General features: G+C 32.8%; 3 protein-coding genes across 6 annotated transcripts; 1 reads left to right on the top strand and 2 right to left on the bottom strand.

The window, feature by feature from the left end:
• Positions 1-1,224: 1,224 nt before the first annotated feature.
• LOC147411081 (trifunctional UDP-glucose 4,6-dehydratase/UDP-4-keto-6-deoxy-D-glucose 3,5-epimerase/UDP-4-keto-L-rhamnose-reductase RHM1) lies at positions 1,225-5,921 on the bottom strand. Of its 4 annotated transcripts, none has more exons than XM_086444443.1 (4): positions 5,713-5,921; positions 3,475-3,498; positions 1,810-3,397; positions 1,225-1,703 (listed from the first exon to the last, which is right to left on the bottom strand). In XM_086444443.1, the coding sequence occupies exons 3-4, from the start codon at positions 3,379-3,381 to the stop codon at positions 1,239-1,241; spliced, it is 2,037 nt and encodes a 678-aa protein (XP_086300569.1). In that variant the 5' UTR covers positions 3,382-3,397; positions 3,475-3,498; positions 5,713-5,921; the 3' UTR covers positions 1,225-1,238. The 4 variants fall into 4 exon arrangements, with proteins under 4 accessions (XP_086300569.1, XP_086300577.1, XP_086300573.1 ...); XM_086444451.1 differs by having other exon boundaries at positions 1,810-3,392; positions 5,713-5,829; XM_086444447.1 differs by lacking the exon at positions 3,475-3,498.
• A 5,390-nt stretch (positions 5,922-11,311) lies between these two features.
• LOC147411080 (bidirectional sugar transporter SWEET2a-like) lies at positions 11,312-17,494 on the top strand. Its single transcript, XM_086444432.1, has 6 exons — positions 11,312-11,462; positions 15,644-15,680; positions 15,807-16,023; positions 16,138-16,296; positions 17,002-17,121; positions 17,236-17,494. Exons 1-6 carry the CDS (start codon positions 11,402-11,404, stop codon positions 17,344-17,346), a joined length of 705 nt encoding a protein of 234 aa, XP_086300558.1. The 5' UTR covers positions 11,312-11,401; the 3' UTR covers positions 17,347-17,494.
• An 870-nt stretch (positions 17,495-18,364) lies between these two features.
• Positions 18,365-24,277, bottom strand: LOC147411079 (eukaryotic translation initiation factor 4E-2-like). Its single transcript, XM_086444437.1, has 6 exons — positions 23,933-24,277; positions 21,821-21,986; positions 21,607-21,732; positions 19,050-19,115; positions 18,857-18,950; positions 18,365-18,544 (listed from the first exon to the last, which is right to left on the bottom strand). The coding sequence occupies exons 1-5, from the start codon at positions 24,214-24,216 to the stop codon at positions 18,900-18,902; spliced, it is 693 nt and encodes a 230-aa protein (XP_086300563.1). The 5' UTR covers positions 24,217-24,277; the 3' UTR covers positions 18,365-18,544; positions 18,857-18,899.
• Between the last annotated feature and the right edge of the window lie 28,124 nt (positions 24,278-52,401).

Below are 52,401 nucleotides of genomic sequence, written 5' to 3'. Positions count from 1 at the left end.
CTTGTGGGGGGAAGCTTTGGTTTTTACAAATTATATTCTCAATAAAATCTCCTGCAAGAAATCCAATAAGACACTATATGAATTATGAAAAAGCTGAGTGCCTTCTTATAAATTCTTGAAAGTACGGGGGTGTCTTACCAAAGTAGTTGTTCCAACCCCTAAAAGAACTAAATTAAGCACTAAAACAATTGACTGCATATTTATAGGTAATACCAATGATAGCAATGCATTTTGTTTTCTTGTCCCTAAATTTGACATGATTGATATTAATTAAAAAAAAAACAATCATTGAGTATAGAGATGCTGTATATTTTCAAAATACTTTTTCTTAAAAAGAAACTCACTCAAAGGGAGCTCCTTAAGAGACTCCGGGACAGATCCAATCCCACCTAATGACCTCCAGAGTTAGGATTCCCCTCTCTCAACAAAGATTCATTCTATGAATAAGAAGACCACAAGATGATATTGTTGGTTTCGATTGAGACACCCATGTGGACCCCAAAAAATTCCTACCTGGAGTTTGGGTCCTAGGAGTTGACATTGATCTAGAAATGTGCAATAATCAACTCCTACCATATATAATATAGGGGTGTGTGCGTGTGTGTGTGTGTGTGTGTGTGTGTGTGTTACATGCATGTATGAGTTGAGGAGACACGTGAGACATACACTGATCCAAATTTTGATCCTCTTGCTCATATCTTCTCTCTAACCCGGTTGAGGAATTCTCCTGGGTTCTATCTTATAACTTAAGAATCTAAGGTGTGGAAACATATGTGATTGCTCTAGTAAAATTGAAGTGGATGGTTGTTTTCATATTTCCAATCTCTGGTGACCGACAGCAACTTGACATGACTCAAGTTCAACTTTTGCACCAATAAAGAACTATAATCAAACTACTACTATCAAATATAACTCTTAATTGATACAGAACAAGAAATAGGGTGATTCAGTTTAAGAATTTAAAAGCTTCATATATAAATTAGCAAAGATATACAAATCCTAAATATTGCAAAAGATCACAAAATATATGAAGAATCCATCCCCCCCCCCCCCCCCCCCCCAAACACCCACCCACCCACCCACACGAATAATAAAAATAAAAACCTACTAACAGCCTATTGGGATTACCTTAAAAGCTACAATTATAATAGAAGAAACGATGAAATGTAGACACAGATGAATAACAAACGAATCTCAAAACAATAAGGGACTCGAAACCAGGGAACGTAATCAAACACCTAATTTGCTTCTCCGCCAGCACAAGATTTCTTGTTGGGTTCAAAGACATACTTGATCAGTGAGTCCTTGATGGAAAGCAACTCGGGAAACTCCTTCTTCAACTTGGAAGCATCCATCTCATTGTTGCTTCGTGGGGCTACTATTACCTTGGCTTGTTCTTCCAGTGTGAAATTTACCCACTTAAAGTCGGGGTCAATGTAACTCTTGTACATCTCTAGAATCTCATTATGACTCACGACACCAGGGTTAGTGAAGTTCCATATACCCCTCAAATTCCGTTTTGCCATCTCGACTGAAATGGGTAGAAGTTCATCCAATACCGTCATGCTGTTTGGAATGTTTACCACTTTGTTGTAACGAGAAATCTTTGTAATGAAGTTGCGTGGGTTGCTAAGATCAGATGAAATAGGCATGCGGACTCTGAGAGTGCAAACGTTATCATATTCTTTCAAAAGTTCTTCAACCTGGTTAATGTAAAGGAAATATATGCATAAACATTTAAATTTAAATTTACAAAAAAACAAAAGACCAGGAAACCATAATTCAACAAGGGGTATTAGATGAAGTTACCATGGCCTTGGTCTTTGAATAGAATGAACCAGTGAAATTGGGTTTGTCTTCTTCCTTGAACCCAATGCCTGAACCCTCTGGGTGTGAGGCATTATACTCAAATATACACCCAGTAGCGAAGTTCATCATGAGCAGCCCTTGTTCCCTGCAAACATCTGCTAAGTTCAATGTACCCACAACGTTCGTGCGAATTGTCTCTGGTTTATGAGACTCACACCAGTCGACATTAGGTCTACCAGTCACACCGGCAGCATTAAATACATGAGTAGGCTTGACACGCTGAATATCTGCCAAAAGTTGAGACCGTTCCTCCAGTCGTCCTCTCCCATACTCGAAAGAAATACTTTGCTTGTCACATATCTTCCCAAGAAGACCACCGATCCATCCTGTCTTGCCATAAATTAAGAACTTAAAGGATGATTTTGGGGTAGAACAGTTGCTCTTTGATTCTGGAACCACCATTCGGTTCTGACTAGGACTATTTTTTGCTTGCGGGGGGGCATCAGTGGTATCTTCAGACCCATCGAAATGTCTTTCAGTTCCCGGCATCATTAACATTCTTGGATGGGGCAGCAATGCCCCAGTAACATCACCCCACCAATCAGGATTGCTAATGTACCAGTCCATTGTCTTCTTCAATCCTTCTACCCATGTAGTCCGCTCTGACCATCCTAAGACCTTCAGCTTCTGATCATCCAAGAAGTACCTTTGGTCATTAAATGGCCTATTCTCCACAAACTTAATAACTGATTCTGGATCCAACGAGAAGAGTTTGCATATATCCTTGGCGACATCAATCACTCCCCTTTCCTTCTTTGTCCCAATGTTGTAAACATGACCGACTTCTCCTTTGTGGAGAATGACTTCGAAAGCCTCGGCCACATCCTCACAGTAGAGGTAACTCCGCACGTTAGACCCATCCCCATGAATCGGAAGAGGCTTCCCTGCCATGGCCAATAGGATAAACTTTGGAATTAATTTTTCAGGAAACTGATTAGGACCATAGACATTGTTTCCTCTGGTAGTAATAACAGGCAACCCATATGACCTCCCATATGCCATAACAAGCATTTCAGCCCCAGCTTTTGTTGCAGAGTATGGGTTTGTTGGGAGGAGCTGAGAAGCCTCATGGTTTCCCACAACAGCATCCTCATCTGTCTCCCCATAGACTTCATCTGTGCTCACATGAATGAACCTCCTAATCTGGCCGGTGACCTTGCATGCTTCGAGAAGAACATGAGTGCCATAGATGTTGTTCTTGGTAAACTCAAAGCTGTTTCCAAAGGAGTTGTCAACGTGTGTCTGGGCTGCAAAGTGCATTATTGTGTCAATGGACTCAGTAATGAGGAGATAATTAACGAGGTCAGCACTGCCGATATCTCCCTTGACAAACTTGAAGTTTGGGGACGATCTAGAGGGAATAAGGTTCTTCAAATTTGAACAGTAATCGAGTTTGTCAAGGACGACAATCTTGTAGTCAGGATAGTTTCGAACAAGCCGGTTGGCGACATGGGATGCAATGAAACCAGCAGCACCAGTAATTAGGATGTTCTTAGGTGTATATGTGGCCATATCCAAGCAGCCTTCACTTCAAGAATTAGAAGCAGGATCAGAACCGAAAATTAAACAAAAAAATAATAATAATAATTAAACAAAAAAGTATACCTGGCAAAATTAGGACAAAAAAATCTGCAAATGGAACAACCCAAGGAAGGATGTTATTGACAATTCAGTTTATAAATCCCGATCAGATTTATTGACTAAAACCATATTATTAAAAGAACAACGCTAGAGTGACTGCACAGGACATTGCATTCAATACCAAGCTGACGTGGAGGTGTGCTCAAAACCATAGACTCTTACTCATATCTAAAGGAAAAGCATCTATGGTTCTAAGCACACCTCCACATCAGCGCAGTGTCATAGGAAGTCATTTTAGCATTTTTCTTATTAGAATTCAAACCAGTTGCAACAAGATATACATGACTTTGAATCAAAGGTATCATGAACTTTGGAAGCACCCGAGCACTTTTAAGTATTAGTATAAACAACATATCATATTAAAAAGCATAGTTTTAAAAATCGTCTGTGAGACCGAGATGACTCGCTCAAGTCATCTTAGTATCATTCATGAACACATAGGACATTCAATGTGAATCGTCATTAACATTGACTCATCCAAGATCCAATATGACTTGTCCGATATTTCCAACTAAGATAATAAAACTCGGCCAAGTCAACCAGGCTTTTGCATATTTTGATAAAAATATTAATTTTTAATTGTTTTAAAAATTTATTATTTAAATAAAAAAGGAGCTTGTTACCTAGCATTTTCTTCAAAATAAATGTTTATATGTATATACGGGGAATGCTAACGTCCAATACCTCATGGGGATGTTAGAATTCTCCAACACATTTTTTTTCAATAACACCCCTCCTTATTTTGTTTTTTAATGAAAAAGATAAAGGTATATTAGTCTTTTACGTAATAAATGCATTTATTATGTGGACATTGATTACTAAAACATTTACTACAAAAAAGATATTTAAATCAAAAAACAAAAATGCCCTTGACATTTATTATGTAAAAAAACCAACTAACTCTTGTCTTTTTCACTAAAAGACAAAATGCAGAGGGGTATTATTGGAAAGTGAATTTATTGAACAATGCTAACGTCCTCATAAGGTCTTGGACGTTAGCATTCCCCTATATATATTAAAAAATTGGGTCAGGTTCCATTGACTCAAGAAATAACACAAGATCTTGACCTTGTAAACACAAAATCTAACGATTGAGATTTTATGTGTATCTCAACAATGCATATTCCGATAATACTTATCTAGAGGATAATTTTCAACTGTTAGATTTTATGTTTACAAGGTCAAGATATTGTGTCATCTCTTGAGTCAACGGAACCCGACCCTAAAAAAATTATACTAAACCGAGTTACATAGTCTATTTTGTCCATGATGAGATGACTCGGCCACATCAATTCAGTGTCGGTGGGGGACGAGACAGTGGAAAACCCTAGGAATAAATTCCAAACAATTTCCAGATGAGTCCGACTAGCCTTACTAAGTTAGTAAGGATTCCAATCTCACTAACGGTCTTTGGGCTCAACTTGTGGCATCCAAAAACACGATCAAGTGCTTCAAGGTTGTAGAGGATAAAACTCTATGAAGTTTCAAAAAGAAAAAAAAAATCCCAAAAAAAAAAAATTTATTTTTCACAGTTGAATTTCAATTGTAAGTTTGGGAGTTATGTGGAAGTTCGGTCCATTTTCAAAACCTTGGATAAAGTTTAAAAAAAAAATTTGTTTTTCGATTATTATTATTATTATTTTTTTGTGGATCTGAGTTTTTCAAAGCAACTTAGAGGGCTGCGGTGTTGGATTGTTGAGGTGGTAATCCATTTGAGCAAAACGAGCCTTAGTAAGGCTCAAATCTTTACTAAGCTAGTTAGGAAAATGTTTCTCTTTCCAGAACCAGAAACAGATTCTATATATGAAATAGATGCAAATGATCCGATCGATCAAGCAAACTCAAATCAAGCACATTAAACAAGTAAAACTTTACACGATTTCCATCAAATTCGGGAAAAAAAAAGTGCCAGATCTGATTTCAAATCACAAAAAATGTATCCCGATCATAATTCAAAAGAACAAAAATTATAGCCTTAAGGATCTAGATCGAAAGAAACACGGAGGTGCTTAATGAGATCTGGAACTAATTAAATGAAAAAAAAAAAAAAAAAAAAGATAATTCATTGATTTCAATTTGCAGATCTATTTCTAAAAATAAAGAAATTATGCATTAATAAAAAAACAACTGAAACCTAACATTTTTTCTTAAACAAGATATAAAGATCTAAAAGAAGAAAAGCAGAAACAGAAACGAACTTACAGATCAAAAAATCTAGATCGGTCGATCAATTGTCCGTGAGAGCTGAGATAGAAGGATTTTGTGTGCTTCAAACAAATAAGAGATTTGAGAGAGAAAATACAACTCGAATTCTGTAATTTTCGAGAGATCGAGGGACAGAGAGAGTTTGGTTGAGAGTCTCTGGACGGAACATAAACTACGAGATCTAGGTCTTTTGTTTCGCGACACGTTTTAGAGTGATCTGAGAAGGTTCGCATATGTGACACGTCATTTACTAAGTTTTTAATGTTAAATAACCTAAATGCCCTCTTCTTATATTCTTCACCATTTTGAGAAAAAAAAAAAAAAAATCTCGAAAAATCAGGATTTTCTATCTTAAATCTCATCTTCAAGCTTCTCAACCTCCATATACATATTTTTAATTCATTCAACTTTTTCTTTAGTTAATCATTTTAATTTAATCCTTTCTGAAAAATTTCAGATTTTTCTACTCAAAATTCTATCATGTTATTCTAAAAAAAAAAAATCCAATTTGATTTTTTTTTACTTCCCAAAATAAATCATTTGGGAACTCTTTAATTTCTGTAGTAATTTTTTAATTTATTAAAACTTATCTTCAACCCTCTTTTAATACTTAATTTATAAAATTTTGAAAAATCTAATTTTTTTTCTACCCAAATTGCTAATAATAATAGAAAATCCTTAGAACATACTCCACTTTTGTCAAAATTTTCATTCTAGTACATAGTTCATTAATTCCCAAAGCATGAAGTAGAACACATGTATTTTAAAGTGAAGATCTCGTTCAAAAATATTTTTCAAAACACACGGAGTATGATTTCGAAATTAAAATGAATAGTGTACTGGAATGAGAATTTCCCCATATTCAACACACGACATGGTAATTTACCATAATAATGATAATAAATCTAATGTTAGTTTTGAGGAGAAAAACAAAATTGAAAGATTAGACCTACATGTTGAAGGTGATGGTATCTATGTCGCATGCATGCATGATTTCACACAATTCTTTTGTGCAAAGTCTTCTCATCAAACTTGGTTCTGCCTTGTTCAATATTTCTACAAATCATCATAAATCTAAATTTTACCTTGAGAGTGGTATCATGCTTGTCTTTCACAAATTATTACAACACTAATGCTGGAATGACAATCGCAAGTAAACATCATCTACGGTTATGTGCGCACCTCCACGCCAAAAATGTAAAAACCGCAATAAATCCAATGTCACCCCAGCATGACTCTTATTACGATCGGAGCTCTCCTTAACAAATATTTACGTTAATTTTTATTTTTATTTTTTATAGTGTTTTGTAGTTCTCCTTGTTTGAAAGGATGTCTTTCACAAATTATTACAATTGTACACTAGTATAGCTATTGTATATATACTATTGTACATAGTGATCATTATAGTAGCAATCGTTATTATAGTATGATGATCGCTTAAAAATGGATTAACTTTTGATCTTGACATCTTTTCCACTATTATTGCATATATTCTTTTGTAGCTTGCAAAAATTAATCTAGTAAGTGGGAACTATGTAGTGGCTCAACTCCGCTTACTTTTGCACATCATTTCAATTATTTTTTGGGGACAACTTCAGTAGAAACAGTTCAATTCTACTTCTTTCTCACTTTGATTTGAAAATGATTGCTACTATACGGAAGCATTAGTCATACAATCAAAATGGTCATTTTTTGCGCATTAATGGATCGCAGTACCATAATAGATATATGCTACACTCTAGTACCAACTTATTACATCATTATAACTATACATTACTGTCGATAACAAATTTCATGATCTGCCTCAAGATACATGAAATAAGATCACGAATGATATTTATTGATATTGATCCAATATTGTCATTTGATTAACAATCAAGTACAAAAATAGTAGTGACATGTGTGTAACTTTCTTCTCTTTGGGTTTTGCGTGTGATCGGCTGAGAAGGTTGTTTTGCTGGTGGTTTTGTTTTACTTGATCTTCTATAAAATCTTTATGTGAATTTTTTCTCTCCATGCTTCACGTTTGATTGATTGAGAAAGATTTCTTGATTTTCATACAAGAATTTTAGGTTTAATCTTTTCTTTAATTGGAGTTTGAGTTTTTTGAAAATTTTTATTTTGTTTTTGGAAAAGGACTTAAGAGTTTCTTCTTCTCTGAAAAGAAAACTTCTGTTTTTTGAGAGGAAATGATCTTGGTCCCCTCTAATGAGAGAGACTTTGGTATTTATAAACTTAAAATTATTTAATTTTTCAAAGTATCAACTTAAAGAGCTTTAATTGATTCGTCTAAAGGTTAATTTCGTCCAAATCCAATTAAAGGATTCTATAGATTGTTGATGGGCAAACTCATTTATTTAGGTGTAAGACCTAATACTTAATAGGGGCGGTTCATGGGCCATATATAAAAACATATGTAAAAACAATGATTTTTCAATATATGGGTTAGAGATTTTGGATTGAGCTGATCTTTTACAAGGATGGTCATTATGATGAAAAGATCATCCTCACAAAAAATCAGCTCAATCTGAAATTTCTAAATCCATCAAAAGTGATTTACAAATTATTGACAAAAATTGGTAAAAAAATTAACGGTCCACATTCTAAATCACTTTTAATGGGGTTAAAAGTTTTAGATTGGACTGATTTTTTTTTTTTTTCCGGATGATCTTCCCATCATAGATATCATTCTCACAAAAAATCAGCTCAATCCAAAACTTCTAACCTATATTTTGAAAATTTATTAATGTTACATTGTTTTTACATATGTTTTTTCATATGGCCCTTGATCCTGACCCATACTTAATATGTGGATTACTTTACTTCATTTGGATTATGAGCTTTATCTGTGAAAAATTAAATCCAAGTTGTAGTTGGTCCCTCACCAGTCAATGGGCTCAATTTGGATGTGCGGGTCTATTTTTTTTTACCACGAGTTTTTCAATTGATTTGTAAAATTCATGAGGGCCTCCTCAAAATTTCATTGCCCAAACAATTGCCATAGCTACTTGTTTTGATGATGTAAGTATAAGCTATTGTATTGTACTTACCTGTTACAATACCTTACTCCTATGACATTCCAAGAGAAAGAAATACCTTTAAATGAAAGAAACTTTTTTACTTTAGAAGTTGCAACTTTCTTTCTCTTAGTCATTCACAGACATTAATTTTTTCAGTTATCCTACTTTAAAGCATAATGAGGTATCATTTTTATCCTTTAATTTCTCAATTTCTCAATAGAACATCTTTTTTAACCATTTTCTCTTTAGCTTTTGTTTTTTCTCTAATGATAATCAATATATATTTTTTTCAATATAAATCTTAAAACCACTCATCTTCAAGTTTTTCAATATTATTTGTGAGCTATATAGTTTCCCCCCTACAAGAAAAACTCCACCCTTGAGTCTACCAGCACTTCTTTAGCATGCTTTTCAACAATCAATCTTATTCATGAGTCATGACTACTTCAACTCCTAATAACACTGCAACTTCAGCTCTTTTTCTTCCGTGTATATCTCTTGCAAGTCATAGAAATGAATAATGATTTTCCAACTAAAAAGTCTTCACTCGGCTGACATATTATCGACACAAAACCATAGATCTATTTTCTCGAGATACATAAATAAAAGTTCTCATAAAATATGTGCATTTGTGTATCCTGAGAAAAAAGACTTATGATTCTATGTTCATAACATGTCAGTTGATTATTGATCGAGTGAAAACTTTCTAGTTAGAATATCACCACTCCATAGAAATAAACTCTAAAATTAGTGTAATGATTTTCTAACTCAACCTGATAGAATAAGGTGGTGTTTGTTTGCGCTATTTTTCAGTGCTTATTGCTGAAAAAAATTAAATTCAGCACTTTTGTCAAAATAGCGCGTTTGTTTACTCGTGCTTATTGCTGAAAATAAGTGAAAAAAATTCAGCATTATTTTGATGCTGAAAAAAAGTGCTGAAGCGGTAAGCACTTCGCTTTTTCAACACGGACAAGTATGCCCTTTGTTTTTTTGAGCATGGACAACTATACCCTTATTCTTAAAGGGATATTACCTCTTATATCCCATGGATAAGTATATAGACACCCCACAAATTAATAAACCCACACCATAGCTAAATTATTTTGTCTTATATGGGTTAAAATTTTTGGAATGAGTTGATTTTTGGTGAGGATGATCTCTACAATGAGGAGATCATTTTCACAAAAAATCAGCACATCTTGAAACTTTTAACCCTATCAAAACAAGTTCAAGAATAGTAAATTGTCCATTTTTTTTTTTTGAAAACTATTTTTAACGAGTTAGAAGTTTCAAAATAACTGATTTTTGGTGAGGATGATCTCTAGACCATATAAATTATCCTCACTAAAAATTTGATCATTCCAAAAATTTTAATCCATATAAAACAAAACAAAAAATGGCTATAGTGTGGGTTGCCCTTATTAATTCATAGGGTGCTTTTATAATTACACATCCTTCATTTCCATCGAAAATTATTCATAAAAAATTAAGTTCTTTTTAAAGTTGATTTCAAATTTTGGTGACTTGTATGACATTATTATTTTTAATTTGAAATTTGTGGGCTTTTATAAATAGAAATTATTATTTCTAAATTGAAGATTTGAGTATTATTTATTATTTAAAAATAAATTGTATTTTAATTTTATAAGAAATAATATATTTTATTGTGTTTGATAATAAATAAGCATTTAAAACATGTAAACAATGTATAATATGATTGTAAGGGTAACAAAGACAATTTATCAGTTTCAGCAATGTGTAACAAACATGATTCAGCATCTAAACAAACAACTTTTTTAGCACTTAAATTCAGCGCTTATAAGTTTCAGCGCTTAATGCTATTCAGTACTTATTTTTTTCAGTTTAACAAACAGCACCTAACTCAAAATCTCATCGACGTGGCATGTGCAAAGAATCGTAAATTTTTTTTATCTCGGGATTCACAATTGCACATGTCATGAGATTTTGTACAATTTTATTCTCGAAGCAAAAAAATCTACGATTCTTTTCACATGTCCCGTTGATAAGTTTTTGAGTTATTATGTCAATTTGAATTACAAAATCAACCCTCTTAAAATTATAGCACTAAATGGCAAAATTTCTTCACCAACCCATCATTTGATGTGTTGTGTACGTATCAACTCAGAAAAGTATAAGGAAATAATATGTAGAAAAGTAATTGCATGTTGCCAATTTTTAAAGTTTCCAATTGACTCATTAATCTAGAGTCTACACTCTACACCACTCAAAACTTGGACCACTGGTCCAATGAAAAATTAACTTTGAAACGGACATCTCGCTTCAAAATTTTGAAGGAATCCTTTTAAAATAAAATAGGGTGCCTTTAAATTTTGAAGCGGACTGCCCGCTTCAAAGTTGGACTTGGTCTCGTGCACCAACTTCTTTACATTGTATGTGGTCGTCACACCACCATCAAAATGTCGGTAATTTTGGATTTCAGTATTTAATGTCATTGGCTTCAAAATAAAATTTTGTATTTTGTATACATGGGCCTTTCAGAAAATAATGCTGAATTTCGGGGAGGAAATCTCAAATTGTCCAAAAAAGCGCCAAGTAACGTATATATTGGCTTCAAGTAAACGTGGTCATTGCACTTGCGCACACAGAGAGAGACACACACAGAGAAAGACAGAGGGCATCGATTGATGATTTCTTCGGAATTGGTTTCTGCACACTCAGCTTTAAGCGATGCAGCTGGACTCGCCGGTACTATCCTCTCTCTCTCTCTCTCTCTCTCTCTCTCTGTATCTATCTATCTATGTTTCTCTTTTTTTTTTTCGAATATTTTATTTCCTATCTGCTCAAAATCTGGAAATTTTCTGATTTTGTTGGTGTTGAATGAAGATTGAAGAAACCCCATGTTTTATTTTCCACTAAAATTCAAGAATCCTATGAAATTTGACTTTTTTCCTTTAATGGGTAGGTCGAAGAGCTTGTTAAAATTCAAGAAATTGGATAACCTGCCTGACCCAATTTTGTTCTTGTTGGGGAGAAAATCCAGGTTATCATCATAGACGACAAGTCTTTCACACTTAGTTGAGAATAACTGTTTTTTGTAGGAATTGGGTAGAGTTTCTAGAACACCTAGGAGTATTGGGTAGAGGAACTCTGTCAACTTGTTGAAGTTCTGCAAAGCTAGGGTTTGTTAAGATATGGCATTGATGCTGTTTTAGTTTTCAAATTAAATGGTGGTGATGGATGAGTCATCTTGGTGCCATTGATTCTAGTAACTGCAAGTTATGTTGTGATAGATGTCTTGAATCTAGTTGGTGTTCACTAGTAGGGATTTTTTGTACACCAGGTGCAATTTTGGCAAATTTGGGATAATTCTAACTAATTTAAGGGTTAAGGGGAGAGTGAAATGGAATAGAAAAACTAGGGTTTGGGGTTTCAGGGTTCTAGAGATTTGAGACAGGCATTGGGAGAAATCTAGCAATGTAATTCCCTTTTTCAAAAGATAGTGAATTAGGTATTTTACGAAAATGGGTGCGGTTTGTAAAAAATATTTATCTAGTTTGTTTTAAAAAAAGTTATGAAAATGGGTGTAGGGCTGGCAAAGGATCAATTTGGTACTGAATCAGAACCACTCCAATACCGATTGGAACACATGCCTTATTTCAAATCATCAATTTTCAAAAAATTTAAAAAATATAAAGTTTTAAAAATCTACTTTCCAACTACAAATATAGAGGGAAACGAAAAAGACTAAAATGTTTTATTTATATGTGTTTATATGAAATTAAGAATAATAAAAAATTATTAAAATACGTTTCGGTCGGATTTTTTTCTGGAGCAGATTGGGGTACATCCGAATTTGATCTGAAATTGTTTTGTATCTAAGGTTTCAATATGACAGTCCGATTTTTCATGTTTTTCGGATCGGACCGGTTTGGACATCGGGTATATTTCTGATCATTGCCACCCTAAATGGGTGTATCCCCATTTTAGTAAATAAGTTTTTAACGGAAAGGGTATCGGTGTGGCTAGGACCATGGCTCACAAAGCGGAGGTCTTGAGTTTGAATCTCCCCTTAGGGGCCACCCTCAAGGATTTATCATAATTACCTTGTTGGGGGGAGGGGACTACACGAGCCTGCGGATTAGTCTGGTGCTCTAAGAGCAACTCCAATGGAGCTACTAAAAAACAACCACTAAAAGGTACCACATAGGCACCTTTACTAACCACTAGGAAACAAGTCCCCCCTATTTTATGAGTGTCATTGTACATGTTAAAACCTCCCATTGTGACCGAAGGAATGTGGAGATTGGAGTAGAAATTTGATTTTATAAAAATGTGAGATAAAGCTCAATAGTCATATTTAAAAAAAAAAAATTTGAATCAAACAATTCTTTTTCAATTTTGGATGGATTGGATGCCAACGTGGCTAGCTAAGTTGCTAGTCTCAATTAACAACGTCTTTGAAGTCTAACATACTAAAAAGTGTTTTTGGTGAGTCCATTAGAAGGAAAAAAAAAAAAAAAAAAAACGAAAAAAACGTTAGTGTGTCTAATACAAGCAAACCCACAAATAGCTCCATTGTAAATGCTCTAAGAGGCCCAGACAACTTGGTTACAAAAAATAAAAGATAGTTTAAATCAGTGGTATAAAGGTAATTTTACATCATGTCAATGCAACCATACTCCTTTTGGTTAAAAAACTTATTTACGAAAATGGGTATATACCTGTTTTCATAATCATTTTAAAAAAGTATACAGATTCGTAATCCAAAAGTTACATCTCCTTTCTGGTAATTCCCTCTAGTGAATTTTTCTAATCCCATTTGTTCACTAGGCACACTCCTTGTTAGCAATTTGGAACACGGCAAAAATTTGATGCATGAAAAATTCAAGTTCTATTCCAGTTTGGGTTGCAAAAATCGGGTCTAAAATCCAGTCAAAAATTAGATAAATGGAAAATATGCGGCATTTGCTTCCTACGTGTATTATCTGTCTCATTTCCAAAAATTCAAAAACCAAAATTTGGCAATATTGTCATTATTTTTTCAAAAATAAAAGGGACATTTGTCACCTAAAAATGAGGATTTCTCCAAAATTTTGAAGCATGACCACTTCAAAGTCGACTTGTGTTACACATCACAACTTACAAGTTTGCACTTTGCAACATACAACAACTTACAATAACATTTTTTTTTTCGACCGAGTTTTATAAAAATTCGTAAGAAAACGTGTATTATTCTTTTTTAACTTAAATTGCGTGAATTTTTTAGAATAGTTCAATAATCTGGAGAATAATACTTTCATTGAAAAAAACGAAAAATTCGTGAATTTTTAAAGAATTAGACGAGAGATTGCTGACAAGGGGCACACTACCAACCACATAAATCTTGTTGTGTTATGTGTTCTTTTCTTTTCTTTTTATTTATTTCATGGTTTGACTTGAGGTTTGTCATTCATGGTTTAAAATAATATCAATTGTTTCTCGGAAATTGCGGTTGATCTCTGGTCAGTTGAGTATTTGGACTTATGCTCAAGGCTTTGTGTCAGGTGTATAAAACTAGAAGCATGCACCTTAGTCAAACCATGGCGTGAATACGGCTGTCTCTGTTGCTATTTTCCTGCACTTAAAATTTGAAAAGTTGATATTTTGATTCAACACTAATAGGGGATGGTTCAGTAGGATTTTCTTTCATTATCTTTGGTTGTTAATGAATTGGGAAATCTATCCAATTCACCTCATGTCCGTTATCCAAGGTTTTAAATTTTGATTTTAGTGTCTATTTCGGTTAGTCTGGAAATATTTCGATCAGTGTGGAAATGAATACAATTTTTGAAAATGATGGAAATGACAGAAATATTGAAGAAATTTTCATTGACCCTATAGGAAATGATAAAATAGGCATTAAAACACACTCATTAAGTCACAAAATACAATAAACTAACATATGGAGTGTGAAATTGAATATCAACAACATTTTGATATGCATATGCAACATGTATTGAGAGGCTGACCATGGAAATGAAAATAATAATGTTGCATTAACTACATACAACTTAATATATAAGAAATTAAAATGAAGAAACCATTAAGTATTGCATTCATTTGTTATATAGTTCTTTTATTTTTTTGTATAAGTACGAATAAATTGCTACTGTATCCAACTAATTGAAACATGGCTGATTGTATGTGTGCTTATGTAAATGTACTAATATTCTTAGCATACATTAAAATAAGATGATATAGATAACTAACTAATCATAATTCTTTTTTTTCTTTTTTTTGATAAGTAGCATTTCATTCTAATCATAATTCATTTATACTAATGGATGAATGTTATGTGCAATTTTTTATTAGTAAATACTATGTGTAAATACAAGTTCTTTCTAAAAGCAATTATAAGTTTTTCAAAAAAGAGTATTTTGGTCGAAATTTACTATTCAACGAAATATTGCATTGTCATATCTAAAATTTAATGATTTCGGTCGAAATTCACTATTCATCGAAATATTTCGCGAAATGAATAGTGATTTCCACCGAAATATATACAAAAAGAACTGTCAGTTAAATTTCGTGTCAGAACTTGTGGAATTGGAAATATGTTGGTATATTTCGTGAAAAAATGTTGAAATTTAATACTATGCTTGTATCCTTAAAGGAGAAACACAGATTAGAAAGTGTCCTGGGAAGTAAACATGTATTTCATTTTGAATTATGAGAAGATAACAAAACAGGAAAAATTCACTGATAACTAATAAGATACCTTAAGAAAAGAAAGATGAACTATGATGGGTTATCTCTATTTTCTGAAAAATATATTAGGTTGTCGACCAAACTGAATCGATGGCTTTGTTCCCACATTAAATTATTTTGCTTGAATATGTTTGGGGCAGATGGGAAATAATTCTCTAATATCCATTTTGTTGATGCAGGGAACCTCTTTGCGTTTGTGTTGTTTGTGTCACCGATGTAAGTTTTACTCCCACTCAATCTTTTTTTCTTTTGTTTGGTAAGACTTTGAGCAAAACTGAAGGAAAGAAAAGAAAAATCTACATCTCATAACAAGCATTATTATTTCCTGTTTACTATTTTCAGACCCATATTTAGGAGAATTGTGAGAAATCGATCGACAGAACAGTTCTCGGGATTGCCTTATATATACAGCCTCTTGAACTGCTTGATCTGCAGCTGGTATGGCTTGCCTCTTGTAACACCGGGTGTTATATTGATTGCTACAGTCAATTCATTTGGTGCAATTTTCCAATTAGTCTATGTTACAATATTCATTATATATGCCGACAAAGCCAAGAAGGTAATTCTTGCCCTATAAATTTACTTGTGTTATTTTCATGGGGTTTCTGGTTTCCCTTTAATGGTTTTCTATAATCTGTTGTTCATTGTCACTATTTTTTGTTGTTGCTGGTAGGTGAAAATGTTGGGATTGTTGGTAGCGGTTTTCGTAATATTTGCAATCATAGTATTCGTGAGCATGAGGTTTCTTAATCCTTCTATGCGGCAGCTTTTTGTTGGATATTTGAGCGTTGCTTCTCTCATATCGATGTTTGCTTCCCCATTGTTTATAATTGTAAGGATTTGACTAGAAACATTTTTAATCTTAAATTGCTTTCAAACATAGTCAACAATTGAGGTTTCAGGAATAAGTTGGCCAGGGAAAAACTTGGTAAAACCGAAGAAAAATCAAATGAGGGTTAGTACGATGTAATTGTTCCTATTAAAAAGATTACAATCGTGAATTCAAGTTAGAATTCATCAACCAGTCAAAATCATCAAATCTATGTCATCCTCATTATTTGAAGCTTTATCAGTAAAATGGTCACTATCATCCCCCCACCCCACCCCACCCCACCCCACACACACATGAAAAAAAAATGATACATAATAATAAAGAAAAAGATTTAGAAAAAAATGTCTTTGACCTATAGAGTAGGGTACCAATAGGCCAGGCCCGAGCTTGGTTTCTGATAATTTTCACCCTCTAGCCAGAAACCTTTGATTTTTTGTCGTGAACCCATCATATTCAACCTCCTCAAAAACCCTATCTTTTATTGGGGTTTTAAGGTTGAAGGAATCTTTGGACTAGACATTTTTTTTTTCCTTTTATGCATATGAGGGTAAATTTTTATTTTTTACCCCAACATGTTGAAGACAATTGATTTTGGGAGGAAATCAATGGTTTTGGCTAGAGGTCGAAGACAAGGGAATTTCGATCATTTTTTGTTAGTTTCCTATTGAAAACCCAAGTTTTTTTTTTATTATTTTATTTTGCCAGAATTTGGTGATCCAGACTAAGAGTGTTGAATTCATGCCATTTTATCTTTCGCTATCAACCTTCTTGATGAGTGCATCTTTCTCTGCGTATGGAATGTTTAAGGAAGATCCTTTCGTATATGTAAGCAACCTGTAAACCCACGTAAAGTTTTGGTAGTTTTTCTTGCATCCTACTTTAATGTTGTTCTTTCCTGTTCCTACTATGTTATTAGCTTCACTTCTGTATGAATTTCAGGTCCCTAATGCGATTGGAACCATTCTTGGGACGGTACAATTAGCGTTGTACACCCATTACAGAAAAAAATCCGGAGAAGACTCAAGAACCTTTATAGTTTTGTGCGAGTGAATCTATCAGCGATAAAAGATAAAAGATTCATTTTCTTGTCAGTTGGGTGTTTTATATTATTTGTTGAAATTGGACATTCGAACTTACGAACTTCAGGTGAAACAATGTTGTAATCATTCAAAGCATTTTAACACACTATTATTCTTCATTGAGGTCCCAAAAATCTTATGTGCATAAAAAAGGGTACTACGTTTCCTTGAAAATTGTTTGTTGTTTGTCTTCGTATCATATACGAAAGATAAATAAATCAGAGAAATGGATCACAGGAACAGAACCCATACTAGATATCAATGGAATAGTGGATGGCGTTGTTTCGTTTTCCATTAAAGTAGATTTTGGGAGTGAGCACATCATCACAAACTAGAAATTGAACTATTTTATAATCGGGAATGAGAGTAGCATGGCCATGGTGGGTGGAACATTAAAAGACTCCTCTCGCTCTTTCAACGACCAATACGACTTATTGTTTGCCTACCAAGAGAGACCAATACGACTCATTGTTTGCCTACCAAGAGAGTCCGGGCTGTCCAACACCTCTTCAGCATGCAAAGCAGACCAGCGTGATTTAGATGTGTCCCGCCCCCTTTTTCGTTGTATTTATCAAAATGCCCTTTCCTCCACCTCCATCAATAACAATCTATCCTATTAGGGATTTCACAGCCTTATTTTCAACAGTAATTTTTAGTTAAATACCAAACGCAGCTTCTAGTTCTTGAACATTACCACCTAACGTCCAAGTTCCTAATAACAATTATTGTTATAGAAGTGATTCTATAGAAAAGTGGAAGCACTTCAGTTGAAAGTAGCTTTGCCACAAATGTCTCTTTGATGAGTTCACTTGATATACTACTGACAGGTTTTTCAAAGAGCTTCCTTGGTAGTTTGTGCTTTGAAGCCATAAATTCTAAAACATCATCATCCACTGTTCATACTACGTACCCTACATGTCACCCAACAACTAAACAATCTGCGGCATAAAATCATCAATCCACCACAATTGATCAATGGGTCAGTCAAATCAATTCAAATGAGTTCTTGAACAGTGATTATTAATTCTCATATTAGGCGACGTAATTGTGGTTATTGTTCATCTTTTTCATTACAAAGAAAATGAAATGTATCCATAGATTCTACTAAATGTACCCTACCGATGCACGAAGAAAAAGCCGTCGCTCTGCTTGTCCAAGAGTACGAAAGCCTGACAGAAGCAACAAATGATGAGAGAAACCATAAGTCGTTTTTTTTCCAAATTCTGAAGTACATTCTGACGCTTAAGGGTATGTAATGGTTGCACTGGAAAATGCCATTTGCAAATGTTTGATAACACATTGTGCGAAGAAATCATTTTCCCTGAAAAAACCATTTCTGGTCGGCGGGAAAATAATCTCGGACCAGATCCCTCAAGAAAATTATTTTCCCATCAAAGTGGGAAAAGAATAATTGTTCCACAATCCCAAAACTAAACTTGAGACTAGCTATTTTCCTCACTACTGTAGTAGTAGCTACTAACCTTTCACTTCAACGCAGTATGCCAATAGTTAAACAACTTCAGCTTATATGGTATATTTAGTCTTGGCGGCTCTGTCAAATTTCTTCGCATCATCCTGAAATTGTGAAACAAAAGTATCATGTACCCCCGAACTCATGCATTGTGATAAATCAAGCAAAAAACATGCAAGAAAGTCACACAGAAAACCTCTTACATGGAAAATGAACCCTATGCTCTCATTGTAATCAAGAAACTCCTTCCACTGCTTCCCAATGCTCACCTGTAAAGAAAGAAATGAAAGCAACCATTAAAAACAGGAAACATAATTTAAGGTATTTGGGGCTAGATTTTGTGGGGTAACAGTTTATGTTTCATCATCAAGACCGGAAATATTTTCAGAAACAAATATGTAACAGAACCCAAAGATCAGGTTACAGCAATTCATAAGCCCTTCTGCAATGACCAAAATCGGTAGAAGAGTCCATATGGATCACATGGTTGGCTGAGACAAATAAAAGAGGAGAGAATTTTTAAGGTAGGGATATTGACTTGATTAAACACTAACATCGATGTGGAAGATTCCAAAGCTAATGGTTCAACAAGTGAGAAAGAAATGTAACACATTTGCTAGTGGCCCAAGCAAAAGGAGACAAATATGCAGATTAAAAAGGGCAACTTGAATACAGGAGGAATCGGTCCACATAGAGAAGGCAGTACAACAATGCAAATTATGATGACGATACAAACAAAGATAGGAGAAGCAAACAACATAGAATTTGTGCTGGAGGGTTTTTGTTCCTATCGATTAATTACAGGTTTTGGAATTATTTGTTTCACATTCATGTTGGGAATTCTCCCAAGGACTCGCTATTAGTGAACTTAATTATGTCTTAAAATATTAGTTTGACATCCTTGAGAGTAGTAATGGTAGCTATATTTATATTCAATATTTTGGAGCTTTTGTTGAAATTTATTTATGTTCATTTGTTTTTTTTTTTTTTTTTGCTAAGCAAGCAAGTGTGGTTTTGTAGATGGAGAATAAGGGTACATATGGAACAGGAGCATAACCCTTAATTTACAACTTTAGGATTCTCAAGGTTGGAAGGTTCATGTAATCACCAACATAAGGGATATATACAGATCTAGGGAGATCCTCTTCATCTCTAAATTTTTTGGCTGGTTGAAGCCAATGATACTGGGGGCATCTGTATCAATGTGAACTCAAAACGCAGACAAATTTTAAGTGTTTGATACTGATTCGATTTTTGGGAGTTTGGACAACTTGTAATTGCATGCCCACCTCCCCATAAGAGCATTGAGCACCTTTGTGAGTAAATTACCCGTGATTGTTTAATCCAACAATAGGTCGGTTTTCATTTGTGCTACTTGTATAGAAATGTTCACTGGATGCACAACTCGTTAATGGTCACTTAACACCCCTTACATCTTCCTAGATATAATATATAAACGATAACCATGAGTCGTCATAGAAAATCCAACAAAAACATATGACTGCATTTATGTACACAGATAAATTTTGCCTTCTGTGTGAAAAACCTATTGTTGTGAACTTATCTGTATACCCCTTTGGTTTTAAATGATCAGTTACGTAACAAAAAAAATTTAAATCAAAGGGGGTATTATAAAGGCAAATTCACAACAAAAATTTTTATACAGACAATAAAATTTACCCATCCCAACCCGAATCAAGTAATTTGGGTTGGGGATCCGGTTTTAGTAAACACAAAATGGTTCATATATTCTTAGTAAGTAGAGCCCGAGTCAGATCCGGATTCAGTATAAAAAAAATCCAGATCTAATTATGGAATTTTTAAGATCCAACCCGGGTCCAACCCATTTTATGCCCTATCTATATCATCTTATTTTGATTTATCCTAAGAATATTAGCATGTTCATATAAGGACGCACATACAACTGTCCATGTTCTAATTAGTTGAATAATTTAATAATTTATTCATACATAATTAAGAAATAAAATTTAAAATAATCCATGAGTTTAGTACTTAATAGTTTGTTCATCTAAGCAAGTGTTTTACATACTAAGGTACATGTAGTTAATGTAGCATTATTAATCTCATTTTCATGTGAAATATAATTTTACTTTTAGTATCAGACTCTCAAATACTTGTACCAATCTGTGGCGGAACATTTATTATCTTCATTTCCACACTCCATAATCCATATGGCCGTTTATTGTATATTGATGACTTATGGGTGTGATTTGATATTTGTTTTATCATTTTCCATAACTTCAATGAAAACTTCCTCAATATTTCAGCCATATCCTTAACATTTCTATTATTTTCAAGAAAATTGTATATTACTCAAACTGATCAAAATATGTCCATTTACAGGCTTACCGAAATAGACATTGTTTAATACTTAGGTTTAAAATATATAACACACAATTCAGTAATGCAAGAGGAAAAAAATAGAGCTTCCATTGCCACACCAATTTTTACTAAGAACACCCCAATATGTGTACTAAATTCTTCTTGATATCACATGAATTGGGGTGCTCTTAGCAAAAATTAGTGTGGCAATAGAATATCTCAAAAAATAACAAGGATCAAACTTAATACAGATGATTTAGAAAGACTATAACCGAGTTCTGGTCCCATGCAATATTGACATGATATAGAATCCATAGTACACACCAAATGTGAGTATAGAGAATGTGATGACATGCATCGATTATTGGTATGAATTTCAGAACAGGCCTCCTTTCATGTATGAATGAGTATAATTACCTGAGCAGTTTCATTTAAAGCATTTTTAGTCCATATAGATATTTTCTCCTGCTTATTCCTAACATTAACAACCGCTCCACATATTTCATCACCATAGTCGAACTGTTCTCCAATCATTGCCAACAACTAGTAAAAATGGACAAAGAAAATTAGAAGCCATTTGAGGTACGTATTCAGCGTAGAATGGATCATCCAAGTAGGATTGGAAGCATACCGTATACAACCAGCATTGATCAGCCCTCCCTCTTGAAAAACTTATGGTCCATTTCCCCCCATTAGCGCAAATAGGGTCCTCCCATTTTGGCTCAATCTTGTCCTTAAAACAATGAAAGTCTGCTCCATTACCTAACTTGCTTGGGTGATTTATATTGTTGTAAAGGCTGAATGCAGAAAGAACACGCAAACAAAATAAGATAACCAACTAATACCAATTTCATACACAAATAACAAAGGAACACATGTACGTGCTTGTTGTCTAAAACATCTACCATCATCAAAAATAAATCTGGAAAGGACTTTATGGCCAATTACATGAACGATTCCAGTTTCGATTTCAATGGGTATACACCAATATTTTACAATAGCACAAAAAGTGAAATACCCCACATCTCTGCCAACAATTCAGAATAATAAAGAACAAAAACACAGCCTTATCCCAAAGATTAGGGGTCGGTTAAATAATAATTTGGCAATATGAGGCTTAAGTCTTGCTAACTAATTATCCGCAGAATCTGCATCTGGATGCATACTAGAAACCTTTTAGTGGTCAAAGTCAGGAAACAAATTAAAATTGTATTTGATTATGGAACTAGGACTCAAATAGAAGGCCAAAAACCTCATAAAGCACTGGAAGAAATTGAGTAAACACGTTTGAAAACAAACAGAAAAGATGATGTGTGTAGGGGTGTAGGGTATATTGGTCTTTTTTTTGCTAAAGTATAACGCAAGCTCACGCACACAACATACACACATACTCATTCCATATGCGCATTATACATAATATTTATTGAAAGTGTGCAATCTCCTCAGTACAATCCAATACATAAAAGATAATATTATCCTTCCATGGTACATAGATTCCCACCTAAATTCAGATTCTTCAAAGAAGAACCTCTTGAATTTCCTCACAGCTTACACCGGAAAAACAACAATCCCAAAATGTTATTAATAACTTCCTGCATAGATCGCTTTTTCCCTATAAAAAAATATGTCATTCCTCTCCTTCTAAAGACCCCACATACAGCAAAAGGGGGCAACCATCATTAGATCATTTCCTTCCTCAATAAGGCCACAATTACCAAATTTCAAATAATGAGAGAGCCAACGAAGGAAGACAACCAAAGCTATGAAATAATCACATGAAATGGTTCCACATAACCCATATGAAGTTACAATGAATTAAAAGATGGCCTATACCAGTTCCCTGCTCTCCTTAGTCCTTACACATGGGGCAAAAATTTACTGAAGTTATACCACAAGAAATGACATTGTCCATAGTCAAGATCTTTCTTAGGGAAGCCAACCAAATAATAAAAGGTCACCAAAAGATTCAACGAAAACTAGTTCCACTTTATTCTTAAATAAATATAGATCAAATCGTACTCAATTGTGTTCCATCTTAAGCCAAATCCAATCTACCAAACTGAATTCTGAATCCGAGAAGCTACTTATTATAATTGATCAATCACCCATTATTGACTACATCTCTACAACTATTTTTGACCATAAATCAGTTTCGTCTGCAAATCTATGCAACACAAAAACCGCAGTTACAACAAATAATGATTGTGAAATAAAGAGGTGATACTCCTCCAGAACTCCTCAACGGTACCCAATCTACCAAACTAAATTCCAAATCTAGAAACAAAATCTTATAACCATGGGTTTTCTTTGTTTAATTGATTTCTAAGAAAACCCACCCACCAATCAATAATTGATCAAACACCCATAATTGACTACATTTCTACACCTATTCTCGACCATAAATCAGTTTCTTTTGCAAATCTTTGAAACATAAAAACCACAATTACAAGAAATAATGATTGTGAAATAAAGAGGCGATATTCCTCCAGAACTCCTCAACTTATACCTAATCTACCAAACTAAATTCCGAAATGAGAGACAATATCTTATAACCATGGGTTTTCTTTGTGTAATTGTTTTTCTAAGAAAACCCACCCACGAATCAATAATTGATCAATAACCTATTCATTTCTACAATTATTTTCCATCATAAATGGGTTTCTTTCCCAAATATTTGTAACAAAGAAACCAAAATTACAAGAAATTAAAGAATTTGGAAGAAAGAAAAGGGTGGTGGTGATACCTCCAGAACTCCTCTGCAGTGGAGAAAGTGTGGACGGGACGGATGGTGCTGCCCCATGGAACTTGCTTGGATTTCGCCGAAGGATTGTCGAACCAAAAGGTCCATGAGTGCTCCAAAGGGTGAGGAGATTGATGAAGGATGGTTGTCGAACCCTTCAAAGACTCAGAATCTTCGTCTCCCACTATCTCTCCTTCTTCCAGTTCTTCGCTAAGAACAGAAGAACCCCTATTGATCTCCTCTTCTGTGTATCCAACACCAACTCCTATAGCTTCCTCTGTTGCCATTTTTCTTCTTTTTTCTCTGTTTTCTCCAAACAACAAATGCCCTCTCCTTTGCTCCTCTGTGCCTTTAGTTTTAGGTTTTATAGAGTTGGGAAAATTGCTTAATGGTCCCTGCTGCTAACTTTTATTTTCTGATTCATCCTTGACTTTTAGGGGTGTGTTAAATAGTCCATTTAGTAAATCCCTGTTTTCTAATCAGTACCTCAACCTCATCTCAGGTTATAAAATTTTTGAACTATTCAAACTATCCATTTTTCTTCTTCTTCACATACTTAGGTTTTTTAACGAGATGATTCCAATCATTTCCAACAATTTGAAAATGATATATTTTTCATTTTGAACTTTTAAATGTGTTTTTGTTTCGACGATTTATAACAAAAAATGAAGTTAGAAAATTTTAATTATTTTTACTTTTTTTTTTATTTTATCAAAATCGATCAAGGATGATTCTTTTGGTATGAAATCATCTACAAAAATCATTATGTCAAGTTTTAAGTCGATCTTTCCATGTATTTTAGTTGAAAAAATTAAAAAAAACAAAATCGAGTAAATTTTACAATGTCGAGATTGGCAATTTTTTCTTAAAGTTCAATATTTTTATTATCAAGGTCGATAATAATAAAAGGTTAAAAACTAGTGAGGTTAACAATAAATAAAACTGCTAATGTCAACATCACTTAAAAAATAAATTGTTGACTTAGATAATAAAAATATTGAACTTAAAAATAAAAATTGTTGACCTCGGCGTTGTAAAATTTACCCGATTTCAATTTTTCAAATTTTTTCAACTAAAATACATGGAAAGATCGACTTAAAACTTGACATAACGATTTTTGTAGATGATTTCAAACCAAAAGAACCATCATTTATCAATTTTGATAATTAAAAAAATGAAATAAATGTATGTAAAAAACCATACATCTTCAAAATGTTTGAAAATGACTTCTTTTTTCCTTCTCAAATCCTTTTTATCGGAATGGAGTCTCCAAAACTCAATCAGGATGTTGGAAATCTAAATTTTTTTTATGAAAATTGTGAGTTTGAATGGTAAGGGCAATTTCAACATTTCAATCATGAGAAACATTTAGAATGGGGGTTCAAGATTGATTAGAAAAGATGGATTTATTAAATGGACAATTTAGCTCACCCCTAAAAGTCAAGGCCTAATAAGAAAGAAAATTTTGTATCAAGGATTATTAAGTAATTTTTCCTATATAGTTTCTATAAGGTCCGGAGTGAGTTAGACATACCCCTCATGGTGGGTGTGGCAGAACCCTTGGTCTGAGCTCAACTCAACTCGAGTGAATCTAGGTTCATTAACTGAGTTTCTAAACTCGTGTTAATTTGAAATTGGTAATTTTTAACAAGCTGACCTCATTGAACAAACCTAATTTTATTTTCATCAACAAAAAATTTTATATCTTAAATAAGAAATATAATATTGAACCTCAAAGAGTTGTTAAGATGGCTGAGATCACGTTTCAAGAAACAGATATCTTGAGTTCAAATGCCCTAAGGATTATTCGAGTGCTCTAAGAGGCTTGAATACTACATCCTTGGCGTACAAAACATCATCTCCAAATAACAAAGCACAACATTCTCCGTAAGTCAAACAAACACAAAACCAATACAAACAATGTCATCATGGCCTCTACCAAATGTCCATAATTCAACAAAGAATCCAACCACAATCAAAAATAAAATCACCAATAAATAAAATTGCATACAACCTCCAAATCCATCATTAGAGCAATATTTAAACAAATGAGACCAAAGCAAAGCCCCCACGTACAGTTTTCCTCACTCCTTAGTTCTTAGTGCCAATACCATTTCTAAAGTAAACGAAAACAGAAGTAAGACAATTAGTGTATATCAATTATCTAATTGATAATAATAAAAAATAAATAAAAGCAAGACTATACTGAAAAATCACCTCAATGGTAACATTTTAGTCAAGTGGTACAAGTTGAAGTTGCACCTAAATCTTTAAGAAATATGGACATATACATGCATACATAGATACATGGTGAGAAAATATCTTGAGGAAACATCATCCAATCTCTGATTCCTTGAGGTGGATACTGGATTTTGCATCCACATAGATTATTTAGGTAGTCTTCTTGATCTTGAATAATTTTTAGATCTATTTAGACTTGTGAACCCAAAAAAGAGAGACGAAGAAATGAAGATGTAAAGGAAGAACTGAAAGAAAGGAGAAGAAACCAGATTTTGGCTTCTCGGTCTTAAATGATTTTAAAATAATTCTTCAATTCAAAACCATAGCCCTTGATTTTTCTTCCCAAAACCCGCCATCTTGGATCTTTGTGTAAATTTTTTTACCCTACTCATTAACCTAAGATTCTATCTACTTCAACCTTTATGAAAAAATAAATACCATCATTTACAATCTTAAGATTCTATATACTTCAAGTTTCAAAACTCAAAAACAAGATAGAATTCTTGAAGTAGATGTGATGGAATATTGGATAGAAAATAAAGGGCTCTGGAACTTAGGCGAAGTTGAAAATGTTGGATTGAAAAAGAAATTCGATAGATTAAACATAATTTATCATAGAGGTTGAAGAGCTTGAAGATGATTGGATTTGGAAAGAAAAATGACTGTTTGTTACATGTTGAAGATGAGGGCCTTTGTATCATTTTTCTTCAGTCTATAAGGGAAGACCATGGTCAAAGGATATGTCATCAGCTTGGAAACACATGATATCTCAAATACTCATGAAAACTAGAGAGGTAATATATATAATTATTTTTTAATGAGAAAAAAAATAAAATCTAACATGTAATTCCTCAATTAAGAAGAAAATCTAGAAAAATTATTTATGAAATGTTTGTTTGTAGTTGAAATTTAAAAGGAATGTGGATATGAATGACCATTTACGTAGAAAGAATGTAAAAAACAAAATTTTATTCTCTTTATATTTTAATTATAAATAAAATAAATGTACCAACCAACCCAAAAAATGATCAGGTCCATTGATTTTGGTTACATCAGGTAATTGGGTCAAGATTGAGGATATAATTTTTCAAAAAATGATTTGATCTAACATCTTATTGGAATCCATTTTGTATAAACCATCTCCTCATTCAAAAGGGTCAAATCTAAAAATATTAAATATGTGAGAAAAAAACAAATAAATTATGACGTTTGAGAATCTGCAATGAGTTCTCTATACTAACCTCAATGAAAAAGTTGTCTTCAAATTGAAAATTGAATCCATTAAATCAAGATATTTTCTATTACCACACCATTTTTTTTTTAATACTTATAATCATAACACACTAATCTCATGTCTTGTTCTCTCTTTTCCGAAGTTTCCTTCTTCTCCAAAGTGGTTTGTCAAAAACAAAAAGATATTTTATTAGGAAATTTAGTCTTATCCCTTATAAAATTGGTGAAATTAGTGATATCTCCCAAGAATTGCAAGATGAGGTCTACCCCTTGACTTTCATTGACTTAATTAAATCATTAAATAAAACAGTATTCTGTTAAAAAAAGAGAGTGAAATTATTATAATACCCTCATTTAATTGGTGCAACCTCATACAAAAGTGTAATCTCAACTTGGTTTATTTCTCAAACTCCAAATCCAACATCGTGTCTACGTGGTAAGATTTGTTTAGTTTTTAAAACACATCAGGTACATTGGGGTCTTGAACCAGACTTGCACGCATCCCTATGTGCTTTAAATCAAAATAAAGTGTGCCACGTAGACAATATTTGTTGCGATAGGAAAGGGACATTGTACTAGATCACATCTCCTTCCCTATTGAAGTTTCAGATCTATGGGTTTTCTCCTCCCAACCTTGTAGTCGTTGTTGATGACGGCATCACTTCCAACTGAAAATCAAAACCTCCCAACCTTGAAGTTGTCATTAATGGTGGCATCACCTCCAACTGAAAATCAAAAACCTTGTTATGAAGAAATCAAACGGGTCGATCTCCAATTAAACAAAAAAAATAAATAAGACTAATAAGAAGAAGAAGAAGAGCGAGAAAGAGAAAAAGAGAAACTTCCACTGATCTCTACAAAGAGATAGCAGATATGCTTCAAGAACACATACTTGACTTCGAAATGGTTTGAGGAATTCTTTGTTTCATCTGATAATGCAAGATCTTGCAAGAACAATTAAAGATGAGTGCCTAATTTGTGTATGAAGGAAAACCTAGGTTCATCTCTAAAGAGGATGAAGTTAGGGTAAAAATGACGAAGTCAAAATCGATGGATTACATTAGTTTGATCTTACGGTTGTAAATGTTTTAAAATTTTTAATTCTTTCACTTAAAACACCATTGAATTGAGCGTAGTGTGGTAATTGCACGTACTTAGGGGTATTTGAGTCATTTGCTGGTCTCAATTAACGGAGAACTATTTTTTGATAACTATTTGACCAAGTCAACAGAAGTCAAGGGGCCATACCTCATCTTGCATTTCGCAGGAGGTATCCTTAATTTCTCTAATTTTATAGGACGGTAAGACTAAATTTCTCTATTTTATTTGCAACTCTTTAAATTTCTCCAATTTTATAGGGGTGTAATCATCTTTCCTATTTGTTACAACATTTTTTACAACGCTTGGATGTCATCAATTTTACAAGATTCAATGGCATTCGACGGTGTTGTATAAAACTTAAAAAAAAAAAAAAAATGGACGGTTGAGATCTAAACAAAAAAGCAGATGATAATTTGTGAGAAAGTAGAATTGGAGTTATTTCTTAGTTTTTTTTTTTTTTTTTTTTTAAAGCAAGACAAGAGTACACTCCATATATTATATTAAAGTAGCTCTAGTTTCAAACCAAATCTTAGCACATTAAGTAAGATTATAAAGATTCAGATTTTATCATTCTCGTTGGAATGCAGGTTGCGTTTCTTTTTTCATATTAAAGTTAGAAAAGCCCTTCTCCCACTTTGACTAAAGATCTACTTTACCTTAGTTAGCAAAAAGAGTCCCCTAGTCTTACTAAGTTATAAAGGATTTCACCCTTACTGATAAGGAGTGCACACTAAATTGGGTAAATCCAATAATCGAATTAATTCAAAGCCTTTTAGATTTGATTGATTTGGATTGAGCATGATTTGGTTCAAGTAAGGACCGTAAAAAAAAAATAATAATAATTGATTTGGTTCGATTTCGGATTAAAGGTATAATAGAACCGAACCAATCCGAAAACTAAACCAATTTTTATATTTATTATAATATATTGGCTTTCTTGCGTCATTTTCTAATTTTTTTCATGATTTTTATTTTTAATGTGTTATGCGTGATACTTTATTTATGTTGAAATAATATGAATGTTGATGTTTTGTTTACGTGTGTTATGTGTTATATTATGTGTGATACTTTATTTAATATTTATTTTGCTTAGTTTTAAGTTTTAAGTATTTTAATTTTACTATTGAAAATAATTAGTATGAGAACCAAGAATCGATTTGAACCAATCCGAACCAAGGTTAATTTGGATTGGTTCGGTTCTATAGGGTAATTGGATTGGTTCGATTCCGATTTTGCCACAAATCCTAACCAATCCAAACCATGTGCACCCACACTTACTGATGCTCCATGGTTGTAAAAGACGAAATTTTATGAATTTTGAAACAAAACATTAAAAAAAAAATTTATTTTTCATCGTTGAATTTCATTTTTAAGTTTGGGAGTTACGTGAAAATTTGGTAACCGTCCATTTTCAAAACCATGGATCTAGATCGAAAGAAATTGTTTTTGATTAATTTTTTTTTATCCGAGTTTTTTGATGAAACTTAGAGCGTTGTGATTTTAGATTTTTGATGTGGTAATCCATTTGAACATAACAAACCTTAGTATGGCTCAAAACCTTACTATCTTTGTAAGGAAAGGGTTTCACTTAGCAAAACTATCATTGATGGAAAAAAAAAATTAATTTGTATCTCATTAACACCAACCTCACATTAAGATTTAGGAGGAAGGGAAATTAATTTTTATCTATCCTATTTATAATGAGAGAAGATAGAGTAGAAGTGGTTTGACATCAAAATTTAAATCTCACAAATGCCCCTACTTTTACATTTTAACTTAATAAAATCAAATTCATTTTAGTAAAAAAAAAACAAACAAACAAGAAAATTGCATCACCACAGGGCACGACTGTAATGTTGGTTCATTTTCAAAATTACAAAATTATTCTATTTATCATGTAATATTCAAAAAGACAAAAACTTATTAATTAATATTTAAAAATAAAAATAAACCCCTTAGGATACATGTGTGTTTGCACATGCCACCTTCTACTTTTCTTAAAGAGCAAGTAAGGAACTACGATTCACTCAAAAAAGAAATTATACACTTATAAATCAGAATAAAGGCGATGAGGCATTAGTATACTTCTATCGTTTTCTTGAAGCAATTCTATTTGCAAGTAAAGCTATCCCAAAAAATACCTAAAGTTCATGATAAATTTTCGTTGTAAGAAAAGATTGACACACACAAAAAAGAAAAAAAAATGAAGATCCAAAAAATTGCAGAATATTTGTATAGGAATTGTCTGAATATGATACAAATATTTATACGGTTAACGGACAAATGGCTTCACATTCTCTACTTCAAACATGTTATATGTTCCTACGTCGCATGGTCCTTAAAGTATCACTTCCTCCTTTTAACTTAGCAATGTAAAAAAGGAACAGTTTTAAGGCAAAATTCTCAGATAAAATTCTAAACAAAAGCTGGCTTCATTGCAAGCTTATATTATTAGTAATTTTTAACTATTTAAGATCATCCCTGATTTTATTTTATTTTTTTTCTGGGTGGGTAAACTGGACTTAAAAACCCACGACCTCAAAGAATATTTTCATGCCTGGAAATTTCAATGGACACTAACACAACCAACAAAGAAGGTGCCACCTTGATGATGTGGTCAATACAACCATGCATACATAAAGTCATGCAGAGTCACCTACATGTGCATACACACAACAAGATAAATACACACATACTTATCAAGAAAAATAGATAAATACATATATATATATATAAGGAAAAACAAACCCCTTTTGTTAGTAGGAGAGGCAAAATAAATAAATAAGAAAAGAAACGAAGATTGTGGAATCCAAGAAGAGAATAAAAATAAACATGCTAATGTACAAGGTTTAGGGGATAAATTTTTCTTTATGCTTTATGCTTTTTTTACTTTAAGCTTTAGTTGTTAGTGTTGATTTTGCCTTGTGTAATTTTAGTCCCACATCGGCTCAGAGAAGAATTAATTTGCAATTCTTAAATAGTTATACTTCTAGTAACTTTAAAGTTGATAGAAGTAGTGGACTAGCTCACGGGGGCTTAAGAGGAAAACCTGTTCCACTTGAGATTTGGATCCACCGGTCCGCAAGCCTTAATGTGTGTTCGCACGTACGACGTGCGCGTAGGGGGGGTGCAAAATCTCGAAATTTATACCTTATTAGAAGCTTACTATGGTTGACAAACGCAGGATCATTTTAAAAACTCTCTTTCTATCCCCAACCTCTCAATCCTGCACAATCATTTTTTCAGATGAGTTTAGTTTTTTGTTTTACTATGATTTTTTATCTTTTATGTTATTTTTTATTTCTTCTTTTTTTCCTTTTCCTTATTCTTTTTCCAAAATTTTCCAAAAAGATAATCACAAATTCAACCTAATAAAATAAAATTAGTAATTAAAAAAATATTTTATTTAGTCAAAAAATATTAATAAGAGAAAAATTAGAAAAAGAGGAAGAAATGGGGATCTTAATCATGTCGATGGCGTATTCAACGGAGATTATAATCGATATTTTGCTTTATCGGATTTATCTTGATCGCGTCGATGACGTATTCAACGGAAAAATGATAAGAAATCAAGTTTTTCTGTTGCAATAGAGATTGTAATCAATTGATTTTAGAAGATCAGAGAGACAAGGTCTTCGAAGAAAAAGATATTTTTCCTTGTGTACTGCGAAGAAACATATCTATGGTTATGTGCCCTTGCCACCTCAGCCACATATAGGACGTGTGAATTTATCATGGCTCATCCTACATTCCTACTATCCTAGTCATCGAATGAAAAGGGCAGAAAGCCTTAATATCAAATCATTCCATAAAAGGGCCTTCAATAAAAAGGAACCCCTCCTCAATTATGATATTTGGCTTTCCTGGAGATATTGCCTTGGCTTGGTGACTAAAATTCAAAAATATTTCGGCTCTCCCAATGACACGTGGCCACAGAATGGTTCCCAGGATTTTGTTCTGTGATACAATTTTTTTCAAAAATATCTCAAATTCTGAATCTTAAAGCCCCTAAAAAAATCTCTCCAAATTTGTCTGGATTTGTCCTCAGTTTCCACCTCTAAAGCTTGTGCCATTCTCCCCCCCCCCCCCATTCACCAACACTTCCACTAGTGCAAAAGCTCTACTAAATTTAACAGGGATTGTCTGGGTTGTCAATTTTGTGGGTTAAGATGGATAATAAGGTGGTGGTGAGAAGTAGGATGAACATAATTGTAGGTCACTTTGCTGGAACTGAGCATATAAATCTTGTGATTTATGTGTATTCATATTTTATTAATTTGATAGTTTTGTGCGATATAGAAACTTGTCAATTCTTCGAGTTGCCGCATATTCATAACCTTCTAATTTGGAAAATTCATATTCATAAATTTCGAATTTTGAAAATTCATATTAGTAATTTTCTAATTTGAAAATTTCATATTCATAATTTCCTAATTTTGAAGTTTATTTCTAATTTGGAAATTTCATATTCATAATTTTCTAATTTGAAATTCCATTAATAATTTTTCTAATTCATGAATTTGGTCAAAACCAATGGTTTCCAATTTAGAAAATTCATATACATTCATATATTCTCAATTCATCAATTTTTTTTTGACTCATAGTGTTTACATATCTTACCAATTTGATAATTTAGGTTCAAGATTTTTGACATTCAACTTTAAAATATGGGATATGATTATGATTTTTTCATTTTTCCATTTTATGAAAAATTCAAGGAATCATGTAATGTTTAGAAAATTTTAGCCGTATGATCTATTTAAAAAATTCGACATAAATTGATGATGATTGAACCTTAAGTTAACTTTAGTTTTTGCATGTTGACCATTGGATAGTTTTGGATCGCAGTAGAGACTGATCATCTCGATCGAACAGGTTCGGCGATTAACACATTCCAAAACCCATAATCTGACCTCTTACCCATTTCTCTTATCCATAGACCGATTTAGATCTGTTTTAGAGTTATTTTTGGTTCCTAGACCTAAATTAGGTGGCGACTCCCAATTCTTAGAAAATCCCCCAATTTACCAATCAGACTCATTTTTTGCTATTTAGCGAAAAGGGTCGAGGCGATTTCAATAAGTGTTTGCTTGCTGGTTTGGGTCTAACTTAACATAGATAATCATTCAAAAAAAATAAAAAATTAGACAATAGTATTCCTACAGACATAACATGCAACTGGTGATTCTATTATTCATGCAAATGTTGTGGTTTGTAGAGCTTGATAGTACTAGTCAACAAGGAGGTACTATATAGCAAGCCACGCCTTATGTAAAACCCTAATTAAGCTTCCTGGGGTATTATATATTTCTTATTTTTTTGTGAAAGGGTGTAATATATAACTATGAGTTTTCTCTTCATAGTGGAATCGATATGATCCGTGGACGTACCTCGATCTAGAGAGAATCACGTATAATCTATGTATTTATTTGTATGCTTGCATTTTGTGTTTATTTTTTCAATTTGTTTTCTTATTTCGATTGCACATATTTTCCTAACAGCAAAGCCTCTTCAACTCCACTTAGCTTTAAAGTAAAACTACAAATAGGATGTATCAAATGATGATTCTTTTCTTCATCTGAGACCCTTCAGGCCATATGCTTTTTTTTTTTTTTTATATCAATAAACTAGGTTTGAAGAAACCCCTCCCTTTTTATTAATAAGAATATTACCCACGAAAATAGTTACATGTTACACAACCTAGTAATATTTTCTTCCCAGCACTTGAGGAATAGCATTACTGTCCTCTACTACATAAAACTCACTTCCATAAGTATTAAACTCAGACTAAAAAAATCAGTAATATGATTTGTCTCTCTCCAAAAGAATTCAAAATGACAAGATGTAAATTGTAATGTAATTCCTTGAATTTCTTTGATTATTGCCATCTAATTCCAAGATGTTCATCACATCTCTCCTTTTATGGCTTTTATTGAATAAAGTGAATCCGAGTAAAGAATGATATGGCAATATCCTTTGATCCATGCATACTTCATGGACTCTTCATTTGCTATCTCGTAGTAGTTCACTAATCAGGATTTTGGATTCCTTATCTACTTGCTCACTGCAATAGTGATCCTTTTCCTCATGCAAGGCCTTTTGGACATGGATGTACAAATGGACGTCAAACTTGAACCAAATTTTAGGTTTAAACCGAAGTTTTTTACCCAAATCAAACCTAGATCAATTTATTTCGATTCGTTTTAGATTTCATTCATCTTGGAAACCATGTCAAACTTGAATTAATACCCAAAATGATTAAAAAAAATCTCCCCCAAAGGATTCAGTTATGACAAATATAAACTCATACTCTCACTCTATATTTTTTATAAAAAAAAAATCAATTTATTTTGCAATCCACAAATTTTTTTCATCCTTAAGTTTCCCTTCGTAGTCCCAAAGTCTTCATCCTAAGATTTTTTTGGCAAAGTCGTCAATAATACAAATATATATTATTTCAATATCGGAAAGACCATTCTTGAGAAAGATTAATTCATGTTGACATTTCTAACCTCATGAAAAATTTATTTAAAATAATTTTCTAAACTAAATCATTAATTACGATCAACTTTTCGTATAGCTAGTAATATTGAAATTGACATAATTTTGACAATGATGATCTCCTTCAGGAGGACAACTATCATGAGGACCTTAAAACTGAGTATAAATCAGAAGTAGGAATAGGGAGTCAACATCGATTAACTTTAATCTAAAATATTAAAACACAATATTTAATATGATTTATAGTCCTAACGTACAATTATATCATATAACATAAATTTATTTTGGATTATAATTTTTTCTTTCCAACACACATAAAAGAAGCAGTGATGATAAACAATTGGGAAGCTGTTTGTTACACACAAACTAACACCTTATTTCTTTTGTGTCGTCATATACATAATTACAACTAAATTACTTAAGCACACTCACAACACACAATACAACCATTATTAGTAGATCTAATATGACACTCACAGTTCCCAACACAATAGCTACAACACACAATACAACCATTATTAGCAGATTCAACGCACAACACACATCACACAAATATTATTAGTAGATCCAGCATACTCTTGATGGGCTTCAAAGTTCACTGCCACTGCACAAATCACAAGAATCATAAGTTGGTACGGAGATGGGACACCACATTGCCATTAGGGCTGTTAATGGTCAAAACTCAAACTCGATATAAAACCCAATTTCACAAGAACACAAGTTTATAATTCATTTGATTGATTTTGGATCAATAGTTGATGGGCTTCAAAGTTTACTCCCACTGCACAAATCTAAAGAATCATAAGTTGGCATGGACATGGGATACCATATTGTTATCAGGGCTGTAAATGGATCGGATGAAACCCAATTTCGATATGAAAATTTGGGTCCAAGTCAAAGATTTGGGTTCTGTTAAAAACCCAATTTTATAATTCATGAGATTGATTTTGGGTCAGCAATACATATGGACCGTAGAATCCTTGTAGCTAAACTAGGTCTATACAAAATTGTTATAAGAAAAAATGAAAAAAAAAAAAAAAATCCTTTTTTAAAGTCTTGATGGGCTTCAAAGTTTTCTCCCACTACAGAAATCTAAAGAATCATAAGTTGGAAAGGAGATGGGCTTCAAAGTTTACTCCCACTGCACATTATTAGTAGATCCAACACAAACTTTTTTTTTTTTTTTTGGCTTTATCTAAAATTTGAAAATGATGGCCAATGGACTCCTAAAGTTATAATTCAAATTGAGAGGTAACAAATATCTTTGTTTTTTAATTTTATTTAAAGTCCATAAAATTGTATTCTCTACATTCATGTGACAGCCATTCATATTTTTTTTTGGCTGTGGGTATATTATTTAAATATATGATTTTTATCCATATAATTTATAAATAGTTTTTTCAAATGGGGGTTAGATTGAATCTGATTTGAAGCATTAAATATTATTTCAGACCGATTCTAAAACTTAAAATGGTAGATTGATACTATTTCAGTAGAGAGAAAGAGAGAGAGGCAACTTTGATTAATTGTACGTTACGTCATGTGTGTTTATTGGGTAGAGTAAACGGTGGGCATGCAACAAAATTGATGTGACGCTTTATACCCTCCTCTTCATCTTTTTTCCATTGCAGGTTGTTCCACCACATTGGCTCCCCTTTTATTTCTATTTTTTTATCAGCTTTTACGAGTTCGAGATTGAGATGGGTGAGACGAAAAGGGAGTTTACGCAAGTTTGGACACCCTCTCACTGTAATTTCCTTCAATTCTGGACAATACAACAAATTGAATCTGCTCCCCTCACTGCAGATAGTCTTTAGGGCTGGAAGCTCCCAAAGGCACAAGGTTTTCAATCCTGGGAACAAGAAAGGCCAGTGTTCATGTGGTGTTTTAAACACAATCTCCAATCTGCCACAAAATCTGATCTCCAAAGTTTCTAATACTGGAAATTTAGTATTATTTATCGTGGTGAAATTAGAGAGAACACACTCAAGCATTGGACAATACTCCAAACGAATCTGTTTTAGAGAGCTGAACTCGATCTTTATAACTGTCATAATCAAGTTGGTTAATCTTGCAAGATTCGAGACCCAAAGGTTCCGTAGCGACATCACTACATATCTCCCTAGATACAAAGAAAAAAGGTGCTTCATTCCATGGCATCTCTGTATCCAACACTCTTCCACTCTTCCAAATGCAGCAGCAAATTCATCTAATGATTCAATAAATTTATTGTTGTGTAGAGAGAGAAATTGTGTATAACAGAGAACACCTGTAAGATTCTTAGGGAAATGATTCCCACCATTGATCTCCAAAAAACGCCCTCCTTTACTTGTAGTAGTAAAATGAGCAAAATGTAGGGTAGGGGTGAGTGAGGTGGTGGTGGTGGAGGAACGAGAGGAGACGGAGTTGTAATAAATGTCTCTGTAAAGGAATTTTTTATTTTCAAAAGAAGCAACTTTTTTAACAATTTCCTTGTTTCCTCCTCCTCCTCCTCCTTGTTCAGAATCAGAATCACAACAAGGAGATATGCTGACATGGAATCTTGACAAGTCTCCGAAAAAGGAGGAAACGGCCATCCATAGGGATTTAAAGATTGTAGTGCTACTACTTACTGATATGAAAGCTTGTGGAAGCTGTTTGTCATCAAGGAAGGGCTGCTGCTGCTGCTGATGATGATGATGGTCAGACTCCTCGTCATTGTTGCAGCACTGATCCCATAAAAGAAGCTCTTTAGGCGGGTACCAGATTTGTTTCCAATCGACTTCACATAGGTGATTTGTGCCCAGCAGATACAAACGTTTTAGAGAATTCATCCCCTTCTTGAAGGAGCAGACTTCGTGGGGAAAGCGTTTGATTTTGGTACCCGAAAGATCAAGCACCTCAACCCCTGTGACTCCTTCCAACTCTAACGTTTCTAGGCTCCGATAACCTCTTAACGAAAGTTGAAGTAACTGGGTGGTGGTGGTTCTAGAAATGTCGAGAAATCTGAGGTTTGGTAGCTTAAACCGCCCAAGGGAAGAGATGTCTTGTAGGGCCTTACAACCTGATAGGTCCAGTGATTTGAGTGCCTGTAATTGACTCAAGTGAGAAACCTTGATTTCTAAGCTAGAACAATCTCTTAGGATGAGTGTCTCGAGGTTGATGCAACAAAAGAGGGATGATGGGAGTGAGGAGAGGCATGGGTTGTTAGAAAGATTGAGAAGCCGAAGTTTACGCAGACCCTCAAAGGAAAATGAGAGATGAGCTGCTGGGGAAGGAAAATCAAGTGAAGTAGATGAAATATCAAGTATTTCAAGATTCTCTAAAACTTGTATGGAAGGGGGTATATGCCTTAGGTTGCAACAATTTCGCAGGTTTAGTAATATGAGATTTGGGGGCAAGCGAGCTGGCAAGGATGAAAGAGATGCACCTGAGATTTGTAGGACTCGAAGCCCCTCTGTTTGATTAAACGAGTCATCTGGGATGTGTTCCACTTTGTCACTGCATCGAATCACCAACGTGGAGGCATTGGAGAATAATCTTGAAATATCAAGCTCATCAATGTCATTGGAGAATTCTTTAAAATCAAACTTATATTCCCATTCGGGGTTATCCTGAAATATCGAATAGAAAAAGCCTTCCAACTTTAGAACCACGTTTGCAAAGTTGGTTCTGGGAGATCCAAATATCAAGCCTTTCCACATATAGTAAATAAATGCCGGAATGAGAGATTCATGTGTCACACAGATATTTCCGTCTTCTTTTGACATTATCAAACCCCATCGTGTAAACTCTGTCAGCAGATCTTGACCCATTTCCCACTCCGTAATGATATCATCCTGATTATTATTCCCAATCCCAATTAATAATCTCTCTCCTAACCAACAATAAATCAACTCAGTACTCGACCCTCCATGAGTGGAAAAGTTAACAATACATTTGAAACAATCTAGGATGGATTCTTCTAATTGAGTACTAAGTTGATGACCATGCAACCTCCTTAGAGAACCAGTCACATTCAAGCACTCTTCTTTCATCAAATCAAAGAAATCTCTTTCATCCTCTATCGAAAGCTCGATAGCTATGTCGGTTTGCATCACGCTACTAACATCTTCTGATGCAGTAATGATCAACATCTTTCTTTCGTTAGTTAGGCCAGGCTGTGGAACACCGACAGCTAAATATTTGATACCTTCTGATGGGGGATCCTCCAGTACCAACAAAAACTTCTTGTCCACTAATGACCCATAGATTTTTCTCGCTACAACCTTCTCATCCCACTCGTACTCAGCATCATCGTTGTCAACTGGTGGAAGATCCAATCCCAGTCTCTTGGTAATGGTCATTTGTATATTCCTCATGCTCCAATCACTTGCCCGTTGCATCAAAATCCATATTACAATGTCGAAGAGGTGACGATTCATCGCCTCCTTCACAATGTATATCGCAGTGCTCCTTCTCCCCATTCCAATTAAGTACTTTGGCACTCCCCTTATGGCAATCACTCCAGTATCCGGATCTGTCAAGCATTCCAGGGCTTCTTTCCTGGCCCGTTGCATTATTTCCGGACAGTTTTCAAATCCCCTCCTCTCGAACATGTTATCCTGTGGTTGCATTTTTTTCTTTTTCTTGAGATCAAACGAAAACAGAGGAGTTAATTATTGTGGTGGCTTTTTGATATATATATATATAGATGGCTTATGTTAGTAGTTAAAGATAAAGATCAAAATAAACAAAAGGACTAGACTACAGGAAGAGCATTGCTTCATGAATTTGAAATGCTAGATTCTTGGATACTTTACATCAGCAAGAAGACATCATCGATCATAACCAATTGATTGTATCTATAGTCTAGGAAATTCAAAAAGAGAGTTGGGGTTTTTAGCAAAACTTTTAAAGCTCATCGAGTCAACTTCAATCAAACTAGATCAATTCTACTCAAATGGATTTCACGGAGACTCAGCCTCAAAATTTGATGGAACCAACTTGTCGAGTCAGCTAAAAAATGCACCAAGGTAAAATCATAAACTCGACCGAGTTATTCTTATAAATGTAATATTCTTTTGTGGATAACAAAAATTAAATATTTTATTTTATTTTAAATATTTAAAAGTATTTTTTAAAATACATTTATTTTATTTTATTAATTAGTTGCATACTTTACACTTCTCTATATTGAAAGTGTCCCGCTAGCCTTACTAACTTAGTAAGGATTTCACCCTCACCTTTGTGGCATCAAAAAACAAAAACTTGTTCCTATATACTTCAGGGTTGTAGAGGACAAAACTCTATGACTCTATGGAATTTTTTTTTTCTTTCCCAAAAGCAGTTATTTTTCACAGTTGAACTTCAATTTTAAGTGTGGGATTTATGTGGAAATTCAGTATCCATCCATCTATGGACAGGAACCACAGATGGTTTTTCATTCGTATCTCGATGAAAAGCATCTATGGTTCCCATACACTTTCATGTCAAGAAGTACCATCTGAGATTCCAGCCTGAGGTCACTTCAGCATTATTCTTTTCAAAAACTAGGATCAAGCTAAAAAGAATTGTTTTTTTTTAAGGATCTGAGTTTTTAGTAGAAACATAGAAGGTTGTGGTGTTGGATTGCTGATGTGGTAATCCATTTGTACTAAGTTAGTAAGGAAAAAAGGTTTCTCACATTGAAATCACCGATTAAAATTGATAAGGCTAGCATTACTGACTTAGTAAAATTTTAAATCCTACTAAGGGTCACTGTGGCATCCAAAAGCAGGATTTAATGGGGACAAAATTCTACCAACATTGAAAAAAAGAATTTTAAATTTTTTTGTTATTTTTCATAGTTGAAATTTAATTTTAAATTAGAGATCCATAGAAGTCCAGTTAGCCATTCATTTTCAAAACCATTGATCAAGACAAAAAAAATATTTTGATTTTTTTTCCGCCTTTTTTTTTTTATCTTAGTTTTCTATGAAATCTAGAGTGTTGTGGTGTTGGATTTCCAAGTTCCAGAGCTCAAGGATCCCCCTTAGCCAGAGTTAAAATTCTACAAAGTAGGGAAAGTGTTTTTGGTTTAAACCAAACTAGCCTTACTTTTACAAACTTAGTAAGATCTCAAATCTTGCTAAGGGCCATTGGGCCGACATGTATTATCACATTGAAAGTCCAACACCACAGCTTTTTAGATTTCTTGGAAAAATTTAGATTCAGGAAAAAAAAAAATCATTTTTGGGCTTGATCCAAGGTGTTTAAAATAGAAGACAATCGAACTCTCAAATTTTAAATTAAATTTCAATGTTGAACTTTTTTGTTTAATTGCATTTTTCTAAGTCCTAGACTTTTGTCCTCTACAACTCCATGGAAACTTTCCTAATTGAAGTTAATAAGGGTATGTTTTTTATATAAATAAATAAGGGCATTATGAGTATTAAATCTTTGAAAATGATGTGGATCTCATTTCAAGATAAAGTATGATTCATTTGGAGTTGTCAGAACTAAAAAGGAATTGTTGTAATAAACATGAAACAGATAAGACTACACAGTAAATCTCTAAACTTTAAATTAATGAAATATTTCCAATCCCAAGTTCACATATCATTGTGATATCACATTAACGCAAAATGTACTAATGCCCAATTACCATCTGAAAAACAAAACTTCTGAATTATATTTGTCCATGCTATTATATCACAACCAAAATTCATCGGTGGTTATTTGGCATAGGGTCATTTTTAGTTTGCTAGAGATTTGCATATGCTTTAGATCATATGCATCAAACACACAAGTTCGATACAAATGAATGCAATCAATAGATTAATTTATTAATAATGAAGATTAAAAGCCCACATATTAAGATTCAAAACTAAAACTCTCTCACTTACTATAAAACAAATATTTTTAAATATTCAATCACATAACTTCACAGATTGGAATAAGTGTCATCATTAAACAAGTCAATTTTTTTAATCATAGGAAAAAAGTAATATAATTTTTCAATAGTTCACATGCAATGCATGTGCATTTTGCTAGTATTTATATATTTAAGATATTTTATTTGACTCATTTGAGTCAACTCAACTCCATAAACATTGAAATCAAGTTGAGTTTTGGGGACTTTAGTTTTGAGAGGTGGTAATTGTAAAAGAATAACATTAAGAGGTGCGAAAATCGTTTTCCCAAGTTGTGGGATAGGAATCTATTTTCCCTCCCAATGTGGAATCGAAAAGTGATTCTTTTCTTCATGCAATTGCAAGGCCCCTTTACCAAATGCAAGACTTGATATACATACTAAATAAACTTTAAATACAAAAGAACAAGTATATAATTTATAGAGTTCCTCCCATTTTATAAAATCGAGTCTCTATAAGATTGGGGTATGGTTGATCCAAAACTGATTTGATAGATTATCAGATCGGAACCTTATCAGTATCCTGATCCTAGATTTGAATCCAAATTTATTTGATCAAAACAGATTGGATTTTGGGTCTAATCTAATCCATTCTTTTTTTCATGTCAAGTGCTTCAAGTCATTCTTGGCTTAAAGTATCCTACAAATGGATGCACAGAATGGTGATTCTTTTCTTCGTGTAAGATCTTTCAAATTGTCATACAAAATGGAAAGAATGGTGATTGTTTACTTCATGTAAGGTCCTCTGGGTCACTCTTAGCTTAATCTACAGACTTGACCGAGTTATTCGTATAAATGTAATATTCTTCTATGGAGAACAAAAAATAATATTTTTATTTTAAATATTTAAAATTATTTTTAATATATTTATAAATTTAAGATATTTTATTTGACACATTCGAAGCGACTCAACTTGACAAACAAACCAAAACAAGTGGAGTTTTTGAGTATTTTAGTTTTGAGAAGTGGTGATCATGATCGAATAACATTAAGGCCCTGCATGTTTGCACCGCAAAACCATCGCAAACGCTAAATTTTGTGACAAATAATTAACAACAATGTGACAATAGGTGTATTTTCCAGTTGTTGTTTCAACCACATTTACCCATAATGAATCCAAGAACTTGTAAAAAAAAAAAAATCTAAAACACAAAGAGTAGATTTGATATGAGGTTGAAAAATCTTAGCTTATTTTTAAAGTAGCTAAATTCCAAAGTCTGAAACAAAAATAAAGAAAATCCATTTATGTGTTGCTTGTATCATTCCTTAAACACGGGCAAATCAAAACAAAAACACATATAAATAAATTGATAATTATAGATTAAACAAATACAATTGCCATAAAAAATAAATTATTTGCTTGAGAATTTTACCTTTCCCTATTTAGTGAGCAAAAAAATCTGTGAAAAAAATTAGAAGAAAAACAAAACAAACAAACATTAGTGTAAGGATGTAGACACTATATGTAAAGAGGGCGACAGATATTGATTTATATAAGACAAATGTCATTGTAGTGCTGGCAAAAGGAGTCATATTTTGCAAGAGAGATGTGAAAAAGATGAGAGACATACATGGTGATTCAGCAGTGAGTCGTTGGGATGCACAGAGAGAGAGAGAGAGTTGCAGAGATTTGAGGTATGGAAGCCAGAGAAAGGATGCGAGAGAGAGATGGGTGAAGATAAATAGAGGGAGAGAGAGCTTTCCTTGTTGTGTTGGGCACCTTGAAGAAGGAGGGAACTTTCCAATTCGTGTTGAAAGAGGAAACTCAAACGGAATTGTAAAGTTTTGTGAAAGTATTTACTCCACAAACTTTACGTAGATTTCTACGGAATTTTACTTTACTTTACGGTGGGCCCCACCAAATTTGTAGTACCCAAGAACACGAAATTGTTTGTGGTGATTTGATGTATAGTTACAAGCAGAAACTTTATGTGCGTATTATATTTCACAAATAAAAAATTTGGAAACCAAAAATTCGCTATTGTTCATTCAATCACGAGTTGTCATTTTCCTATGAATACAAAATTTAGAATTTTCCTTCATCAAATAAGAAAATTCAAAATTCAAAATTCAAGTAGAGTGATGGAAGCCATTTCGCTAATTTGAAATCTAAGACATTCATACAAACACATTTCAGAATTTAGAAGTAGTTTAATTTGTATAATTGTATCCGAATCAATTCGGCCTCAAGTAACAAAATTACGTTTAGAGTTAGATAATAATTTTTTTTTTTTTTTTTTCTTTCGTGTTAGAAGCTAGATTAATAGATGCTACAATGACATAATCTCATTTTATATCAATAAATTTTTTTATTTTTCTAAAAATGAAAAATCTGATTTTCATTACAATTGGATAGTAATTAAATAAAAAGTGGTGAACTTATCACTTAGTGTCGAGTTCACCACTTTTTATTTAATTACTGTCGAGTTCGACAGTAATTAAATAAAAAGTGGTGAAATCAACACGAAGTTAAAAAGTAGTGAACTCAATGTTGTAATGCAAATTGGATTTTTTTTTTTCATTTTTTTTTTTTTTTCAAATTTTGATACTTAATTAATCTCTTCGAAATACCCAAAAGTGCATAAATTATAGTTGTAAATCAAAAGTTATGATGTAATCATTAAAAAAAAAATTGAATCTCAACTTCGTTCTTCAATTTTTTTATTATTATTATAAATCATCGAAATAAATAAAATAAATACATTTAGATATTCAAAATTAAGATAATATCATTCTCCATTCATCATTCATGATCAAAGTTTGTGAGAAATGATCGTAATTATCATTGAAAAACCTAACTATGTGAAGAAGATGAGAAAATGATAATTTGGGAATTTCAAATACCTTACACATGTGAGATAAGATCTTTAAAGTTGTCATATATAGGATGGAAAAAAAATGTGATTCTTTTCTTCATGCAAGTCCCTTTAGGCCACTCTTAAGCTTAAAGTAATCTTACAGACATGACATATCAATTGGTGATTCTTTTCTCCATGCCGGCTCCCTATTATACCTTAAGGGTGGAACATATCAAATGGTGATTCTTTTCTTCATACAAAACACTCCTCTTTTGTGGCAATGGCATCTATATACTGTGTCATGATAGCTCTATAATGTTCAACTCTACATGAGAAAACAAAACTTATTTACGACTAGAAAATTCCAAATAACTAAAGCCTAAATAGAATCCGACGTAACATCTGGTTTCATAGTTAGAATCAGACATTGGTTAACATCTTAAATAACTGGTCACTTCATACCCCTATCAATCCTCAATTACAGAGGGACTTGAGACAAGATTAAACGGAAAGTGAAGGCTTTATTTGGGGCAAATGACTTGGTTCTAGATTCGCTATTATTCATTTAATCACGAGTTGTCATTCATGACTAATGATCGTGGGAAATGATTCTAATCGCCGTTGGAAAACCTAATTATGTGAAGAAAATGAGAAAATGATAGTTTGGAAATTTCAAATACTGTATATAGGTGAGATAAGATCTTTCAAATTGTCATATATAATATGGAAAAAAATGTTCCCATCAAACTGTTTTGAGGTATTTGAATGGTTCTTGTTTAATAAGATTGAAAATTTCAAGGAATCTCAATACTAGATTTTGAGAAAAATGATATCTGAAACTTTGATAAAATTAAACAAAACTGAATATCCAAATGAAATCAAATATCATCCAAAATATGAATATACAAAGGATAATGTTCAAACAAAACTGTAGTAGCAACAAAATAGTATATTCGACTATCGAATGAACTCTTGTAAAATTAATAAAAGTAATTAGAAAATTACTAACCAAATAGACATAAATTCGGACTATTCCGAAATCTCAACAACATAATTTTATACAAAGCTTTACCTAAAAGGGTAGCCCATAGTCCAAACGAGCCTGACAACTCACAACTCAAAGTGAGTCCCAATAACCCCAAATGGTCACATAAACCTCAATAATCAGATAGTTTGTCAAATTTTCTTTATTATATATATATATATATATATATATATATATATATATATATATTATATATATATATATATATATATATATATATATATGACTGGCTTTCTGGAGCGAACGTTAGGGAACCAATGCCTTTGTCCTACATGGGATAGAGATCATCCTCACAAAAAATCACCCCAATCTGAAACTTCTAACTCCATCAAAAGTGGTTTAGAATTGAAGACCAGCAATTTTTTGGGGTGATTTTTTGTGAGGATGATCTTCTCACCATCATAGAGATCATCCTCATAAAAAATCAGCCCAATCTGAAACTATTAAGCCATATAGGACAAATTTTGTCTCCCAACTGAAAGCGCCCTCGATCCGCGGGGTGCGCGGATCCGCTTTTGACCCTTGAGGTTTGGGAGTCGCCACCTAGTTATTGTGGTCTAGGAACCAAACTGACTCTAAAATGGATAAAAACTAATCTACTACAGAAAATCCGAATCCGGGGATCATGTTACGGGGTTGGAAGATGTTAGGTACCAACCCCGCCCGGCCATTGCCGGTCTCTACTTATCCCAAATAAAGTTACATCGCTAATGACAAACCTAGATTAAAAAAATAATAAAAAACTTACCTTCGATCTGCAAAAGTACTATTCCCTCAGATCTGGTGAGAATGGCTCCTTGTACCGTATTCCTTACTTCGTCCTATCTCCGGATCTGATTCCTGATCTCCGAGGTAAGGTATCTCCTTCTTGGATCTGGGTGCTTCGAATTTGTTGTGGATTTTTGAGATGTTTTTTAGAGGTTTTTGGGTGTTTTTTAGGCTAAAATCGGAGTAGGGGTGTTAGGGAAGGAGTTGGGACTTCAAAATTAGGATTTTTTGGAGGCTTCTTTACCTGCTTTTCCTAGGATTTTTTCTTTTGTGCGAAAATAGGGTATGGAGGCTCCTTTTTATAAAGTTTCTTAGAAGCATTAGGGTTTCATTAGGGTTTCTTTTAGGGTTTCAATTAAGGTTTAGACTTTGGTCTCATGAGATGGACTTAGTCTTTAGGATTTTAATTTAGGGTTTTGACTTTTAGTCTTATGAAATTGACTTGATTAGTTTAGATTAGGGTTTTGACTTTTAGTCTTATGAGATTGACTTGATTAGTTTAGATTAGGGTTTTGACTTTTAGTCTTATGAGATTGACTTGATTAGTGTTTTGATTTAGGGTTTTGACTTTAGTCTTATGATATTGACTTTAATACTTTGACTTTAGTCTTTTTTGGTTGACTTTAATGTTTTGACTTTAGCCTTACTTGACTTTAGTCTTACTTGATTGACTTTAATGTTTCTTTTTACATTTTTTAATGATTTATTTATTAATTTTGAAAATTTTAATTATTAAAGTTGTAAAATTACCGTTTTGCCATCGGAGAGGATTTTTTACGTTTTAAGTCGTTTTTCAATGTTCCAGGATGTTTTGGAATCAGTTTCTCATAAGGAATTCAATGGAAAAGTTGATTTTTATCATTTACGAAATTTTTTGTGTGAAATGATCGTGAATTTTATGAGGAGTATTTTCGTAATTTTGTCGAATTTTGTGAAAATTGGTGAAATGATTTATTTGGTTTTGATTTGTTGTTTTATGTGTTTGAATGGGTTTTCCTAAGCGTAATGTAGGCTCTAAGGTTGTTTTGATGTTAGGGTATTTTGGTAATTTGGTCATTTTTAGTGATTTTTATCGTGAAGTTTCTTTTGATTTGCAAGATGATGATTTCTATGTTTCTGGGGTCGTATTTACCTAGCGTAGCGTGGTTTCTAAGTTTTGTCAGTTCGAGATACCTCATCCGGATTTCTGAAACATATCTGGTAACAAAATAAAGCATTGGAATAGACATCCATCATTTGGAACCTTTGCGATCGGGTTGACGACTTGATTAATCAGGCGGATGCAAAAATGGGGTGTCTACACCAACATTGGCTGCAAAAGCTACCCTATATATATATAAGTAATCTAGCAAATTAACTATAGAGCTATTGCACATAATTATTGCAAGCTTACAATGCACAAACATCGTTTATTTGAGATCTATTAGTTCCTAAAAGACTCAGATTTTGTCAGAAACCTTGTTTAAACCTCACTGAATCTCAATCAAAGTGCCTGCACTGAATTTTAGTTTATTTTCTTACAAAGAAATCAAAATAGAAAAATAGAGAATATTTAGAATTTGAATAAAAAAAGGGATCTGAGAGGTAGTTCAATTTAATGTGCTAGAGGAGCTTTGAGTTATCAAAATACCCCTAACCTCAAAACATCCCTAGAGCCTACATTATGCTTAGGAAAACTCATTCGAATATATAAAACAACAAATCGAAATCAAATAAATCATTTCGTCAATTTTCACAAAATTTGGTAAAATTATGAAAATGCCCCTCATAAAGTTCACGACTATTTCACACAAAAATTTCATAAATGACATAAATCAATATTCCCATTGAATTCCTTATGAAAAATTGATTCTAAAACATCCTAAAACATCAAAAATCGACTTGAAAAGCAAAAGTTCTCTTTAGGGGTAAAACGGTAATTTTTCAATTAAAAAATTTAAAATTATGAAATTAATAAATAAAATATTAAATAATGTAAAGTGAAACATTAATAAAATTAATTTAAAAATCTGAACAAAAAAATCGATCAATCAGGCTCTCAGGCAAAATTATTGATGGTTGCCCAGATATTTATTAAAAGACCCCTCTATCTGAGGGCCTAAAGAATTAAAGATATAATAAATGGGGGTTCTTCAAAAAATAAAAATATATTCTTAGTCAATCACATAAGACTAAAGTCAATCAAGTAAGACTAAAGTCAATCAAGTGAGACTAAAAATCAAAACCCTAATAGAATTCTAATTAAATAATAACTCTACCTAAAATAATTCTAATTAAATAATAACTCTACCTAAAATAATTCTAATTAAACAATAATTCTTTCTAAAAGAATTATAATTAAACATTAACTCTATAAAAATAAGTACTTAAAAAATCTATAAATAGGATCCCTACAATCTATTTTCGTACTAAAAAAGAAATCATAGAAAAAGTAGGTCAAAAAACTTCTCTAGCCTCCCATAAATCTTAATTTTGAAGTCCCAACTCCTTACCTAACATCCATACCCCAACTTTAACTAAAAAAAACTCAAAAATCCTTCTAAAATACCTTAGAATCCATTAAAAAAAATTAGAAAACTCACAGATCCAAGAAGAAGATACCTCAACTTGGAGATCAGAAATTAGATCCGGCAACAGAACGAAGCGAAAAATACTGTACAAGGAGTTGTTCTATCAGATCTGAGGGAACAAAACCGTTGCGTTCGGAAAAAGGTAACTATTTTTATTTTTTTATTATTATTTAGGTCTTGTTAGCAATGTAGTTTTATTTGGGAATTAGTAGAGACCGACGTTTACCGGGCAAGGTTGGTGCCTAATACCTTCCAACCCCGTAATGTGATCTCCGAACTCAGTTATTTTTTAAGTAGATTAGTTGTTTTTATCCGATTAGAGTCAATGATCGGTTCCTAGACCGTAATAACTAGGTGGTGACTCCCAAACCTCAAAGGTTAAAAACAGATCCGCGTACCCCGCGGATTGAGGACGCTTTCACAGGGGGGGTGCAAAATCTCGAATTTATTCCTCACTAGGAATTTATTATGATCGACAAACGCAAGATCGTTTTAAAAGCTCTCTTTTATCCCCAACCTCTCAATCCTACACAACCATTTTTTTAGATGAGTTTAGCTTCTTGTTTTAATTTGATTTTTTATATTTTTTATATTTATTTTATTTATTATTTTTTCTTCTTTTCCTTTCCCTTATTCTTTTTCCAAATTCCTTCTTCGTATTCATATTTGATATTTTTATATGATATTGATTTTCATCAATTTTATTATTTATGAATGTCCATAGTTTTTAAATTTGATAATTTTTATATGATATTGATTTTCATCAATTTTATTATTTATGAATGTTTATAATTTTCAAATTTGAGGATTTTTATATGATATTAATCTTCATCAATTTTGTGATTTATGAATGTTTATAGTTTTCAAATGATGATTTGCTAATTCTTATAAGATATTAATTTGCCTCAATTATATTATTTACGAATGTTCATAGTTTCTAGATTTGATAATTTTTATATGATATTGATTTTCATCAATTTTATGATTTATGAATGTTCATAGTTTCCAGATTTGATAATTTTTATATTATATTGATTTCATCAATTTTATGATTTATGAATGTTCATAACTTCCAGATTTGATGATTTTATATGGTATTGAGTGTTATCAATTTTGTGATTTATAAATGTTCATATTTTTTAGATTGGATACTTTTATATGGCATTGATTTTCACCAATCTTGTAATTCATGTGTATTCATATTTTATTAATTTGAAAGTTTTGTATGATATTGAAATCTGTCAATTCTTCGAGTTGCCGCATATTCATGACCTTCTAATTTGAAAAATTCATATTATTAAATTTCTAATTTTGAAAATTCATATTCGTAATTTTCTAATTTGAAATTTTCATATTCATAATTTCCTAATTTGGAAGTTTATTTCTAATTCAGAAATTTCATATTCATAACTTTCTAATTTGAAATATTCAAAAAAATCTCCCCCAAAGGATTCGGTTATCACAAATATAAACTCATACTCTCACTCTATATTTAAAAAAAATCAATTTATTTCGCAATCCATAAATTTTTTCCATCCTTAAGTTTCCCTTCGTAGTCCCATAGTATTCATCCCATGATTTTTTTTTTGGGGCAAATTCATCAAGAATACAAATATATATTATTTCAATATTAGAAATACCATTCTTGTGAAAGATTTAAAATAATTTTCTAAACCAAATCATTAATTAAGATCAACTTTTCGTATAGCTAGTAATATTGAAATAGACATAATTTTGACAATGATGATCTTCTTCAGGAGGACAACTATCATGTGGACCTTAAAATTGGGTATAAATCAGAAGTAAGAATAGGGAATCAACATTGATTAACTTTAACCTAAAATATTAAACCACAATATTTAATATGAGTTAGAGTTCCAACGTACAACTATATCATATAATATAAATTTATTTTAGATTATAATTTTTCTTTCCAACACGCATAAGAGAAGCATTGATGACAAACAATTGGGAAGCTGTTTATTACATACAAACTAACACCTTATTTCTTTTGTGTCGTCATTATAAGTAATTACAACTAAATTACTTAAGCATACAATACAACCATTATTAGTAGATCCAATATGACACTCACAATTCCCAACACAATAGACACAACACACAATACAAACATTATTAGAAGATTCAGCACACAACACACATCTCACAAATTTTATTAGTAGATCCAGCATATTCTTGAGGGGCTTCAAAGTTCACTGCCACTGCACAAATCACAAGAATCATAAGTTAGTATGGAGACAAGACACCAAATTGCCATTAGGGCTGTCAATGGAATGGTTTAAACCCAAACTCGATATAAAATCCAATTTCTCAAGAACACAATTTTATAATTCATTTGATTGATTTTGGATCAATAGTTGATGGGCTTCAAAGTTTACTCCCACTGCACAAATCTAAAGAATCATACGTTGGTATGGAGATGGGACACCATATTGTTATTAGGGCTGTCAATGGATAGGATCAAGCCCAATCACGAAATGAAAACTTAGGGTCCAGGTCAAAGATTTGAGTGTTTTTGATAAAAACCCAATTTTATAATTCATTAGATTGATTTTGAGTCAACAATACATATATTACATGGACAGAGTTCCTCATTTGGGCCATGAGGACTATCATGTTCAAATGACACAATGAGATCTCCAGATTTCCTTGTAGCTAGACTAGGTTTATACAAAATTGTTATAAGAAAAAAAATAAAAAAAATTTGTTGCTTTATCTAAGATTTGAAAATGATGGCCAATGAACTCCTAAAGTGATAATTCAAATTGAGAGGTAACAAATATCTTTGTTTTTTAATTTATTTAAAGTCCATAAAATTTTATTCTCTACATTCATGTGACAACCATTCATATTTGTTTTTGGCTGTGGGTATATTATTTAAATATATGATTTTTATCCATATAATTTATAAATAGTTTTTTCAAATCGGGTCAAATTGGATCTGATTTGAAACACTAAATGTTATTTCAGACCGATTCTAAAATGAAAAATTGAATTGGATCCAATCCAATTGATACTATTTCAGTACCAATAAGACTCGATCCACATCCACTTGATAGCCTTAATTGATGTGAGAGAGAGAAAGGCACCTTTGATTAATTGTACGTTACGTCATATGTGTTTATTGGGCAGAGTAAACGGTACAAAATTGATGTGACGCTTTATACTCTCCTCTTCATCTTTTTTTCCATTGCAGGTTGTTCCACCACATTGGCTCCCCTTTTATTTCTATTTTTAAATCAGTTTTTACACGATGGGTGAGGCAAAAAGAGAGTTTACGCAAGTTTGGACACCCTCTCACTCTAATTTCCTTCAATTCTGGA

The sequence above is a fragment of the Akebia trifoliata genome, chromosome 1 (genome assembly GCF_017979445.1).
Source record: "Akebia trifoliata isolate Shusen 1 chromosome 1, ASM1797944v1, whole genome shotgun sequence".
Taxonomy (NCBI): Eukaryota; Viridiplantae; Streptophyta; class Magnoliopsida; order Ranunculales; family Lardizabalaceae; genus Akebia; species Akebia trifoliata.
Note: the sequence above shows the minus strand (reverse complement) of the source record. Positions and strands in the feature narration are given on the sequence as shown.

What these genes read in the sequence shown, in the direction of transcription:
- LOC147411081 (XM_086444443.1), bottom strand. Translation starts at nt 3,381, where the DNA reads ATGGCCACATATACACCTAAGAACATCCTAATTACTGGTGCTGCTGGT. An exon ending in ATTCAAAGACCAAGGCCATG is followed by an intron (nt 1,704 to 1,809) that starts GTAACTTCATCT and finishes TACATTAACCAG; the next exon opens with GTTGAAGAACTTTTGAAAGA.
- LOC147411080 (XM_086444432.1), top strand. Translation starts at nt 11,402, where the DNA reads ATGATTTCTTCGGAATTGGTTTCTGCACACTCAGCTTTAAGCGATGCA. An exon ending in CGATGCAGCTGGACTCGCCG is followed by an intron (nt 11,463 to 15,643) that starts GTACTATCCTCT and finishes TTGTTGATGCAG; the next exon opens with GGAACCTCTTTGCGTTTGTG. An exon ending in CTTCCCCATTGTTTATAATT is followed by an intron (nt 16,297 to 17,001) that starts GTAAGGATTTGA and finishes TTATTTTGCCAG; the next exon opens with AATTTGGTGATCCAGACTAA.
- LOC147411079 (XM_086444437.1), bottom strand. Translation starts at nt 24,216, where the DNA reads ATGGCAACAGAGGAAGCTATAGGAGTTGGTGTTGGATACACAGAAGAG. An exon ending in ACTGCAGAGGAGTTCTGGAG is followed by an intron (nt 21,987 to 23,932) that starts GTATCACCACCA and finishes TTCTGCATTCAG; the next exon opens with CCTTTACAACAATATAAATC. An exon ending in CTTTAAATGAAACTGCTCAG is followed by an intron (nt 19,116 to 21,606) that starts GTAATTATACTC and finishes CTTTCTTTACAG; the next exon opens with GTGAGCATTGGGAAGCAGTG.